The sequence below is a fragment of the Lissotriton vulgaris genome, chromosome 3_1 (assembly GCF_964263255.1).
Source record: "Lissotriton vulgaris chromosome 3_1, aLisVul1.2, whole genome shotgun sequence".
NCBI lineage: Eukaryota > Metazoa > Chordata > Amphibia > Caudata > Salamandridae > Lissotriton > Lissotriton vulgaris.
The window spans coordinates 1,951,138,877-1,951,210,965 of NC_141689.1; positions in this window are offsets into that span (position 1 = coordinate 1,951,138,877).

A 72,089-nucleotide genomic window follows, 5' to 3' on the forward strand; every position below is an offset into this window, starting at 1 on the left:
GCTACTTATTGCCCATAATTAATGTTTTCCTTGTATTGTAGTGTTTGTCTTTGTCAACCCTTTCCCGAAATCCCCTTACTCATCCATTCATCAAACCCCTAACCCTCTTCCCCCGAGCTGTGTTATTTATTGAGGTGTGGCATAAATTACACCATTAATGGATCACTCACTCGGTCGGGCAGATGTGGTGAAAATAACACCAACTTACTGTAGATCTTCTAAGCAGTAGCCCACACCAGTCTGTTACCAACCCACATTTTACAAATGACTCACATTTTAGATATAGATCAAAGACATAAGTCATCAGAATCATCATTCAGGCCTTGTGTTGCCTAACGCTAAATTCCTACCATAAGCTTGTCTACTCCAGACTTTAGCTCAATTTTTTATAACTTGAGGTTTTACAAATAATATTGCTAGCTCCACAATATCCAAAACTTACAAGCATTGCTATTTTTTATATTTGACCACAACCAGGCATTTTCATTGTGTCATCACGTAGTACTCAGGTAGTGTCAAATCTTTGTAAATCTTTGATAAATTTATAACCCACTAATCCAGACATTCTACTTCCATTTAGTTGCCTACGATGAATAATCAATAAATCATTCAGATCAATCCTATGGTTCGAGTTCACCTGGGTGGTACAGGAAGTGGGACCTCACTTGTCAAGTTGTAATGCCTCTCCTGTTATTGTTGCATGTATATTTAGGTAACACAACAGGTATGGATGAAATATAACTTAGTAAAAAATGAACTTAGTAAAAAATGAATTAACTGCTATTTTTTTATCTAAATAGTTTTACACAATTATGTCATCATGGTAACATTTCCCATATTGGTCAATATATTTAGAGAATTATAAGGCTAGACTCTATAACTAACAAGCACACAAACAGGCTGTGTAAAAATATTTGAAGGCAGCAGTGCAAAGTAAAAGTATAAGCAACTACGTCAGGCATATATTTAGATTGAATAAAATAGTTTCCCCCTTTATTTAGTTATAAAGAAACCCAAAATCAGTAGCCAAACAACATGCCCAACCCTCTTCCCAAACAAAACTGACAGAAGCCTCCAAACTCAAAATGTGCAAGAAAATGTCTCTCCTTGCTATTACTCCTTTTGAACACTCTCCTCCCAGCCCCAACAAACAACAAATCCCTCCCACGAAAACAAATATTTAAAAAAAGGACTAAAAGTGGGGATTATGGATCTCAGTCCGGAGCTGGCCCAGGATTTGCTCAATTGTTGTGAGCCAGGTCTTGATGGTGTGCAGCCGCTGTATTAGGCGGCGCAGCAATGGACTGTTGTCAGTGTGGTGGGGGTGGCAGCAGTTGGCTGGCGGCGGCACTGTTGACGGGATGGCTGGGAGGCTGGAGGCTGAGGGGGACTGGCTAAACTAGGGCTGACTGTTGTGCGTTCATTTCCTCCTCCCCCACTTCCAGTACCACCAGCCACCAGTATTCCAGCGGATATGTTCCAGCCTTTGGTACCGCAATCGGGCCACTATCTCCTCCTCCTGCCTGTTGGGTGGTCCAGCTGAAGCAGCAGGATTAGCTATATTGAAAAAAACAAAAAAGACAAACTGTAATGAATGCTCTGTGCAAACAATTGTTTTTAAATTACTGGGTGGAACAGTAGCACTACATTCCTGGTCCATAGGGCCATTGGAATTAATTTAATGTGATTGTGATTAGGAGCCTCACTAGGCCAATTTTTACGTTTTACCCTCACATGTTGCAAACATAACAAAGCACCGATTGTGTCACAGAAAAGTATTAACAGGTAGAGAATAACATCACAGTGGTTTGATTAGTCTTTTTCTTCTAAAGGCTTTTCAAGTAACTCTAACAAGAGTTAGACACTTTGAGTTGAAAATGAAAGGACTTTTCAGTAATGAGTATGACATTATGCTTTATATGGAGTGTAAGTTGTGGTGCTAAAATTACTAAACCATGCTCATTGCTAGCCAGCGCTTTAGCTAGTTTGTGACTGTTTACAGCTGTAGTCGACAATAATCTATTTTTAATTCAAATGGCCCTGCTCTTCACTAAATGCATTTATCTTTCTATCCTGCCTCCAAGAGGCAGATGAATAATAAAGAAGATACTATGTCTCACACCTCATGTATGAAATGCGGCTATTGATATATTATCCTGTCTGCCATAAGTAGACATTGAGGAAAATGTATCTAGTGGAATGCACTACAGGTAAAGGAACAGCCTATATAGATTTAATTTGTCATATTCTTTTCTATGTATCCTATATGCCAAACATGATGTTAAATCATACACTTACTACCACTTTACTCTGTAGCCTCACCCACCACCATGTATTTCCAACAAATTCATTTGCTAGGCAGTGACCAAGGAAAGGAAACTTAATTTTCTCTACTGTAGGGGGTATGGTCCAGGGATTACACAGGTAGGGTAGAACGTTATATATAATAGAGGGGCCATTACATTGATCATCAAATTGATACATCACCTGTGGTTTATTTAGGTATGGTACAATTTGAAAGGGAAAAATCTGGAAAATTGTAAATTAAATCTGCTATGGGAAACCATGAAATATATTCTGGAATCACTTCACATGAGTATCAGATTAAATGTGGCACATGCAAAGAATGGATTTTCCAATTTGGTAGGCTGGGATGGAAGACCTTATGAAAAAATAAAGAAATGAGGTACTAAGAGGTGACTTAGTGGTGAGGGGACAACACACCGTGTGTGTTTAGTTGGCAATGCATTTAAAACATGCAGACACACATTGCACAGTTAACACTGCAGTCAAAAATTGATTGATCCGTACTGCACTTCGATCATAGTTGCCAAATATGCCACGGGTGGGGAAGGCGGATGGTGCATTATAGGTAGGATAGATCTGGCTCGCTTAACAAATGCAAAAAGTCAAGGTAGTAGAATAAAGAATAAAAATAAATAACCCCCACTTAGAACCATCGCTTCCAATGATATTGAGAACCCTACATAAACTAAGCAAGCAAAGTAGGTGAGCAGCATGCTCCACATGAGAAGAAGAGCTGCTGTGATTATTCATCCAAAAATCCAAATATTCATTCCTTCTTTTATTCTAATTCAGCCATAGCAACCATGATTGAGATTTACCCCATCCAGCCTTTCAGCAAAATTTCCAATACATTATCCACCCATTCAATAGTAACCCTTTCTTCAAACCGTCCTTTCACCCATTCATCCCTTTACCCACCCGCACTCTTTCACCCATTTACCCTTTTAGTCATATAACATTTCCATTCTTTTAAGTTGCCTTCTGTTCGTTATTGTCTCCCTCAATCCATCCAAGCTCATTATGTGAGATTTTGTTGTGGTGCAGATAGAAGAGGCCATAATAAATCAACTACCGCTCTGGCTGGTAAAGCTGAGGAGAATTTACTTCACAGTCATTTATGATGATGATACGGGACGCCATGGCAATACTTGAGCATAAGAATTGAAAGAAATTATGTGAATTACCAGTGCCCGCCCTGCTGACGCTTCTCCCCCTCAAACTGACCCGTCTTCTTCAGGGGCACTGGATTGGGAATCACAGATGTTCTGTGTGTCTAGAAATAAACATTTAACATAATTTAGTTCCCAGATATGCAACCCCACTACAACTGCAATGCAGCTCTACAGCTCAGTTACCTGGTCAGTATCTTTCAAATATCACTCTGGGCATTTTATTGGTTGGTTTACAAAGTTAGACAAGCAAGGCATGGCATAATAGTCAATAAAATACATATGGTGTTGGTTGGCAAATGCAATGGGAGTTGGCCCTCATACTTTTTTCTAGCTGTGTTGCACTGTCATGGGAAACTGCTGGTATACTGTAACTACAAATGAACAAGTCTGCAGCGCACTACTTTGAGGAGGTCCATGAAGAGTGTAGAAAAGTAGGATCAGCTTCTTATGGTTACCCTCGCTTTTTGCTTGATGTGATATTGGTTTTGACTAGTCTGACTGGGATCCTACTAATCAGGACCACAGTCTATCTGCTTTCTCCCTACATAGTTATGTTCAGTACTTATGTACATCCCAGATTTGATACTTGGGTACCCTTATAAGTCCCTAGTAAATGGTACCCATGTACTCAAGGCATAGGTACCCAGAGGCTCCCATGGCCTGAAGCAACTATTATGCTACCCATGAGAGACCATTCAAAATGGAACTACAGGCCTGCCAATGCAGCCTGTGTAAGTTGGTGCATGCACCACAAGCTAAAGTTATAGGTTTACTATATCTAAGGGTCACTGCACTTTAAACCTATATGTCATCTGTATAGCAGGCCTTTAACAATCCTCAAGGCAAGGTGCTCGGTTCTAAGTGAGAAGGTAAAGCAGGCGTATACTATATAGAGGGGCACTGCATAATCTCACAATGAACATCTTGAAAATGGCTGCAACAAAACCTATCACGTTTGGTATCAAACATGTTGGAAGCAAACTCCCACACCGTAAAAGGCTGTGGGGGTTTGATTCCAAACACTGGAAGAGCCCTCCTTTAGGCTTTCAGTGTTCCCCTGGTCCAGCCTTCTAATAATGGACAGCACAAAATGGTTGATGCCGACTAGAGACACATTTTTGCCCTCCTGCTGCTGAGCCAAGCTAGACCACGGGAAGGTAGGACAATAGTCATTCTGCACATGGAGGTATGACCACCTCCCAGAAATGATTTTGTGTATTCGGGCTGGGTGGGGGGGCTTGCCAGTGTCAGAAAGTCTGTATGAGGGGCACATTTGGTGTCCCTGTGCATAGTCCAGTCCAAACCAGTCCTCGGAGCAGTTAGCTCCCGCTCTGGTGCGAAACTGGACAAAGGACATGGGAGTAAACTCCGCCCTGTTCAGACCCTCCCTTGGGAGGGTCCCTGAATCTTCTAAACCCTTTCCCTATGGTACTTAAGGGCTTACCTGGATGTAGGACTTTAGATTCACTGTTGGATAAGATTCAGATCAGACACCATTGCACTTCTACCGTATGGGCACTCTGGACTTCGCTGGACTTCGTTTGGGCCTGACTTTATCTCCCTTCCAGTCTGCTGCATCATCTGTGTCTGTGCATCATACAGGAACCTTACAAGGCCTGTGAAGCATAAAGGACAACCAAAGTAATCTCCCTTGGTGTACAGGAGTCACTCCCCTGCATTCCCAGGCAGCACAACTAAGTCAACCGATCTCCAGATCCTGAGCTCCTCCGGACTCTGTGGGCTCTGCAACACAGGCAGTGGTTTTTCACAGCTCCTGAGGCCTGCTCTACCCTCGTACCAAGTTGTAGGCCAGTAGTCCTCGTGGGTGTTGCAATACCCAGACCTCTAAGTACTGCTTCACCATTGCAGTTAAAAGGCTTGTTGTCGTCTTTGCAAGAAGATCTTCGAGCTCCAAGTAGCATCATCCTCGTGCACCTCCAATAACCTGAATCTTTGGCCACGCCACATCATGTGCATTGTGTTCTGCCTCTTTTGGTGAGCTGCTTGAGTTCCTCTTGCGACTCCAGTGACTCCGGCCTGTGGGTCCAATTGAGGGTCACATTTGTTTTCCTTGGGCTCTCACAATTGCTCGGGGCTCTCTCTGACTCCCATCCTTGTGGTGAGTCGCCTGCACCTTGCTGGCCCCAACGAGCACCTTCTTGTCTTCCTACGTGTACTGCATGTGCCAAGGCTTGTTGGTGCTCCAGCCAGACACCGACCCCTCAGCACTCAACATCCTTCATGGAACAGCTTGTATCCAGGTCCAGGTCATTCTCAGCATTGCATGGTCCTCAGAGATGCAGAGTCAAGGTCATCAACATCATCCCTGAGGCACCCAACATCTGAGGGCATTAGTCTTCCAAGGCTGCTGGTCACTCCTGAGTGACATATACTCTGTACCCTATGCTTCCAGGTACTCTTCTTCAAGAATCCATGTTTGGATTCCCACAGACACTTTCTTTCTTCCAGCAGCGGCCCTTTCCTGAAGTCCTCCATTGGGTTCAACAGAGGTTTCCGACACCACTTCACACCTATGCAACTTGGTTTCCTTGGATAGGTAGCTTGGGTACCACAGTATCCAAGGATGTGATGGCTCTACTGCCTTCTGTCTTCCACAGGATTTCTTCAGGGTCCACTGGGAATGGTCCCTATACTTTAAAAACCCAACCACAACTTGCACATAGACTTGTACAGAGTACGTGGTCGTATTTAAACACTGCACATGCTCTCCATGGTGTCTCAATCTACTTACCTTGGGTGGTTTTGTGCAATTCTATGTCCTCTCAACATCATCCTGACTCAAGTCGTGGTTCTTTTACCACTTTCTTAGTCCATAGTTTGCCCCCATCCCCGGCCCACTGTGTATTAGTGCTATTTACTGTTATTAGTATTGTGTGCTTTGTGTCCATCTCTGTGTGGGAGATACTGTAACATAGTAGATAGTGGTATATAACAAATACATACTTTTATAAATACTTTGTGTGGATCTTTTTCATTTAATCTATACTATAAGATTTATTTCTGGTAAAATAAGCTGCTTTAAACTACTTTAAGACTAAGCCTGAAGGCTGCTCTCCACAGCTACCACTTGGATAGCTTTTTTAAGGTTGTCTGAGACCTCTTAAATCCCTATAAGGGTTATCTAAACTGGTGCAAGGTGCCCACTAACATTAGTGGACATCATATATCTGGCCAGCTTCTCACAATGACCATGTCCACTGAACTGTGTTAGAGCTAGGCATAAGCAGGAAAAGGTAAGCCTTCTCAATGAACATACATGGTGATTTTTACTTTAAAAAACTAGCTTACCTGGGCCTGCTAACTAAAACTTAATGAAATACAGCACCAACTTTCCAATACCCCAATATTCTACCCTAAGAAGACCACAACATTCAGAAAAGAACTTACTGGGATCAGCAGAGGCCTCGACAGCTGTGCTGGTGTTCGGAGCCGGCTGACACGCTTCCCCAGGACACTCAGAAATGTCCCTCTTCTTGATCTTGGGTACTGATGAAAGAACATGAGAAGATAAATAAAAATTGATTAGTGATTCAGCTAATAATCTCCACAAAAATGCTTTATGAAAAGCAAATGCAGTCGCTAAAACAGATCACCTATATTTCTACTAGTTTCAATTAGCGTCTATTGATTGTCGTTAAATCCATATTCCAAATTTCCTTAACAAAAACTACATTTGGAACTAATGTATTACAGTAAATGATCTTTGATTCTATATATTCCCATTTCTCAACACCCTTGTTGAGCCAACTTACTCTCTCTTTTTTGCAAGACATAGATGCATACTTTACATCACTGTGAATTCAATTAAATAACCTGGAACTGTAAGAGCTACACAAACAAAGTAAGAAAGACAACACTCTACTCAGTGATTCAATGACAGGAGAACAGTCTGCAATGGCTTCTTAATTATTCAGCCAAAGCAAGCGCCTGATGAGTGCGATTAGGTAGCTCTGAGCACCTGCCTAGCAGAAACTAGAAACTGGATCTCACAATAATATACTGGCATAAACTAAACATAACTTACCTCTGAATGTGAGCAGCATGCTATTATGATTTTTTTTTAGCATTGTAGAAAACAAACACAACAAATAATTAATAATTACCAAGCCCTGGAATCTCAAAGCCTAGTAGGTTGAGCAGGTCCTGGTCCAGAATGTCCGCCCAGTGGTGCTTCAGCTGCCAGGAAGTTTGCCGAACCTGGCTGGTGTGCTGCACGCTCTGGTGCACTACCCCTCAGCACTGCTGACACTCCCACAGGGGGTTGCCGCTACCAGGCCTGCTGTCACCATAGACAGAAGGTGGCACTGCACAAAAAAATAGTGCTGCCTCCTACTTCTTGCCAAAGATTGCCTGAGGCTGCATACCTGGGTGGAGGAACCTCCCGCAAGGAAGTTGTCTCTCTGCCGTTGGGTGGAGTACAAATAATAGAAGGAAAAGGAACTGAAAGTACAGTAGAAAGAAATAAGATTAGAAGGAGAAATAAAGTAAAAAAAGTCACAAAAGCACAAAAGAATTTACACAAGAATGTAAAATACACACACAAACACAACAACACACTATTATAAAAAAAAATAGGAATAGAAAAGTAATAAAGGAGCAGGATTAAAAAGATTAAGGGCAGATGAAATTTAGTCCCAGCACCATAACGGAGAGCAGGAAAACAAGAAGCCATACCCATGCAGACAGTGTGGTGCTGTTCATCCGTAATTTAGAACGCGAGAACACACTTGAGAACTCCGTAGTGTTGTTCACACGTGATTTTGGAGCGCGCGGACCGACTCTGCATTCCCAACACAACTCGAACAGCCACAACAGCAACATTTACCGGCAAGCACAACTCCTCGTAGCAGAGTTTCTTTTGACTCCATGGAATCCCACGTATTAGGACTCCATGAACCCTTGTCCACCTCCGCTCATTACTTCCTCTTTCCAACTGTGCTACATTTTGCAGCACACGTAGCAAGAGGAAATCACTGTTAAGGATTGTTTCTGTTCAGGAAGCTTATTTCTTAGTGCTCAAAGTTCCTAATAATTCTAGGGACAGTTGTATGGAGTTGAGGAAGGTCTTGGGCACACTCCAGAACAGAATGTATGAAACCCTTGGGTGGGGAACAATGGATCACTAGGATCAGGCAGGTGTGAAAATGAAGGAGAACACGAGGAAGGGGAAATACATAGATCAGATGTGTGTCAAGCTGCGGTACCTGATCTTGATTCTCCACAGGAGCTGAAGGGCTGAAGAACAATCCAGAAGTATATTTCCCAACTCCCCAACACCCCTAAGCCAGAGGACGCTCTGATCTCAAAAATGGGGGGAAGAGGAGGTGGAAAGACAAGAGAGACTGCCACACCGGTGTCTTCAACTGTAAACTCTCTACAGGAATTCATGCACCTCTAACAAAAACACAAAATTACTACAGTCCAATTTCTATGGGAATTCCAACAGTGCAATACCCAACTTTCAGTTACCTTAATGTGTGTGGAATTTAGCCTCTCTCTGTTCTGGTTGCATCCAATGTAGAAAGAAACAATAATAAAAGAAAGTTCCAGGCAGGGCTAAAGAAGCAACTGGAATTCATTGGTAAGTACAAATACATATATATTTCTATTTACATGTCGAGATGAACTAACACAGCATTGGTGCAACCCAGAAACTGCCTTCACAAGTGTGCAATAGAAGTTGCTCCAAATGAAATAATATGCGCCATGTAGAAGACAGAAAGGTTTTAGTCTCAAAGTCACTGAGCTAGGTACAAGTTGCTTTACCTACAAAGCTTAGTCCTGGAACTTCATAGACAGCCTGCGACAGGGTCAGGAGTCAAAATAATATAGAGCGTCTTCCAAAGGGAAGGGAACGCCTTGAAAATGAAACGACTATACCTGTAGTCAGAAGGAAACACTGGGGTCGGGAAAACTCCCTGGAAAGACGGGCTCTGAGCAACACCCGTTACCGCTGCCAAACTGGGAACATTGTATCTCGCAGGAACTCCAGAAAGCGAGCAAAACAATGTCTTTGTTCAAAGGTTCATCTTCGTTGGTAAGTACAAATATATATATATATATATTTCTATTTACATGTCAAGATGAACTAACACAGCATTTGATGGGGCCTAGAAACTGCCTTCACAAGTGCGCAACAGAAGTTGCTCCAAATGAAATAATATGCGCTATGAAAACTCCCTGGAATGACGGGCTCTGAGCAACACCTGTTACCGCTGCCAAACTGGGAACATTGTATCTCACACGAACTCCAGAAAGTGAGAAATACAATGTCTTTGTGAAGAAGTTCAAAAGTTCAATGAATCGCTTACAGGAAAAGACGTCTTCACCTAGGAAAAACGACGGTTGAAGTGCGCCACAATCAGGAGGCAAGCGCGCAATGCAGCTGATCCTGAAAGGAAAGGCTGAAAACACTAGAACGCTAACCTGCGTGAGTGCGTCTGTTTATTCTCTAACGAGCCTTTACTACATGAGCTGCCAGTGATGTTTATTTCTCCACGAATGATCTTGCTACCTTTTAAGACAAGCTAATTGATGAATGCCCCAATGTGTAACCTTGTTTAATCTTGAAAATGGGGCCAGAAGGTCTTGAACTAAAGGGAATATGGTCAATCCTGACAGTACCCCCCTCCAAAGTCTCTCCCCTTGGGATTCTGCGGATGTGTTTTGTGAAATTACTTCACTAATCTTGGTGCATGAACATTAGAACTGGGGTCCCAAGACCGTCCCTCAGGACCAAATCCTTTCCAATCTACTAAATAGAACAATCTCCCTCTCTTAAACTTGAAATCAATAATCCTCTTAACTTCAAACTCTTTGTCAGATTGAACTTGAATTGGAATGGAAGGTAACACCTGTCTTAGATTTGGAGGGTTTCTTTTGACCAATGAGACATGAAAAGTAGGGTGAATTTTGAATTTACTAGGTAGTTTAACCCTCACACTTACTGGATTCACCATTCTCACCAAAGGATACGATCCCACAAATCTAGATGGAAACTTCATGTTTCCTCTCAATCGCATATGTCGAGTGGAAACCCAGACTTGATCACCAGGCTAACAAAACAGGATTTTCCCTTCGACCCTTGTCTGCCTGTTTCTTGTAAGAATGTTTCGATTTAGTGAGATTTTCTGAAGCTGTTTGATAGGCCTTTTGCAAGGTTTGAATGACCTCCCCAGCTGCTGGAACCTCAACCTCCACTTTTCCAATCATCATGTTAGGGTGTCTGCCTAAATTAAAAAGAAAGTTGAGTAATCCTTAGCAGAATGGACTGCATTATTATAAGCAAACTCAGCAGTACCAAGCAATGTGGGCCACTCCCCCTCTTGATCCATCAAATACAGACGTAAGTATTGGTCAAAATTCACTCTCTCCATCTGCCCATCAGTTTCAGAATGAAAATTGGTAGACAAACCAGCATCTACTCCTAAACCCTTTAAGAAGGATTTCCAGAATCGAGACACAAATTGTGGTCCTCGATCAGAAATCACAAATCCATGAAGTTTCACAATATGCTGAATGAACAGAGTGGCTAATTGAGAAGCATTTGGGAGGGCCTTTAAAGGAATAAAGAGACTCATCCTGGAGAAATGATCTACCACCACCCAAATTACATAGTATCCTTGACTTGAGGGAAGATCGACAATGAAATCTATGGAAACAGTATGCCATGGGGAAGGGGCAACTGGAATTGGCATCAAGAGACCTTGTGGTGTCTGCCAAACTGCTTTTCCCTTTACACACTGTTCACAGGTAGCCACATACTGTCTCACCTGAGCTTCCATGCGGGGCCAACGAAAACATTGCTTCAGAAGTTCCAGAGTCTTTTTGACACCCTTGTGCCCAACCAATTAAATGTCATGAAACAATCCAATGACCTCCTTCCTCAAAACTTCATTTGGCACAAAAGGCATTCTTTGAAAACAAGGTTTTCCATCCAAGATCTCATGTTCCGGTCCTTCCAGTTTCCAAACCTCTAAATCCATCTTCTTGAAATTTTCCTTGATCTTATCTTTCACTTCTTGGTATACCTTAGTGCGAACTATCTTCTCTTCTGGAATTACATGACCTTCTTTCTTGGCTTCTTTTCCTTCACCAGTATTGAAGCATGATAGGGCGTCGGCCTTTCCATTTACTGAACCAGGCTTGTAGGTCAAGACAAAATTGTAATCCGCAAAAAAGAGAGACCATCTGAGTTGTCTTGGGGTAAGAGTGCTGGCCGATTTTAAAAACTGCAAATTACGATGATCGGTAAAAACTGTTACCACATGCTTAGCACCAAGTAAATAATGCCTCCACTCTTGGAAAGCATCTTTCTTAGCCAACAGCTCATTGTCAGCAATGGAATAATTTACTTCTGCAGCAGATCATTTCGGAGAGTAGTAAGCTACCGGATGAAGTTGACCAGTACCTTTGTGCCTCTGGGACAGAATTCCTCCAATCTCCAAACTGGAAGCATCAGCTTCCACATGGAAAGGCTCCTTTAAGTCTGGATGTTGCAACACTGGTCCAGTAATGAAGGTTTCATTAACTAATTGGAAGGCTTCTTCAGTTTCTTCATCCACATAAACCTTTCATTCTTCTTGAGCAAACGCATGATGGGACTAACCTTCTCTGAAAAATTCTGAATCAATCGTCTGTAAAAATTTGCAAAGCCTAAGAAACACTGTATTTCCTTGACTGTTTTGGGAATGGACCAATCCTTGATTGCTCTCACCTTAGAATTAAGGGAGGGCGTAGTTCGCGTAGCCGCACTCCGCGAAGCTACGCGAAGCCGTTCTCGCACTACGCGAGCTTCACGTAGCTTCGTGAACTTGCGTAGTAGCTTGCTGGTCCCGTTCGCGAGCCGTTTTTCTTGCTCGGGAGCACGTAGTGCGTGTTCAGGGCGCTGTCTGCGTGTTCGGGGAATTGTAGCGTGCGACCTTACCGATGTTGTGGGCTATGGGCGCGGCCATCTTGTTTTTTCAATTGTCCCGCCCGCGTCCCCTACTTCCTCTTCAGGGTCGCGAATAACGCGTTTGCGCGGTGCACGTCTTGTTCGGGAACACAACTACTTGTTCACACTGACAAAGTGCGTTTTCGCGTGAAATCTCGTGCAAACTCACCCATGTGGTCGCGATGGGCGCGGCCATCTTGTTTTTCACACTCTATGCTATGGTTCTGGGCCTAGTTTCTATCCACCTTATATCTCTTCAATCCTTGCCTCTTTTCACAGTTTTTCTTACTTTTTTTACTTCTCATCTATCTCTCTCTGTCCCTAAGTTTATATTTTGCATTTTATTTCTACTTTTCCACCTTTTTTTTAGCTTTTTATACTGTTTTATTTTACTTCTTTATTTAAGCTCCTACTTCTTCCCCCTAACTTTCTTTTCCACCTCCACCTCCACCCCAGAACCATGGCAAAGGGGAGCAGCAGAACCGGCTCGAAGGGCAAGGCGCCTGCGCCCAAGAGCCGGCTGCCTTATGGCAGAATGCGACCTGCAGGGGTGCAGGCCCGGAATCTTTTCGGGGAGGCGGAGGTGGCCGCCCTGGTTTTTTTCATCCAGCGCCACCTCCCCTTGACCTTGGCAGCAGGCGGCAGGCCAGGGTCCGGTTACCTGCCAGAGGAGCGTCACCGCCGGTGGGGGAAGGTGCGCCGGGCAGTCTACCGTCGCTCAGAAATCCGGCGCACCCACCAGCAGCTGGCCCACCGGTGGGCAGACATTCTGGACAGGGAGCAGGACCTGTTGGACCTGATAGGTGTTGAAGTCGTGGGGATTGGTGAGTAGCTAGTAATATTAATAATTTAAGATATATTATAGTAGTATAAGTATGTGTATAATTCTTGGATGAATAAGTAACACGGTTACTGGTGCGCTTAGTTACATTGCAGATGAATTCCGTCTCAAATTCTTCTGTTATTGTATGACACCGGTGCTGCTCGCCACTTCTCTTACTGGTTTGTAACTTAGCGCTAGCTTGGGCTGCTGATTATTGATGTTAGAGTTTTTAGAGAACTGAAGTTAGTTGATGCTATTGCTAGAGTCTAGTCCCATTGTCCTTTAGTGAAATAGTGGTGGATGGATAGTATTACTTCATATTTTTTAATGGTCTGCATGACGCCTCCTCTGTCACTGAATGCTTAGTTAGTTCTTATTAAACCCCACCCCTCCATAGAACCGGTTTGAGTTTGTTGCTGAGTGGTAGGCTTAGCACAGCAATAGCATGGTCAGGTGAGTCAGTAGCAGTTGTGACGCAAGCAACCAACAATTATGTGTATGTACAAATGTATGCATGTGTCCTCCATCTCATCATCTATGCATGTTTGCGGGCAAAAATAAAATTGAAATGCCGACTTACTGAACAATTGGCCCATCTGGATTCTTGAATAGGTGGTGTAGGTCAAGTGGTACTGACTTCGTTAGTATTCTGCAATCAGAATGTTTATGGCACATTTGATTAGTGTTCTATAAGTAGACGGTCTGTGGATCTTGCAAGCCAGTAGTCATTTATACTTCGAAGTCAATTTTATTGGAATTGTTGTTCCCTAAAATGTTTGAGAGGATTTTTGAATGAGGTCTTTGTTTCATAGCACTTAGTGTTTCTCTTTCTTTATTATTTCTTACATGATCAGCACCACCCAAGGGCAAGAAGACGGGGTCCGAGTTCGCGGGACAACCACAGGAGGAGCGCTCCTCTACCGCGGATCCTGCTGCTGGCCCCAGTAAGTCCTACAGTGCTTATATTATTAACAATTGTATTTCCCTAACTTTTTAACACACCTTATTTCTTCCAACCTATTAATCCTCCTTCGTAATTCAATGTTAGCAAAACCTTCCTTGGTCTTAAATTTGTTTTCCAAATTTTGCGTAACTATCCAATGCCATCCCTGACTTTAAGTTCCTTCAAGCTGCCTCTGCCCCTAGACTCTCTGTGCTACTACTATTAGACTGTGTGTAGCTAAGCTTGCCCTGTTGGCCACTCTTTAGTTAAGGTATTCTTTTTAATAAAGCTGTGATAGAATAGCTGTAGCCATTGGGTCCACTCCTGTCTTTTGCGTTGTCCTCTGTAATCTCCAGTCTTTCTCAATTCCCACCAACAAAAATGCACAACCAGATGTTTGCCTACTAATTTTTGTTCAGTTAGTATACTTCTACTACTGTTGTGGTTATTATTCTCTCTCTGCACATACACATACAGAACTATGTACAAGAAGAAAATAGGATGTTGTTGATGTTGGTGATAGGGAGGTTGGACCTTACACCCTGGTCACAGAACTCAGTCAGAAGAACCCATAATCCAATGACCGTCTAGTCTACCTACCTAAGTGACTCGGTCATCATACTCAATTGTCCCACTCCCGACCCCCACACGAAGATAGTTAGATATACCCAATGATTTTAATACACAACCCACGCCAGAACAGAAGAAGAAGACCCTTTCGCTCACTCACTTGTTTCAGTCCACAGCACCCCAGACACTGAAAATATACCACAGAGTCTATGTGCAAGTTCAAAAACGTCATTTTTTTAATAACAAGCTTTGTATTGTTTTAACGTGTAAGTATTTCGATGAAAAACATCCTGCCCCACCATGCAAAATGAAGAGAATTAAATACTGTACATTTTGTACATCTAGTGCACGATAGAGAAATGTGTGAATTGTGGGAGACCTCTCACCATTGAACATATACTGTTAGTGGTTACACATGCATCTTTCGAAAGCTCTGCAAATCCCTTGTTTCGTAGAAGGCAATCTTCTCTTCTCATCTGCCTATGAGAAAAATGTTGCACGTTAGACAGTGAATACAACTATGCCAGTTTTTAGCAGTCATCACATAGAAACAAGTGCAACATTATGGATAAGCAAAAGGGACTAACAATACTGGTTTGTCAATTGTATGCGAGACTCATGTGGCCTCAATGGTGTCTTTCTTGCTGTGCAACAAGCTGCGGGGTAACATGGGCAAAGCAGTAGACACGGATCAAAAAATGGTAACATGGCTCAGGCTAACTATCCAAAGAATAGTGTAGGAGTAGATTAGATGACCCTAGGGACCATCTAATAAATTAAAACTAAACTCTGTCTAATGTGACTGCTGTACATTGGACGCAATTTGGATTAGTTACACTGTCACAACGATTCATGTTGTACGTAACTGTTTTTTCAATCTTCCTTCCTGGTGAAAAAAGTACAACTAGTAAAATAGGGGGAGGTGTGCAGGCATCTAAAAAGGTGTACTTGCTTTTATAGGTGCACAATCAATACTAACCACCAGTGCCGACAGGGCCAGCGGCGAAGAGATTGCCATAGGACGCGGCACCTGCAGGAGCATCAGTGGGGGAGGAAAGTTCAGCGGAGGGCGGTGGTAAGTTATATTCATTACTTATTTGCATTACTAGGTGGATGGGAGACATTTTTTTCCTCACTGTGCTATGAGACTTATTAAGAAAGTTTGAATTTGAAGTTGTACTGGACAATATACAATGGTTGAAGAAGACGCCCTTTGTAGCATTACCAGTTTGAGTTGAGTAAACAAGGGCTCTTCCATCAGACTGCAACTCAGCTGTGAAACTTTTGGAGAAGACTAAAAGTCAGATCAGATGACCTTGAGGGATGTGTTGAACAAAAAGGGAAAGAAGTGGACTACGGTGGAAGGAGTGATAGAGTGCGCAGGTCACCCGGCTCTGAGTTTTCCAGATTTTCACGCACTTGGGCCCATGACGTGATTATGACACAATTTTTGTGAGTCGGGCGAGTTTATACACCTCTATCAGTACTTTGTATATGTCTTCTTTAACACTATTACCATGGTACCTGACTTACCACAGGTAAATATTCTCCCGATGAATCAGGAGGTAGTTGTAGACAAGAGACAAGATAATCCTAAACACTCTGTTCATTCAATAACACTTTGTGATACATCAATGACCACAGACACCTGGGGGGTTTTAAGGATTTTTATATAGTAAGTAAACTTCAAAGTGACCAGAGAATAAAACCGATGCAAATCAAAACATCAATGATCAAGATTACAACAATAAAGTAGCTATGGATAAGGGCAAGCACCATTTGAGTGCGAGTGGAAAATCTACTGGGTAAGGGTAACAGGGAACACGCTATTCAGTTTCAGGCTAATACTAGGGTGGGTAAGTTTAAAACACATTAGTCAGTGAATTTCTAAAGACCTATAAGTGATTCATAACCCTAATCTTAGTCTATCTATTAAACTAACTTAGATCCTAAACATCCATAAAGTTCATCACTCTATTCAAGCAATACAGTTTCAATATGCCCTACAGGAAGGGGAAAAATGGAACTTCCTAATAAACAATTTTGCATATACGACATTAGAGTGAACAGAGAGAATATCATGGGCATAGAGGCTTTATTAAAGAACAGGAAGGAAAGGGATAGAAAACGGACACCCACAAGTTATATTTACCTAGGACAGGAATGAGGACTAACCATGGCCACGGGTCAATTTCGGAAAAGGCGAGGACAAGGACCCTCAAGGATTTAGGATGCCAGTAGGTGAGCAGGTACAGCTCACAGACAATCAGGACAGGATACCCCTCAGGACTTTGGGTCAGGACTGGGCTCACCAAAAGGGCACAACCAACACCTGCAGCTTCGGATGCAACGCCTGCGCTACCCCCTCACTGCACGGAATACACCAGTAACCCCAATTGGGTTCTCGAATCTCCCAGCAAAGTGCTCCGCTAGCACTTAAGACTATTTCCACCCCTTGGAGTTCGTGGAAAATTCCGACAGAGGGCTCCGCAGCTCTCTGTATCAATCACCTATAGAGTCGTAGGGTCGGTGACAGGTCAGCTATTCGGACAAGTCGGACAATTTCTCTAACTAAAACTAGGCTAGTTATACCCTTTTCGGGTCCCTAGACCACCCACAAATGTTGCAAGTGACAGGGTCCCCAACTTACGATTTGTCAGGAGAGGTGGTTAGGTCATTGTCACCACCTAAATTCTGGGTTCCAATGTTTAATATTCAATTTTCAGTACCCACCCCTTACATTCCTGTTCCCAGGCATACGTGTAGAAGAGAACAATAGAGCACACAGTGGAAAGATACAAATGTAACGTTTTCAGGTGAAATTCAGCTTCTTCTCCCTGGGTTAAGGGGCAGGTTCCCAGGAGCATCTCAGCTTCGGTAGCCGGCTGGCTGAGTTCCACTGATGCAAGGCTCGGTTCTCAGGTCACGTGATCGGGTCCACATAGACTTCTAAGATGGAGAGGCTCCCCACTCCCAGGCCCACAGATACGCGGTGCATGAAAAGTAAGCGAAAACGAATTAGAAACACAGGAAATAATGAATACACTGTACACATGATAATCTACACTGCACCCCTTACTTCATAATAACTATAGCGGTTAAGAGTTAAGCAGAAATAGATAGAAATGCAAAGCGGCGTGGGCAAGCAGAGAGCGTGTTTAGAGACAAGCGGCCATTTTAGCTACAATGCGCATGAGCGAAATGTCCCTCCAAAACTGCGAGTGCGTCACATCACATGGGTATGACCAGCAGCCATTCTGTAGTATGCAAGCGTTGTTAGGATTAATAGACACATTGGCAAGCGTCTCTGGGACACCCGCGTGTACTGTAAAAGTGGAATATTATTGACAAACAGGATTGGTTAATACTATTACACGTTAACGAGGTTCATGAATGTGAGCAAGTCGCTTTACGTGTGAATCCTTGCTCCATCAATCCGCTCTTTGATGATATTTACTATCATCACTATTAATGGAAACAGATGCCAACTTCGTTTTTCTCACATATCACTCATTTCGATTTCAACAAATTTGTTATTGATCTTCTTCTCAGCATCCTTATTAGGATTGAAAACTCTTGGCCCTTTTGTAGATTTGATTTCTCAACTCTTCTAATTCAAGTTCGTCAATATTTCTCTTGATTCCTCTCTTATTTACCATATATTTCTTTCTGCATTTTTGACATTTGCAGCAAATAATTATAATAAACACAATCAAACTTATTCCAGCTATTGGCATCAGTATTTTCCCAACGAGACTTCGACCTATGTTAGAAAACCAACTACCTACAGAGGAGAGACCATCAGTCAGTCTCTTCCAGGCACTATCAACCTCCAGTGGTTTGAGTTCTTTTTCCAAATTAGTTATGTTTCGTACATATTTCTTAATTTCTACACTCTTATCAGGAATGTAAGTGCAACAATGTTGCGCCTTCAGCATCCTGCAGACTCCGCCCTCTTTTGCCAATAAGGTATCAAGAGCAAGGCGATTCTGTAAAACCATTGATCTGATCGCAACCATTTCAGTATTGACCAGCATGAATCCAGCAGCAGTGTCAGTAGATAACCAATCCACTACTGTAGATAATTTGCAAATACGGTGAGTATTCAGAACCACTCCCACTCCAGGTATAATGCACTAAATATATCACCTATAATTTCTCCTACACTTTCACGTCTATTTCGAACTAACCCATTAGTATTTTCATTGCTTCCAGCGGCGTTGTTCACATGGTATATTTTCGGGAAGACAATGCCAAAATAGCAGCTTCCATACCAGTGATCCGGCAATTTGAAATAAGCCTTGTTTCCACATATATAATAAATTCCGGGAAACACAGGTTCTGACCCATTTTTGAAACCCCAACCTCCAATTACCTTGTAATTATGTTCGCATTCACTGAAACGATGAATACATTGTTATAATAACTAGTCTTTTCTCTATGAAGACAGAGTTTCCCTTTCCGTTCAAAGTCCAGCAACAGTGCAGGATTAGCTTCGCCATTTGAGGTGCTTTCGATGTTTTCAGCCCATTTAGGAGTTTTCTGTCTCTTATCATTTGCCTTTCTTTGGAAACTCTCCCTTCTCTTTTATGCCATTTTTAAAAACATTTTCTCTTGCTCATGTAATGAACAAGTCAGATTATCCCTGCGAGCTTCATTTAAATCTATGTCACCTATAGTCAGAAAGTATTCTCCCATGTAACGAGTCACTTCGCTTCTAACATGTACAATGTTCAGGTTTCCCCGAATAGGAAGTTCAGAGAAAATCACGTCAGTGTTTGAATAGTAGTACTGTAAAGTGCTTCTATAAAATAAGCTCGCTAATATACTACAGGAAATTCCATAGGTCAGGGGCAAATGGTCATAAGTCACACCTTCAGCTACTAAAGTGGGTAGCTTCATGCAGACATAACAATCTTCTATTTCCATAGCTTCTACGTAATGCACCAAAAGATTTCAAAGACATTTAAATGTGACCTGTTTCTCATTTTGTGAAAGTGTAGTCCTTCCTCATCTGGTGCTTCTAAGTCAGGTCGTGTTTGTTTCAGGCTAACTGAATTGTCACGTCTTTCTACACTACGTGGTGTTTCTTCGGTATGTACAACTTCTGTGTCTGGTGACACTGATTTAGTGGGGTACAGGTTAGTATCCTTACTTATCATAAAAGGTATAAAAACAGTTAGTCCTATCCATATTACTATTACTATCGCTACACTACATAAGCATATCTTACAGCAAGTTTTACAACAATTCCCTCTAGGTCTTCCATTCACATTTCAATCAGACATTTTAGCTTACAGGTGGCTTTCCAACCCCTCTTTGTTTCTCAACACAAGAGGCTTACCCAGTTTCACTTTCAAGTTGGGTCTTCTTCCTCAGGACTCAGATCCTCAATCGAATCTTGATCGCTTTTGTCACTTATTTCAGGATCATCAATTTCTTCCAACACCAAGTAAGTCCATTCAGGACTCCGATAGTTTTTGTTTTGTCTTTTTATTCTGGTAATGCGTCTGCTTTGCTGAGCTCCGGCTCTCTGTCTTTCACTAGCAGCTCTTTTCCGGTCTTCTATTTTCTCTTCCACTGTTTTTAGTCTTAATTTCAGTCTCTTTATGTATCTGGGTTCACTTTTCTTCTTGAGCCTTTTAGCTATTACTGTGGTTTGGCCTCCTTCACGAGCCCTTTTGTTTTCGTTCTGTTGTTGCACTTTGTCAGTGTCTCTTTCCCTTCCTGTCTGACTAGTCCCAGGTCTTTCTTCAGTTTCTTCTGCCTGGTTTCTAAACTGGCCTTGTTCAGGTATATTTTGGATTCGTCTTTGATTTTCAACTGTCTCTGGCTCTGTCTCCTGAACACGTTCGTCTATATCTATCTGTTCCTGTTCAAGCACTTCGAACCCTTGATTTTCTTCCGCATGAACTTCCGCTCTAATTACTATCTGTCCCTTTTCAGTTTCTGGAGTCTTTGGAGGGGTGTTGATGACTTGGTCTGTCCCTACTTGACCTTTTTCCTGATCAGGTCTGATGTGAATCTCGATAACCTGACCTTCTTCTTCTGGTCCTGTCTCTTCCTCACTATCCCACTCTCTATCTAGATAGGAATACTTTCTGGTTCTTATTGGATCAAGAATCAGATCATCTGCTGGGAACCATTCGTCTTGACTGGTGCTCGGTAGTATTACATCAGCTAGATCCAGACCCTCGTCTGGAGTCTCCTCAGCTGCACCACCTTCAGCTTCAGCCGCCTCTTCTTCAGTTACCTTCTTGGTATGGCTGGCATGAATCCACTTTGGCACGCCAGCACACTTCACAGCAGTGGTAGTAACAAGGATCACTTGCCTCGGTTTTCCCCACTTTGGTGCAAGGCAACTCTTCCGGGTATGTTTCTTCAACACAACCCAATCTCCAGGTTTCAGTTTATGGGCAGGAGTTGTTGGCCATTCGACAGCAGCCTCCCCAATCTGGTGAGAGATAGAACGCACTTGGTCACCCAGCTGCCTGCAGTATTCTAGTACCAAATCATCAGAAATACTTAGCAGTTTGTGTCCGGGTACCCATGCCTGTTGCATCAATCTTCCCATTAGTACTTCATGGGGGCTTAGGACTGTCTTTCGGTTTTGAATGCTTCTCAATCCCATCAGGACAAGAGGTAATGCTTCTATCCAGTTCAATTTTGTAGAATTACACATCTTTGCCAATCTTGATTTTATAGTGCCATTCACTTGTTCAACTACTCCAGAAGCCTCTGGATGATATGCACAATGTAGCTTAGGCTCAATCTTGAATGCTGTATAGAGCTCTTTTAAAATTTCGTTGGCAAATTGCCCACCTCTGTCTGTTTCAATTGTCTCTGGAAATCCATACCTAGGTATTAGCTCCCTGAGTAACAATTTGGCTACAGTAATGGCATTGTTTTTCTTTGCTGGGTAGGCTTCCACCCACCTTGAGAATAGGCAAACTATTACCAGGACATATCTATATCCTTTACACATGGGTAACTGAATAAAGTCTGCCTGAAGTCTGACAAAGGGACCTTCTGCCTTTCCAATTGTACTTTGCTCTACTACAGTCCTCTTCCCTGCGTTGAACTGCTGGCACACTATGCACCTCTGGCAAAGCATCTCCGCGATGTTTCTGAACTTTGAGTTGTAGAACACTTGGTGGAACATACGGCACATTGCATCCCTTCCAATATGTGTATCTCCATGAATCATCCGGGCCATTGGGGTGGCCATGCTATCTGGTAACACAGGCACACCCATCTTATCAACCATAATACCATCCCTGTCCCTTGGCTGACATTCCTCAGTCTCCCATCTTTGCTTTTCCTCCTCCTCTGCTGCATGCTGCAACTCTTTCAGTTCCCTCCAAGAAGATACATTCTCAAACACCATAAGTTGGCAGCTGTTTCCGCCCCCCCCCATAATTTAATTTTTAGGGACATTTTGTATTGGGCACAATATTGGGCAATTTGGTCAGCATATCTATTTCCGGCTGTCACATCATCATTACCAGGCTTGTGAGCAGCACATTTGACCACCGCCAATTCTTTGGGCAAATGGATTGCTTCCAGTAAGTTTTGTACCACTTTTCCATTTCTGATAGGGGTACCTGAGGAAGTCATGAATTCTCTTTGCAACCATAGCTGGCCGAAGTCATGAACAACCCCGTAACCATATTGACTGTCAGTATATATGGTTACTCTCTTATTTTTTCCTTCTTACAAGCTCTTGACAATGCAATTAACTCGGCTACTTGGGCAGATTTTATTTCGCTTAAGTAGAAGGCTTCCAGGGTCGTTTCCAGAGTGACTACAGCATAGGCAGCACTCAACCCGCCATCCTCATGTCTCAAACAGGAGCCATCCACAAACATCACAAGGTCCTCTATGGGAAGGGCCGTTTCTTTTATATCAGGTCGTGGTTTGGTACTAAATTCAGTTAAATCAATGCAGTTATGTTCAATTTCGCCCTCCACTTCTGCATTTTGGGTGAGGGGCAACAAGGTTGCAGGGTTCAGAATATTGCATCGGGAAATTATCACATTCTCTGCACCAATAAGAATTCTCTCATACTTAGTCAGCCGACTAAGTGTGAGATACTGGGTCTTGGTTCGAGTCAATAGAATCACAACTGAATGTGGAACATAAACCATTACAGGATGTCCCATGACAATATTTTCACTCTGTTCCAGACTCGTGCAGGTAGCAGCCACTGCTTTCAGACACCCGGGTAGCCCAGCAGCCACTGGGTCCAGAGTGGCTGAAAAGTAGGCCACTGGACGTCTAGTCAGACCATGTTCTTGTGTTAGGACTGAGAGCGCACAATTGTCTCGTGTATCACAGAACAATTCAAAGTTCTTGGAGTAAGCGGGCATTCCCAATGCAGGAGCTGAGCACAGACAATTTTGTAATTTTATCCAGGCTGTCATGCTTTTGTCATCCCAGCTAACTGGATCATCTATTCCTTTCTTGGTCATTTTTATCAAAGGTTTGGCTAAAACAGCAAATCCCACAATCCACTGTCTGCAGTACCCCACAACCCCTAGGAACATTCTGACTTCCTTCTGGGTTCTAGGTAATTCCATATCTCGAATTATTCTAATTCTTTCTGAAGTAACCTTTCTGACACCCTTTTCTATCTGGTGCTCCAGATATTTCACCGAATTTTTACAGAACTGCAATTTGTCAGGTGATACTGTATGTCCTCCCTTGCCTAAATGATTTAATAAGGCAATGGTGTCAGTAACACAGTCGCTTTGACTTTTAGACGCCACTAAAAGGTCGTCTATGTACTGAACCAAAACAGACTCTTTTGGCAGGACTAAGGATTCAAGGCACCTTTTTAGAATCTGATTAAAGATCGAAGGGCTTTCTGTGTACCCCTGGGGGACACGATTCCAGACGTAGACATGACTGTCAAACTCAAACGAGAAAAGAAATTTGCTGTCTGGGTGCAATTGGATGGAAAAGAACGCATGGCATAAATCAATGACAGTGAACCATTCTGCATTCCATGGGATCTGGTACAGGATCACTGCAGGGTTTGGCACTATGGGGCAGCAAGGTACAACAATTTGGTTTACCTTTCGCAGGTCCTGCACTACCCTGTACTTTCCGCTAGGCTTTTTAATTCCAATTATGGGTGAATTACAAGGACTGCTCATTACTTCCTGTATTATGTTTGCCTCCAGCAATCTGTTTACTTCGATCGCAACTCCAGCCTTCACTTCTGCACTCATTTTATACTGTCTGGTGTTCGGGTAAATAGCATTGGGTTTAATGGCTATTTTAACTGGGTCCACATTTGCCATTAACCCCACATCTCTCCCGGTGAAATCCCACACCTCTGGTATCACCTTTTGTTGGAGCTCTTCCGGTAAATCTTGAATTGTCAGCGCCTTAACTGCTGCATCGGGCCTTAGCAACATTAGTTTGTACAGGCCGTCTTCATCTGGGGTCCGAATTTCGACGCCTTTTGGTGTGCAAAAGATGGTACAGTTCATTTTGCACAACAAATCACGTCTCAGTAGATTCACGGGGCTGGAGTCACAGACAACAAACCTGTGCATTTCTTTGAAATTTCCTATAGAAATCTCCATTGGTTCGGTTACAGGAGTGCTAATTATCTGATTTGATACACCCACTACTTGGATTGCTTCTCCCGAGAGGGGTAGGTTTGGAACGTCCGCTGTTCTCACAGTCGAACGGGTAGCACTAGTGTCCAACAGAAAGGTGACATCATTTCCTTCAACCTTTCCTTCAATGTATGGCCCTGTCTGGTCTACCGGTAAGGAGGCGCCAAGCACGCACTCCTCTTCCTCCCCCCTCAGGCCCCGTCAGTATGGTTCATCGCAGAGGAATGTATCATTTAACAGGAATTGTGAGGTTGCTGCAATTTTCTCATTCCCTCCTTCCCATACCTCAACCCCCTCATTCTGCTGAGTCTGATTCTTATAATTAGGTCTAGGAGCTCGAGGAAACGGATGCTGTTTTACCTGTTGCTGATTCTTTCGTGGCCCCTCTTTCTGCACCTGTGGATTTAAACCATTTATGGGGACATTACCAGCCTGCAAATATTGACACTCGTCTCTCCAGTGCCCTATCTGACCGCACCCGTGACAGGGGAACTTCTTTTTGGCCTCTTCTTTACTCATCTTTGCTCGGGGTTTCCCTCCTCCCCCAGAGTTAGTATTCGGAGTATTACTATTCAATTTACTTAACTGTTTCTCTTGTTGCTCAGCCAATTTTACTTGTGCCCACATAACCTTCTCCTTAAGGGCCTTCTTTTTATTCTCCATCTCATCCTCACAGTACTTAGCGTACTTGAGAACATCATCTATGGGCTTTCCCTGCCAACAGATTTTATTATCTCTAATCCACTGGGATATTTCCGGTCTCAAACCCAATACGAATCGATAAATGAAATGGGTCATATCCTTCATTTCGATGTTATCGATTCCACTGTGGGTTTTGAACACCTGTAGTGATCTTTCGTAATAGGAATGCACAGTTTCGTTATGATCCTGAGTGGTTCTATCTATTCGGGTCCAATCAGTTTCTTTCGCTGGTACCTTTCCTTTTAGGTATTGTATGACTTGGTCATATTTTCTCATTACATCTGGGGAAGGAGCTCCGGTTCGGGAGTCCCTTGCATATTCGTCACTGGGCCAATCAATTGCTATTTTGCAATCAGTCCATAAATCTACAGGAACTACAATGTCAAAGAACCCATCTAGGTCCTTCAGGAGACACTTTTGGACTTTCACTAATCGCTCCACCTGCCTATACCACTCCACTGGCTTCTCTCTTAATCTTGGGAAGTCATTGGTAATAGACACAATGTCTTGCCGGGACCACGGGACATGTACATATTTCCCACCTGGCACTTCTCTCATGGGATACAGTTTCTCTGCTTGGCCTACTTCTTTTAACACGTATTCGGAAGTCTTGGGTTTTACCTTACTATCTTCCTTTTTCTTTGCCCATCTAGTTTTCCATTTATCTAGATCTCCCCATTTCTGCAGTATGTTCAGCAATTCCTTTATCTGTATTTTCTTTCCTGACACATTCATATTCTCCAAATCTTTATCGGAGAATTCTGCTCTATAGGGTTTCTGCAAGACTTTGGATCGACTTACATCAATTCCCATGTCAGCAGCAGTGTCCATTAGTTTTTCGTGGAGCACTCTGGTATTCCGGGTAAGGCTTTTGCTGATGAACAGCAATTCTTCTTCGTTAAGGGTATTCAATCTGTCTAATCCCACATTTCCAGCCATTTAGCCTGTAAATATCCAAAGGTTTGGGCGGGGGAGTTTCTCTGTCTATCTCTTTAGTCCATCTATCCAGTTCTTCTGGAGTCACCACTGTGGCACTCCGGATCCCTGAAGTTGTTTCAATTAGGACTTCCTTTGCCTTAGCCTGACTTCCTGCCCGTTGTTCACTGCTTCCAGGCTCCCTTATGGGCAAATCCATTAGGGAGATCACGGACTCACATTCACTTGCCTGATCATCAACTATGAGTGGCTCTTTTCTTGGGGGTGCTGTGATTGGAGTAATGACTGGAGTTCTTGGACTAGCCTGCCTATCCCCGTAAAGAGGTATAGCAGGACCAATAGTTACTGTGATTGTCAAGGCGTCAGGATTGGGATGTATCTGAGCTATAGTCTGAATTAGGTCATTTCGCTGCTTAATCAGGGCATCTCTTTCTCGTTCATGTAAAACCCTTTCTGACGAGTTGTCATGCATTATTTGAGGCACTAAAGGAGGGTATATACTCGGGGCAGTGGGGATGGCTAACCCTGGTCTGTCTTCACCAAAAGGTCAGTAATTTGGGACCGCTGTACTACGTCTGCAAAAGTCATCACTATTACTGGGCTTGCTACCAGCACCAGTTACATCTGTCTCGCTGGCCCTTCTACTTCTGGGATGTCGGAAAAAAGGATTTTTCGAACTTAGGGTCCCAGACGCTTCAGCATAAGGAGTTGGATTTTTCATTAACAAATCCTCCAGATATTCATCCTCTGAATCCCCCATGGCCATTAGATGTCGAGTTTTCTCTGTCTTTTTCCCTTTGCCTTGTTCGGTTACCCCAAACATCGGAAATAGTCCCTCAACCATCATATTCTGTCTCCACTGGTTCATTTTCTGCTCTTTTGTTTCTCGCTGCAATTTTGGATACCATTTGCTCACTCCCTTATCCATCCGGGGTCTGTCTCGTTCTAGAGCCTCAATCTCCCATTCCTCTAAAGCTTCATACTGGGTCAATCTGGGTCGGGGGTGTAATTCATTCATTCGGGTCCTTAAGTTAAACAGGATTCTGCCATTAAAGGTACCATCGAGGGGAAATGCTAAGACTCCATCGTCTTCAGTGTACTTTACCCAATTTTCCAACCACACACAGGTATGATACCCTTTGTCAAACATCATAAACGAGGCGGGAGTATTAGGAGGTGGAATGATCACACCCTCCCTAGTTCTAATGGGTTTGTCTTTCTTGAAATAATTCTTGATCTTTTCGGCAAGGGTCAATTTTCTCTTTCCTCCGTATATATAGTAAGGTCTACCTCTTAGCATCTGTTCCTTATGAAAACCTAGGTTTTGCGGATTAGGTAAGAATTCGGGATACCACATACACCTCTCCAAACTATCTTCAAGCTCGGATTGATTCATTTTGTTTACTTATGTGCTTCCAATGCTAGTGCGTCTTTCAACTCACGGCAACCAATCAGCACTGAGGTTGCAAAATCTGTTGACCAATGGGTGCACGGCCCCTTCGTGAGACGCGATCTCACTCTTCGGCGCTCACCCCTCCCTTACAATTCTGGCTTCTCTACACTCCCGCTGGTTCAACCAATACCAGCGCGGAAAGGAGTGACGTCAGTGCAGCCTTGCGACCGACTCCCTCGTTCACAAGGTAACGGAAACTTTGAATTTTCCCTAAAGTGCAAGTGCGAATTTTAGTTAACAACGTATAACGTTCGCCACTGTGCTTGAGGGTTTTAAAAAGAAAGAGGGTTTTTCTTTTAATGCAAGTACACCACTTTTGTCTACTTTTCATTCACTATGGATAGATCTCTTCCACCTATCCTCTTCACACAAGCAATAGAGAACCTGCTACTCTTTTGACTAATCCACTTCTTTCCGGGATATATACTAAGTCAAATTTTCACCTGCGTCCTCCTTTGCTGTCATTCAAGCTCCAAAGAACCTATTACTCCTGCCGTTCGTGACCCTTACTAGGTGATATCACAACGGGAGTTTCATCAAGGTATTCGTAGCTAACATTTACACATCAATAAATTCATGAAAATCCTAATTAGCGCTTCCAGTCCTGCCTAACCATGCACTAATCTTCCTCCTAGCCAGTGACCTCACAGCCAAGTGGTTCTACTCACCACCTGCTATTTTATTTCTCCGGGAATCCCCACAACACAAAAACAATCACTCACAATTGGTTAGTAATATGTACTTAGTATTTCATGAGATATAATAAACTTATTCTATGACATTTAAATGCAATAACAATCCTTATTTTAGCAGCAAAAATATTTAGCAGCACATTTTTTTTTCACGGTTCAACAGAAACTATTTTATCTACCTATCTTAACTAGTCCTAACCATATCTCTGCTACCAGAAAAATACTGATAGAGCGCGTAGGTCACCCGGCTCTGAGTTTTCCAGATTTTCACGCACTTGGGCCCATGACGTGATTATGACACAATTTTTGTGAGTCGGGCGAGTTTACACACCTCTATCAGTACTTTGTATGTGTCTTCTTTAACACTATTACCATGGTACCTGACTAACCACAGGTACATATTCTCCCGATGAATCAGAAGCTAGTTGTAGACAAGAGACAAGATAATCCTAAACACTCTGTTCATTCAATAACACTTTGTGATACATCAATGACCACAGACACCTGGGGGGTTTTAAGGATTTTTATATAGTAAGCAAACTTCAAAGTGACCAGAGAATAAAACCGATGCAAGTCAAAACATCAATGATCAAGATTACAAAAATAAAGTAGCTATGGATAAGGGCAAGCACCATTTGAGTGCGAGTGGAAAATCTACTGGGTAAGGGTAACAGGGAACACGCTATTCAGTTTCAGGCTTATACTAGGGTGGGTAAGTTTAAAACACATTAGTCAGTGAATTTCTAAAGACCTATAAGTGATTCAAAGCCCTAATCTTAGTCTATCTATTAAACTAACTTAGATCCTAAACATCGATAAAGTTCATCACTCTATTCAAGCAATACAGTTTCAATATGCCCTACAGGAAGGGGAAAAATTGAACATACTAATAAACAATTTTGCATATACGACATTAGAGCGAACAGAGAGAATATCATGGGCATAGAGGCTTTATTAAAGAACAGGAAGGAAAGGGATAGAAAACGGACACCAACAAGTTATATTTACCTAGGACAGGAATGAGGACTAACCCTGGCCACGGGTCAATTTCGGAAAAGGTGAGGACAAGGACCCTCAAGGATTTAGGATGCCAGTAGGTGAGCAGGTACAGCTCACTGACAATCAGGACAGGATACCCCTCAGGACTTTGGGTCAGGACTGGGCTCACCAAAAGGGCACGACCAACACCTGCAGCTTCGGATGCAACGCCTGCGCTACCCCCTCACTGCAGGGAATCCGCCAGTAACCCCGATTGGGTTCTCGAATCTCCCAGCAAAGTGCTCCGCTAGCACTTAAGACTATTTCCACCCCTTGGAGTTTGTGGAAAATTCCGAGAGAGGGCTCCGCAGCTCTCTGTATCAATCACCTATAGAGTCGTAGGGTCGGTGACAGGTCAGCTATTCGGACAAGTCGGACAATTTCTCTAACTAAAACTAGGCTAGTTATACCCTTTTTGGGTCCCTAGACTACCCACAAATGTTGCAAGTGACAGGGTCCCCAACTTACGATTGGTCAGGAGAGGTGGTTAGGTCATTGTCACCACCTAAATTCTGGGTTCCCATGTTTAATATTCAATTTTCAGTACCCACCCCTTACATTCCTGTTCCCAGGTATACGTGTAGAAGAGAACAATAGAGCACACAGTGGAAAGAAACAAATGTAATGTTTTCAGGTGAAATTCAGCTTCTTCTCCCTGAGTTAAGGGGCAGGTTCCCAGGAGCATCTCAGCTTCGGTAGCCAGCTGGCTGAGTTCCACTGATGCAAGGCTCGGTTCTCAGGTCACGTGCCCACAGATACGCGGTACATGAAAAGTAAGCGAAAACGAATTAGAAACACAGGAAAAAATGAATACACTGTACACCATGATAATCTACACTGCACCCCTTACTTCATAATAACTATAGCGGTTAAGAGTTAAGCAGAAATAGATAGAAATGCAAAGCGGCGTGGGCAAGCAGAGAGCGTGTTTAGAGACAAGCGGCCATTTTAGCTACAATGCGCATGAGCGAAATGTCCCTCCAAAACTGCAAAGCAGCCATTCTGTAGTATGCAAGCGTTGTTAGGATTAATAGACACATAGGCAAGCGTCTCTGGGACACCCGCGTGTACTGTAAAAGTGGAATATTAATGACAAACAGGATTGGTTAATACTATTACACGTTAACGAGGTTCATGAATGTGAGCAAGTCGCTTTACGTGCAAATCCTTGCTCCATCAGGAGGAAGGACTAAAGAGATGTAATAATAAGCCAAACTACCATAGAAGGATACTTTGGAAGGTTCATTCACATGGCTGATATGAATCGGATGCATGGGTTGTTAAAGGATGGGTAGAACTGTAAGGTCAAAGAAAATGCAGGCCTGTTTGGGCAAAAGAATATGGGTGCATGGATACAGTAGATAGCAAGAATCATGAGCGGAGTTTGTGTCAATGAAACCCAAGGCAAGGAAGGAGTGGACGCATGGGTGGTTGCTGGTGAAAGTGAAACCAGCTAAGCCGATAATAAAGAATGATAGACATTTACTTTTAATGGGTGGATGCCCTCTAAATGTATATGTATATTCATCATAGGTGAAGACTGTCACTGGAAGCAGAGTCTTACTTTGAAAAACTAAAAAGATACAAAAAAAGACTTTTGTTCTTCTTATGTGTACTCAAGGCCACCCAGTACTAGGGCAAGTATAATGCCAGAAAATACGTCAACAAATGCTACAGGCAGGGGAAGCAGGAGGACAGATTAGATAGATACTAAAAGTTGACACCAATTGTATGTACTGCGCTTGCTAGTGCTACTATGCCACATGTACTGTTGAATTAATTATGAAGAGTTTCAGTTACAATTCTGTTTTCTTTTTTTATAGATACTCATACTCCTTCCTCAAAACCATCGCAGATGGAGTTGGCAGCCAGGGCCCGGCAAAGGAAACTGCAGGCCATTGTGGAGGAGTACCGCAAGCTGGTGGCTGAGGCTGAGGAGGAGGAAGCGGCGGCAGCAGCTGCTGCTATCTTCCAATGCGTCTGGCCCCAGCAAGGCTCCACCTGCAGGAGTATGGCGCCGCAGCCAGGCAGCCGCTCACCACCGGCATTTAACAGCCACCCCCACACACAATGGATGCAAATGTAGGTGCCGTGTATTTCGGCAAAAACTTCTTCTCCGGATGGTCAAGCTGGAGGACCAATTAGAGGAGCGCGTAAAAATCATTGTGGACAAACACCTTAAAGCCCGCCAACTGTAATGGACCTGGACCCTGTTCATTTGCCCCTTTTTTAATACTTTTGTTGTTTGGTGGGAATTGGGTGTTGGGGTTATTTTTGTGGGACATTCTTTGGACTTGGACATTGGTTGGGGTTAGGGTGGGGATAGGGGTGGGATAGGAGGATATTATTTTTATACATGAATAAATGTTATTTATTTTCAACTTACACAGATATTATATGATGTTGTTTTGTGGTGGGGTTACTGTTGTACGTCACAAGGTTTACTCTAGATGCAGGGCAGCGGCCAGTGTTTGATTGAAATACTTTATTAACTGACCACATGTGTAACATGCAAACAGATAGATGCTGTGCCCCTCACTCAAAGTAACATTTGTCCTATTAGTACTACCAGCCTCTCCTCCAGTATACCTCCCAGCAAACTTCTCTTCTTACCTGTGATTGATGATGATTACATTTGGCACTGTAAGGGCTGCATGGTTTCCCAAGACAACGGAGAATATGCCGTGGTTGTGTGACAGTAGTAGAGTAGACTCCTACGGCACTAGCATTGGAAAACAAAAACAAAGAGACAGTCATTTGCCTGAGAACGAATGTGAGAGAAGTAGAAAATTACAGTACATAATTAGCCCTGGGCGAAGAACTACGCTCCGTTCGCGGAGTTTGCGGAGTTTCGGCAACTCCGCGCTCCGCGGAGAACGCGAAGTTGTCAAATACTCCGCAAACTGCTGCGTAGCGTAGTTCTCGCGCGCTCAATAGCATTTTCGCGTGCGCGAGGATGCTTGTCAGTAAGATTGAGTTGCCGAACACGCAGAAACTGCAATCTGGCACAGAATTACTCGCGAACACGTTAGTAGTGACCGGAAATAAGGGGACGCGAGCGGGCGGGACAAACCTCATGGGTAACTTCACGCGCTACACATCCCGAGCATGCAGGCAATCAATCAATCAATCAGGATATTTGTATAGCGCGCTACTCACCCAGAGGGTCTCAAGGCGCTTGGGGGAGGGGGGTCCGCTACTGCTCGAACAGCCATGTCTTGAGTTGCTTCCTGAAGCAGAGGTGGTCTTGGGTCAGGCGGAGGTGGATGGGAAGGGAGTTCCAAGTCTTGGCTGCCATGTAGGAGAAGGATCTTCCTCCCATGGTGGATCTTCGGATGCGTGGCACGGCGGCGAGGGCATGGCTGGTCGATCGTAGCTGGCGGGTGGGAGTGTAGAAGGTCAGGCGGTTGTTGAGGTACCTGGGGCCCAGGTCGTGGAGGGCCTTGTGTGCGTGGGTGAGGAGTTGGAACGTGATTCTCTTGCTGACGTGGAGTCAGTGAAGGTCTCTCAGGTGTCCAGAGATGTGGCTGTGTCGGGGGATGTCCAAGATGAGTCGTGCGGAGGCGTTCTGGATGTGTTAGAGTCTTTTCTGGAGTTTGGCTGTGGTTCTGGTATAGAGGGTGTTTCTGTAGTCCAGTCGGCTGGTGACGAGCGCCTGTGTGACCGTCTTCCTGGTTTCGGTGGCGAGCCATCGGAAGATCTTTCAGAGCATGCGTAGGATGTTGAAGCATGATGATGAGACGGCGTTGACTTGTCTGGTCATCGAGAGGGAGGAGTCCAGGATGAAGCCCAGGTTGCGTGCGTGGTCCGTTGGTTTGGGTGCGCTGCCCATGGCAGGGGGCCACCAGGAGTCGTCCCAGGCGGAGGGTGATGATCCAAGGATTAGGACTTCCGTCTTGTCTGAGTTCATTTTCAGGCGGCTGTTCCTCATCCATTCGACTACGTCTTTCATCCCTTCGTGTAGGTTGGTTCTGGCGGTTCCTGGGTCGTTGGTGAGGGAGAGGATCAGCTGGGTGTCATCGGCGTAGGGAATGATGTTGAGGTTGTGTTGGTGTACGATGGCTGCGAGGGCGCTCATGTAAATGTTGAAGAGGGTGGGGCTGAGTGATGATCCTTGTGGTACGCCGCATATGACTTCGGTAGCCTTGGATCTGTACGGGGGGAGGCGGACTCTCTGGTTTCCTCCGGTGAGGAACGTGATGATCCACTCCAGTGCCTTCTCTTGGATTCCGATGTTGCTGAGGCGCTGCACTAGGGTGCGTTGGCAGACCGTATCGAATGCTGCGGAGAGGTCCAGGAGGATGAGGGCCGCTGTTTCCCAGTTGTCGAGCAGGGCTCGGATGTCGTCAGTGGCTGCAATGAGGGCGGTTTCGGTGCTGTGGTTGGCGCGGAAGCCGGACTGCGAGTGGTCGAGGCTGGTTGGGCGAGCGCAATTGGTGATCCACTGTGTGAGGTTGTTGGCTGCTTGGTTGGGGTCCGTTGAGCTGGCGGGAGGGTTCTGGCTCAGTGAAGTGGTGAGCTGGTCGGTGGTTATCTTGTTCCAGTTCCTGCAGGGAACCTGTTGCGGGTGGTGGTGAGTCGTGGTCTTTCTGAAGCTGAAGTGGACGGAGCTGTGGTCTGTCCAGCGGAGTCCGGTGGAGTGGCTGAAGGAGATGTACTTGCTGGACGAGAAGACTGGGTCAAGCGTGTGTCCTGCGTAGTGGGTGGGGGTGTTCACCAGTTGCATGAGTCCGAGGTTGGCGAGGTTGTCCAGCAGGAGGGTGGTGGTGTTGTCGTTGTTGTTCTCCAGGTGGAAGTTGAGGTCCCCTAGGAGGATGTAGTCAGCGGAGGCGAGGGCGTGCGGGCTGATGAAGTCTGCGATGTCTTCGCTGAATTGTGTGAGAGGTCCTGGGGGTCTGTAGATGAGGGTGCCTCTGAGTGTGGTCTTGGGGTCCGTGTGTATCTGGAAGTGAAGATGTTCGGCGGCTGTGAGGGTGTCGTCTGAGTTGGTCGTGATGCGGATGGTGTTCTTGTGGACGATGGCGATGCCTTCTCCTGTCTGGTTGACGCGGTCTCTCCGGGTGATCTTGTATCCGTCCGGGATGGCGACGGCGATGTCGGGTACTGAGGAGGCGTTCATCCATGTTTCTGTGAGGAAGGCGACGTCTGGAGATGTGGTGTCGAGCAGGTTCCAGAGTTCCACGGCGCTCCGGAAGACAAAAACGGCTCGCGAACGGGTCAAGCAAGCTACTACGCATGTTCGCGGAGTTATGCGTAGTTCGCGGAGTGCAAGTGCATCTTCGCGTAGCTCGCGGAGTGCGGCTACGCGAACTACGCCCAGGCTTATACATAATACAGACTAAAAATACAAACAATATTGCAACTGCTAAACAAACTCAAAGAAATCAATGGTGTTGGGGACTGAAAAAGTAGAAGAAGATAAATGTAGTTGCGTTGGAGTAATTATTAAAACACAATACAAATCATAAACGTAAATGCTCTAAAATTAAATTCAAACAATGCCTGCAATGATTTACATTCATTTGTTGGGTCACTTTGGGAAATGAATTGCCTTGCTCACTATTACATAAAGTGAGCTTGGGTGGGCACGCAGAAGAAGATCCTCGCCCTGCCTCGTTGACATTTGATTCCATTAGAGTTGGTTTCACCACATCTGCCCCAGCAAGCGTGTGATCACTTGTTGGTGTATATTTAATGTAGTAACATCACACCTCAATATAAAACCACACAGCCCGGGGGAAGAGGGTTAGGGATTGATGAATGGATGGGAACGGGGGTTTGGGGAAAGGTTTGACAAAGAAAAACAGTACGCATGGAGACAACAAAAGCAAAACAATGAAGACGATGATTGGTGATCCACAATTCCCCAATAAATGTAAAGTCAATTAAGAACAACTAAATGGATGCACGATGAAGGTTTATTATTAACTGGATGGTTAATAAATAAGTGGTAATTACTTAAGTACTACTACACAATTCAAAGGAAGTACTTCTTATGATATGATATGACTTTTGCCTAGGCTGTATGCCCTCTGAGAAACCGTAATACCTGTTGTAGCGGGCTGAAAGCTAGCCAACAAAATTGAGATACTTTAAGTGAACAATCAATTACCAAACACAAGCGTAAAATAAATGAAGAGGAAAAAGGAATCAAAGAAAAATATGAAAATGATACTAAAGTTAATGTATTATATCCAGGGCCAAATGTGTAGTTGTATCTCGTCATCCATTTGTTCATCCCTTCCATGGACACTGTTGTGACTCATTGATTGATTATATCATTCTTGGGCGCCTCTAGCAGAATGATGATGATGAGGAGGATTGGTAAGGTAAGTGTGAGTTGTTGCTCCACGTAAAATAGTAGCGCTGGGTGAAAGGCCGGCCTGTAAGTGTTGATGAAAGAAGAAATGGGGTATTACAAAATAAGTTAACAGAAGGAAAACGTAAAAATCAATTACGGTGTAGTGCGAAAAAGACAAGACTCGTGAGCGAGAAGATTTTCAGACGGAGGCTGCTTGGATACATTGATTAACTCTACTCTTCGAGTTACACAGCAGTCATCGAAAAGAACAACAAGATAGGAGCCAGCACAGAACAGTTACAGGGCCACACCACAACACCGGGACGTGAGTCTGTGGCCCAAACTCCATTTACCTACATTTTTCAGGTTCCAGAAAAAAGGCATATACAATATATCAACCTAGTATTTCCAAAACAAGTGATTAAGGTAAATCAATGCGCCAATGTCAATCATACCACTATTCCATTCCATCACTGCACACACATGTAGCCTAGGTCTGCTGTGCTTCTTGTTGATTGGTTGTGTGTTTACCTTGTATTCCACTTCCTGAACATATTCCATCAATCATCTCTGATCAAACTGACTAACAGCGTGCAAAGATGGTATGGTGGTCATCATCATCATTATCCGGGGTGGCACGTGTACGTGCTCTCCAACTGACCAAAAACAGCAACTAAGTATGTAGTTAGTGACTATGATTAAGTCCAGACTGCACCTGCAGTAGTAGGAGTACAATTGGATACATATTATTAAACAACATGGAAACATTGACCATCACTCGAGACACAAGCACTTTGAAACTACTAGTATACTTCGACTTCATGCACATTTGCTCTGAGTCAGCAACAGCCAATGCAATGTATGGCATCATTTATTTCATATACCTGTCTTTCTCTTCTTTGTGACTGTCAGATCACAGATGCAGCAGAGATTTCTGAAAGTGATGACGAGTTTACTTTAATTTTGGAGCCCTGTTCAAGTTCTGACATTGAAGAGTTGTGTATGCCTGCAGACAGAGGTGTAGCCTTAAGACAGTGATGCATTTCAGATTGGAAACAAAACAGAAGATGGCTGTAGTCACGTTGTTTCAATTGTTATGGAGGGACTGTTAGAGGCTACATTATTGCACTATTGTCCTTCTCCATCCAAAGTATGGCAAGATGGAAATGTATTTAGGTTGAGTCAGGAAGATGGAGCAGGACTCTGATGAGTGGAGTGCACAGTAAATGCTCAGATGTGCAACTCCAATAGGTAATTAAAAGAGAAAGGAAGATGGAGTTGGTTTTCAAGTTTGAGTCAGAAAGACAGATACACAGAAATAATTAAGGAAGGGAGAAATAAAGGAAGGGAGAATTTAACAATTTCCAAGCCTAGTTGTCAGGGAAGAGGAGCTCGTGTTCAAACCTTGTTGGTTCTTCTGACAGAAGTAGGTCCTGTAACCCAATACTTATTTCTTCTGACTCGCTCTCCTCTTCCAGCTCTGATTCACGGACTTTGTAGTCTGGTGGTATCAAGTGCTGGTTCATTTTTATCATGGTTAACCTCTCCACGCTTTTGGGCGAGAGACTGGTCCTTCCCACAGTCACAATGGCACCAGCAGCACTGAACACACGCTCAGAAGAGACACTTGCAACAGGGCAAGCTAGATACTTTGTTGCCAGCCTACTGAGCAGTGGCCATTGGCTTCTTGTCCTATACCAATACACCAATGGGCTTTGCTCCATGAACACCTCTGTTGTGTCATCCAGATAGGCCTGGACCATCTGCTCAATGTTCATTGGTGCTCTGGTTTGCTCGTCCTCTTTTTGCTTTGCGACAGCAACGGACTTCCCCATCCCTTTCTGTAAAAACCAAGCAGCTATTTTTTGCTTGTGTCTGATGAATCAGATCCTGTTGGTGCGGTTGGTGTTATTGTTTGTGTTGGTGACTGCTGGGAAGCAAACACAATGCTCGCATGCTGTGAAGAAGAACTTGACTCTGTAGGATGCTCAGTAGTACTTGCACTGTCCTGGGCTGGCACTGGCAGGCCTCTAATTGAGAGCCGTTCGTTTTCTAAATCAGAGGCTTCCTTGGCTATTACAGTTTTGTACTTGGAAACATCCTCTTCTGAAAAAGGAATTACTGCATTACTGTTCACAAATAATTTGTACCGTGGATCCAAAATTGTGGTAGTAATGTAATGTTCATGTGACAAAATCTTATTTTAAATCCTTGTATTCTGAGATAAGCGGCTTGCTAAGGACTTTGCAAAATGACATGCTTCACGTTTTCCCACACCTTCGTAAGTTTCAGACACCTCCTTCAGCACTTGCTCAAGCATGTACAACAATGGGATTGCTTGGTCATAGTACAGTCCTTCCTGCTGACTGCACGTGTGAAAACCTCAAAAGGAAGTAGCATCTCAGTCAGGCATTTAATGAGGTCCCATTGACACATCTCAACGGTCATGGCTTTAACTGCATTGTCCCCTGATCGTGTCATGACATAAGCATGAAGTGGTATGTACTGCTCAAACAGCCGTTCGAGCATGTAATACGTAGAGTTCCAACGTGTTGGTACCTCCTGAATGAGTGCGCTTTGACTGGCATGTTACACTCACGTTGAATGACCCGTAGCTGCTTCCGGGCTTTAAAAGAATGATTGAAATGCGTGCAGATTCTTCTGCAAATGGTCATTAAGTTGCTGACTTTGTTTTCACTTTTCAGAAAGTCTTGAACTACAATGTTAATGCAGTGTGCCAAACACGGGGCCCTGAAATAGCCGCCATCTTCCATGGCCTTAACTACATTACTGTCATTGTCGGTGGCAACAAAACCAATATTGAGGCCTCTTGGTTGCAGCCATTCAAAGACCTTGCTGTTGAACTCATCCAAAATGTTTGCAGCAGTATGCGATTCCTCCATAGCAAACATGGCTACAGTTGCATGTTTGCGAGTATCATTAAAAATCTCAGTAGTGTCAATGCCTGTAGATATCTTGTCTCTAACACCTGAAAAAGAGATCCAGTGTGCAGGCCGCAACATTATGGAATACTTTACCTCTGGCTTTGAGAAGTAGCCATGATCTGCTTACGTTTAAGAGAGATCTTAAAACTCACCTGTTTCCTAGAGCAATGTAGCCTAGTTTATTTGATGATTGGATACAGTCTCAGCGCCAGGATACCCTTCTGGGTGACAGCCGCGCTTAACAAGCATTAAATACATACATACATACAGTGATGCACATGTAATCTGTGGCTTGGCTACTGCTCCACATGTCTGTTGTCAGGTGGATACTATGCACAGCACTCTGCTGCAAGGCTTTTCCAAGCAATTCCAGCACATCGTGGTTTAGTGCTGGAACAGCAACTCTGGCAAAATAGTAGCGGCTGGGAACATTCCATTTTGGGCAGAGGGTTGACACAAATTCCAGGAAACCCATTACTTCAACAAAAGAAAAAGGGAGAAGGTCCAGAGCTAACATTTTAGCAAGCTTAGCATTGTACAAACGTGCTATTGGGTGGTTGCGCTCGTACTTTCCCTCCTGCCTAAACATGCTAAGAATGGCAAGCTGCTTGGTATTTCTTTCAGATATGCCCGATGCAGTATTTCGTGTCGCAGACTTTGCACCCATACTCCTTGGTGTCTCCGGGTTACTCTACTCTGGTGCCACAGAGATGTTGCTGATCCGGAGGATCTGGGTTCTACCACTGCAGTGCTGGGGAGTGGGACAGGGGTACTTACTAGTGTACCACTACCAGATAGAATGTCTCCCTCTTCATCCTGTCCGGTTACCCGTGGACCTTCTACTGCTTCCCCACCAACATTAATGGTTCCAGCTTTTATGATACGTAGGTGGTCCTCCCACTGGATTGGGTGGTGTTTTTTCATATGGGTCATTTGGCCTCCGGTACCATAGTTTGTGCCAAGCTTACCACGACTAACAGAGTAATGACAAATGGAGCATATAGCAATGTTGTCCTCATTTGCGCTAACTGTAAAGAAGTCCCACACTGGGGAGCTGACTCATCATCACCATCATTATCATTATCCGGCTGCTGAACATCGCACTCCATAAGTGGTAGGCTTCCTGGAACCTTCCTTTTCCCTAGCCTGGTCTTCTTGGGATGTCTCTCCCTCTAATGCTCAGATCATTCTGGCTCCCAAGTTAAGTCAACATCATCAGAAGGGATGCTTGGCAAAGAACTCAATGGACTAACCCTCCTTTTCCTTGGTGGGAATTTGGAACCCAATAGATCTCCTGCATGATGTGCTGCCTCTTCTTGCTCTGCATCAGGCTCAATTTCCTGAACTGCCCCGACTTTGGGAGGAACAACAACTACTATTGCCAGTGGTGGTTCTTGAACAACTATTGCAGGCGGTGGTTGTGGTAGTTGTTTTTGTTGAACATCTACTATTGCGGGCGGTGGTTGTGGAACTACTATTACAGGTGGTGGTTGTGGTTGTTCTTTTCGTTGAGCATCTACTATTGCGGGCGGTGGTTGTTAAACATCTACTATTGCCGGCGCTGGCTGTTGTTCACCACTTTTCTGCTGTGTTCCCTCTTGCGTGGAATGTGTACTACTTTGAGATTGAGATAAGTTCAGGTCATGCTCAGTATCACTGCTTTCCACCATTAGGCTGGCTACCTCTTCCCCACTCATCTGCTTGGGCCTGGGGTGGTGGCTTGGGACCCCGGTCACTGCTGCTGCAGGCGTACTTTTTTTTCTCCCAAAAAAGGTTTTCGGGTCAACACCAGACTTAAGTGTCACTTCCTTCTTCTGCTCTTCCTTCTTCTCAGCAACTTTCTTGGTCTTGGAGGACCTGGTACCTGCTTTCTTTGGGCCCATCTTCAGATGTCAGCAGCAGCACTCAGTTGTACAAGTTGCTGAGAATGGTGTCTGGTCAGGTTAGTCACTCACACCACACGTGACGTAGTACAGAAGGACGTCCGTCTGGCAGTAGAACAGGCGATGAATGATGACAGACACCTCCTCTTCAGTGTTTTGTGCACCTACAAGCAAAGAAGGCAGAACAACATCAGTCGAATATGGATTTATTTTAGCTTTAATTACTACTAGAAGTATTAATACATCCAGTAAGAGTAAGAATAGCAAAGAATTAAAATGCAAATGTAGTGGAAGTGGAACTTGTTTATCCATAATTTGTGCATCATGGATGCAGCATCAGTGACCTGCAGCAGATAGCAATGGGGATGTGAACAGTAGTAAGCCAACAGGAACAATGGCAAGACACAGGCCAATTTGTCAAAAACAAAACAGCACACTACTACTACCACCACAGCCCCACGTGGGCACTCATCACAGGTACATGGGTAAAGGGCAAAGGCCAGAAAAAAATCAACTCAACCAGGCCTATATCCCTCCCTATATGGCCAGAAAAAGGAGGATGCATACATCACAGCTTAATGCAAAAAAGAAAATCCCCATGGCTACAAGGTTTGAAAGTTACACAACAACACAAACAACAAAGGCATTTGGAGTTTTCCCCCAAACAGTTAACTACACCCCAAACACCACATTTGAAAATTCAATGCATTGCCACCCATGCCCTAAATGATGTTAAATTCAACAGACAAAATGGAAACTGCTACATCAAGCATTCCCGCTGACTATCTCTGGGACTCTAGGCCTACTGGCAGCAAAAAATCACACAACTTTGTAGGCCTGGGGCAACCAGGATGGAAGGTCACACAAAATGGCCGCCCCCACATGGCCTGGCCAGTGCCACCCCCAAAAACATGAAAAGAAAGAGAAGACAGACAATACATTCCTATGGCAAAAGGACAATGCTTGGCTTGACAAAATGGCCACCACCAAGCCGCCCACATGGTCAGGCCACCGTCTAACAACAAGGGGCCTCATTTATGAGGCCCCTTGCGCCATCGGAACTTCACTTTTCATGAAGTTCCGTGGCGCAGAAGCCTGCATGGTATTTATCAGGTAGCAGTACGCCAGTTTTTGTGGCGTAATGCTGCCTGATAAATATCAGTCCCTTTAACGCAGTGTTCTGCGTTAAAGGGGCGTGCAATGGGTGTTGCTGGGGGCGTTCCCAGCAACATCCATGGCCTTTTGACACTGCCCCAGATTTACGAGAAATCGTAACTCTCAAGCAGTGCCAAAAGCTTACGCCTCCCCAGGGGAGGCGTAAGGGAGGCGCAACAGGGAGAAATGTCTTTATTTTTCCTCGTATTTCCTTTTTCTATGTGTGCTCCATTCTGCAGCAGACATAGAAAGAGGAAAAGCCTCTTGTGATTATTTTTGTACAGAAAGGTTTCCCTCCTGTACAAAAATAATCTTCCCTGCAACACAGGCACCCTTGCACCATTGTGCAAGGGTGCCTGCGCTGGCGCAGGCAGCCCATTGTGCGCCGGCGCAGGGGAAAAGGACAGGAATGCGCCGTATCTTATAGGTCAGCGCATTTCTGCCCTTTTCTTTTGCCGTAGGGAAGCGCAGCAGGAAGGCCTGCTGCGCTTCCCTACGGCAAAAAGTCATAAATAAGGCCCAAGGTACATAGAGGACAGAAACAGTAAGTGGTCCATGCTCCAAAAACTACAAGCAAATGACAACCTGAGGAGTTTCTATTAGCAAAATGAACAGCATCTACATTTCGGGAACGTTTTAGGCAACTCGAGAGATATTGCTCACGAGAATGCAAATTCGGCGTGTTCGGCGGCGCGAACTGAACAAAACAACGTGATTGCGCGCCCGAGCACGCACATTGAGCGCGCGAAGACGACAAAAACTGTAAGGTCGCGTTGCAGCACTGTGCAAACTTACCAAAACTACGCAAGCTGAATTCTAGGGTTACCTAGTGCGCAGGAAAAAGCCATATTATTCAACACAACCAAAACCTGCACTTCAACACCAAAGACACATTTTGCTAATTAATCCAAAGCCATCCATGACCTACATGATGTTAGACTTACAACTTAAACACCCCTATAACAATTGAACAACTTTCATGCACCCATGATGAGGAGGACTCTAGTAGCTTGGAGGCCTATGGCAAAAACACAGAGGCTGCTACTAGTACCAGGAATTAAAATGGCCGCCCTCCACATGGAAAATGGCCGCCCCCACATGGCCTGGCCACCCCCAAAAACATGAAAAGAAAGAGAAGACAGACAAATAGACAATACATTCCTATGGCAAAAGGACAATGCTTGGCTTGACAAAATGGCCGCCACCAAGCCGCCCACATGGTCAGGCCACCCTCAAACAACAAGGTACATAGAGGACAGAAACAGTAAGTGGTCCATGCTCCAAAAACTACAAGCAAATGACAACCTGAGGAGTTTCTTTTAGCAAAATGACAGCATCTACATTTTCGGGAACGTTTTAGGCAACTCGAGAGATATTGCTCGCGAGAATGCAAATTCGGCTTGTTCGGCGGTGCGAACTGTATAAAACGTCGTGATCGCACACCCGAGCACGCACATTGAGCACGCGAAGAAGACAAAAACTGTAAGGTCGCGTTGTAGCACTGTGCAAACATACCAAAACAGTACAGGCCTCCCCCAATAATAATATTTAGGAAAAATTAAGAAGCACAGAAAACTGTAGTTAAAAAAAAAAAGAAAAAAGACATTTATACAGTACACCAATTCTCAATTCTCAAACTTACTTGTGAAAGAAAAGTTCAAATCCAAAATTCCTCAATAAATCCAATTAAATGCTATGATGCAGCAGACAAACACAAAGAGTGATCCTTCCAGCTCTAATTCCAAATAAAAAAGTGAACACCACATGGACAAAGCACTGGGAGGAGCCTGGTGGACAGGAACAGGAAGTTGGAGACTCAGGGGCACTTCCTTTCTCTTGAAAAAAAGAGTAGAAACAAAAAGAGGACTCCTAGCCCAAAAAAATACAGCCAAATCACAATCTGAGGGGTTAAATGAACATTTTAGAGAAAATTTTAACATGCTCGAGAGATATTCTGTGCCAGATTGCAGTTTCTGCGTGTTCGGAAATGCGATCTTACCTACATAGCGCTGTAAGCAAGATTGCGCGTCCTAATGACGTGTTCGCGTCGTCTGAATGTCGTTATCACGTTCTCACAGTCGGGTTGGATTGTGCGGCCGGATTCCAAACATCGTAGCGAACGCGACCGGGAGAGAAAAGCGAGAAAGCGAACGCAGAACCACGGTAAGTCATTACCGCGCACGCGAGAATGCTATTGAGCGCGCGAGGAAGAAAAACTACTACGCTACGCTGTAGATTGCGAAGTAGGCGACAGCTTCACGCTCTCCGCGAAGTGCAAAGTTGCCGAAACTTCGCAAACTCCGCGAACGGAGCGTAGTTCTCCGCCCAGGCTTACTTAGAATCATCCATGGACACACCTTCAGGAGAAAGAATAAAGCCCAAAAATTCTACGCGCGTAGAATGGAACACGCACTTTTCCAACTAACAAACAGCTGGTTTTCCATTAATCATTCCAAAACTGCTTGCACATGTTGGATATGTTCTTCCAAATTCTATGAAAAAATCAGGATGTCATCAATATACACGACAGCAAAATGATCCAGAAATTCTCGTAGAATGTCGTTCACAAAATGCTGGAAGGCTGCCGGGGCATTACACAAGCCAAAGGGCATGACTTGGTACTCGAACATGCCGAATCAGGTTTGAAACGCCGTCTTCCACTCATCTCCTTCAGCCATGCGAACCAAATGTTAAGCCCCTCTCAGATCCAATTTAGTATAAATATGGGCATCTTTCACTTGATCCAATAGTTCGGAAATTATTGGTAGTGGATATTGATTCTTCTTGGTGACTAAGTTTAGTGCACGATAATCAATACACGTCCTCAAACTCTTTGACAAAATTGCCAGAACCTCCACAGTACATGCATAACTTGCCCACATGCCTCTTGTCTCTTTCCTCCTTGCTAAGAGGACCTCGCACCGTACCAATTTGCATGGGCTCCTCACTAACACCCATGTCGTTAGTTTTTGCCATTTCTGTTCTGATCCTATCGAATCAAGGTGGGATTTGTCTCATTTCTTTCTAACGTTCACTTCTTCTTTCCCATTGACGTTGCTCAAGTTGTAGAACTAGGTTGATTAGCTCAGATACATTAGTGGGTCTCTTCGAAATCTGAGCCTGACCATCCTTTAACTCATCCCTTAGGCCACGATAAAATATGGCTGCCCTCTTTGCCTGAGGCAGTTAGTTTCCATAATTAGTTTGTTAAATTGTGGTAAGTACGCTACCACCTCTCTGTTCCCCAGTTTCAGAGCCAACAGCTCATTATCTGTACTCTGCGAAATGGTTCTGCGATCAAAAATGCTTACAAATTCTGACTTAAACTCCTCAAAATTATACAGATCCGGATCATTGGTGGAGACCAGGGGCATGGACAAAGCAGGGGCATCACCACTCAGGTAAGACAACATGAATGCCACCTTGGATTGATCTTCCTTAAATATAATGGGTTTACATATTAAGTGTAAAGAACACCGCGTAAGAAAAATTTGAGCCTTATGAGTGTCTCGCTAAATGCTCTCGGGAGGGGCCAAAGGAATTGTGGGAGACAATGCATGGATGACTTGAGTGGTCATTTCGGATGACGCAGGGGAGGGTGAAAATGTGTGTGACTTTTGCTCACCAAAACTGGTACTAGGGCTAACAGTAAGCTCATCTACCCGCTGACACAGATAACTGGCCTCCTGATTAGATTACCTAACTTCCTCCCTAGTCTCACTTAATTGTTTCTGTAACCCCTCAAGGATGAAGGCCAAAGCCTTGACATCAAAACCTTCCGCCATTCCGTTGAGGTAGAAGTCCATTTTAAGGCACTTCAATCTGTTAAGCTGCGGTACCTGTTCTTGAGCCTCCACAGGAGCTGAAGGGCTGAAGAACAATCCAGACGTATATTTCCCAACTCCCCAACACCTCTAAGCCAGATGACACTCTGATCTCAGAAATGGGGGGAAGGGGAAGTGGAAAGACAAGAGAGACTGCCACACTGGTGTCTTTAACTGTAAACTCTCTACAGGAATTCATGCACCTGTAACAACAAACACAAAATTACTACAGCCCAATTTCTACTGGAATTCTAACAGTGCAATACCCAAGTTTCAGTTACCTTAATGTGTGTGGAATTTAGCCTCTCTCTGTTCTGGTTGTATCCAATGTAGAAAGAAACAATAATAAAAGAAAATAGTATTGTGTACTAGAATGTTCTGTATATTCTGCTTAGTTGAATTGTGCAACCAGATAGCTATGTAACAGTTCCAATGTTTTCAGCGGTTCCAATCAGGGCTGAAGAAGCAACTGGAATTCGTTGGTAAGTACAAATATATATATATATATATATTTCTATTTACATGTCAAGATGAGCTAACACAGCATTTGATGCGACCTAGAAACTGCATTCTCAAGTGCGCAATAGAAGTTGCTCCAAATGAAATATTATGCGCTATTAAAACTCCCTGGAAAGACGGGCTCTGAGCAACACCTGTTACCGCGGCCAAACTGGGAACATTGTATCTCACAGGAACTCTGGAAAGCGAGCGATACAATGTCTCTGTGAAGAAGTTCAAAAGTTCAATGAAGCGCTGACTAGGAAAAGACATCTTCACCTAGTGAAAACGACAGTTGAAGGGTGCCGCAATCAGGAGGCAAGCACGCGATGCAGCTGATCCTGAAAGGAAAGGCTGAAAATACTAGAGCGCCAACCTGTGTGAGTGCGTCTGTTTATTCTCTAACAAGCCTTTACTACATGAGCTGCCAGTGATGTTTATTGGTACGCGAATGATCTTGCCACCTTATTAGACCAGCTAATTGATGAATGCCCCAATGTGTAACCTTGTTTAATCTTGAAAACGGGGCCAGAAGGTCTTAAACTATAGGGAATCTGGTCAATCCTGACAATGGGAACCATATCTGGAAAAATACTTCCTCCATGCAAGCTTCCACATCTGGTTGAGACTACAAAATTCTCTAGCCGCTTCTTGAGGTGGCAGATAAACCAATTCATTTCAAATAGACTTTAATATGTATATCAAAGTGTTCCCCTGTTAACTGCCTAAAAGTTCACACCCAAATATCCAGGTTTGTTGATCCCCTCTGACATGAACGAGATGCAAAATGTTAAAGGTAAACAAAAAGTAAATAATGGAAAGGGGCGACCACTCGGTCCCCCCGAACGTATGGCGGAGTGCCTCGATCCCCCCGGGAAGCCATTTTTGGGCGGGAGGCGCGTCTCGGCTGGTATGCCCGAAGCGGCGTGGCCGGGGCGCGCTTGTTCCCGCCCTAGAGTGGGCTGGCCTAGACACCGACGTAGCCAGCCACGCCCTCGGGGCAGGCAGGGGCGGGTTTACGCCCGCCCTGAAGACGGATAAAAAGGGACGCAAGACCAGAAGACGTCCTCTTGTTCTTGTGCTCCGAAGCTGCACCTCCTCGCTACACGTGAGCTCGGGACAGAACGAAGAGCCAATTTTGAGCGTTTTGATCTTTTTCTTTGTCTTCTAGATACTTCGTTGGAGAGATGCCCAAGAAAGGCGCAAAGAGAATGACGACCGACCAGATGGTGCGGGCCCTTTGCAAAGAGGTGTCCGACATAAAGAAACGGTTGGCGGAGCGAGACGGGGAGGAGGGTTCGGGCCCTGCGCCGGCTGGAGGGAGACCTAAGAGGCCGAGAAGGGTTCCAGCCGGTGGAGACGTCCCGGTTCCCTCTGCCCCGCTCGAGGCGCCGACCCCAGTACCGATGGAGGGGAATCCAATCCCCGTTGTCGTCACCCCGACATCCAAGGAAGACATGCCCCCCGAGCTGGCAGCACAGCTAGCAGCATGGTTGGGGGATAGTAGTGATGGCGCCACGGCTGCCGAGGCACAGGCGCTGATAAAAGGGCTGCGTGAGAAGAGAGATGCAGCTAAAGTGACTGCGCCGTTGGCGGGAATAGACAAGCCGCAAGCGGCAGAAGCTGCGTCCGGTTCAGGTAAGCGGCCATTGCCGATTGCAAGGGACGAGTCAGCACCCTCTCGTAGAGAGAGATTAGGACAACATGTGCCTTTAGCTATAAAGGAAAAGATCTGGGCGGGGGAGTACGTGAATATTTTCTCCTTGCTTGTTGATCATTATGAGGTGGAGCATGTTAAAAGTCAGAAGGACCTAATGCATCCGAGTGTTTGGCGCGCAAAAATGGCCGCCTTTAAGGTAAACGAGAATATTGGCAACTGGGGCAATGCGTGGGGTATTTTTACATCGATTTTGGGGGAACGTAGGCCCGAGTTGCTTCCTGAGTTTCCCATTTATCAATCACGAATTATGGGTTACTCGACAGCGTATCAAGGTAACCATTGGTTTTGTTATGACAATCTGTTCAGGAAAGAAAAGGAACATAACAAGAGTTTGACTTGGGATTGTTACGATTCTGTGACATGGGATAAAATGAAAGAATCAGGAATGTTAAAAATGCCATTGGTTGGGAGCAATGTTGTTGATTACTCCCGCCAAAATGTGGGGACGCCCTTTCGACCAAATACGAGCACCGACGATTATTCGAGACCCGCAGGCAATACAGGGAAAAAGGGTTTCTGCTATAATTTCAACAAAGGGAAATGTACCAGGCCTCCGGGATCGTGTAAATTCAAACATGAATGTAGTACTTGTGGGTCGTCCCATCCTGAGTCATCGTGCAGAGCCAGAACGGGTGAGAATGGGGGTAAGGGAGGCGCCAAACAGGTCTAAGATAGTCCGAGGGGCGCCTTTACCAACCCCGATTGATACCTTGGCAATGATTCCCTGGCTCAGCGAATACCCGGATCGTACTTCTGCTGGGGTGCTGCGGAACGGTTTTACACATGGTTTCCGCATCCCGGTGGGGGACTTTCAGGGTGTAGGGACGTGCAAAAATCAACTTTCCGTTTTACAACATACCTCTGTAGTACAAGAGAAAATTAAGAAAGAGGTTAGCCGGGGACGGGTCGCCGGCCCGTTTAGTGTACCCCCGGTACCGTTTTTTGTCTGTTCTCCGTTAGGGGTGGTCCCCAAGAAGGACCCAGGTGAGTTTCGTTTGATCCATAATCTGTCTGCTCCACATGGTCTTTCGGTGAACGATGCAATTGATCCTGAGGTTGGTTCGGTGCGATACGCATCGTTTGATGAGGCAGTAGCCATCTTGAATCGCCTGGGGCCCGGGACGTTGATGGCGAAATCAGATATCGAGTCAGCGTTCCGGTTGCTCCCGGTACACCCAGACGACCAGCGTCTTCTGGGATTCGGGTTTCAGGGGTCATTTTACATGGATAGGTGTATGCCAATGGGATGCTCTATATCATGTGCTTATTTTGAGAAATTCAGTACTTTCCTGCAATGGGTGTTCACTAAGAGAACGGGCTTCCGAAATGTAATGCACTACCTTGACGACTTTCTGTTCCTTGGCCCTGCCGGAAATCCCGAATGTGCCCAGGCCTTAGCCGAATTCTGTGTGTTGATGGGTCATTTTGGCGTGCCATTGGCACCAGGTAAAACTATGGGTCCCACGACTTGCCTCGAGTTTTTGGGGATCGAGTTGGACTCTGGGGAGGGGTGTTTCCGTTTGCCAGCTAGCAAAGTGTTGAAATTTAGGGCAGCCCTCCAAGTATGTTTAACTGCATCTAAGGTTACACTGCATCAGTTGCAACAATTGGTGGGGAAGTTGAATTTTGCCTTGAGGGTGATCCCAATGGCCCGCCCTTTTTCCCGCTCAATCGCCCAAGCGATGGTTGGCCTAAAGGAGGGTCATCATCGCACGAGGTTGTCGGCCGAGGTCCGCCAGGACATGCGTATTTGGTTAGCATTTCTGGCGGACTTCAATGGTCGAGTCGTCTGGAACAAGCCAGCCGTGTCCTCCGAAGAGCTTGGGCTATGGACGGATTCAGCGGGAAGCATAGGCTTTGGCGCCATCTTCGGCAAAAAATGGTCGGCACAAAGGTGGCCCCTATGGTGGCATGAGAAGGGGCTGATGAGTAATATTGCTTTCCTCGAACTATTTCCCATTCTGGTGGCCCTGAGAACCTGGCCTGAAGGGTTCAGAGATCATTCTGTCGTGTTTTGGTCCGATAATATGACCGTTGTAGAATGCATCAATAGTCAGGCAGCCCGTTGTAAACTGATTTTGAGGCTGCTCAAAGAAATTGTCTTACTGTGTATGCAACTGAACGTGATATTCAGAGCAAAACATGTCCCGGGGGTGATGAATCAGGCAGCTGATGCACTGTCTCGTTTTCACATGCAGGCTTTCTCGGGTTTCCTTCCTTCAGCGGACCCAGAGCCGGCACCCTTCCCCGAAGCTCTCTGGTCTCTCGGTGCCCCGAACTTCGTCACCTCGTGGGAGAGAGTCTAGCACCCAGGACAAGGAAGGCATATGAAGGGGCGTTTCAGGCCTATTTAGCCTTTTTGGGGACTGAGAGAGGGGGACTTTGGGGTCAGGAAGAGTGGGTAGTACATTTTCTGATGTCCTTACGTAGGGCTGGGAAGTCGGTGGCTACGGCCCAAAGGCATCGTGCCGCCATTTCCTTTGTTGCCAAGGCTCATAACATCCTGGACCCGACAGCGTCTTTTGCAGTACAGAAGGCGCTGCGTGGGTGGCAACGTCTGGAGGGTCGCAGAGTAGACGAAAGGCGACCGATAGGTCTGGATAGGTTGTCCCAGTTGCTGGCCACTCTCCCTAGCACATGCTCGTCTCCTTTCGAGACGTGTTTGTTCCGGACTGCATTTACGCTGGCATTTCACGGGGCGATGAGGATAAGTGAGCTGGTTGCAAGGAACAAACAGGATGTGGTGGGGGGGTTGTGCCGGGAACACGTTCAGATCAGGGGTGATGTGATGATTGTCTCCTTTCTCAGGTCCAAGACCGACCAAGATGGGAGGGGGGACTGCACGATCATTCGCAGGATCCCCGGGTCCTCCATGTGCCCGGTACAGTGTTTAGAAGATTACCTAGCACGAAGGGTGGCATCTTGGGGGGGGACTTTGTTGAGGCATGCAGACGCCACCCCACTGACGAGGTTTCAGTTTCAGCGGGTGCTTGCAATGGCCATTTCCGCAGCGGGCTTGGACCCGGGCGAGTTCGGGACCCATTCCTTTCGAATAGGGGCTGCCACTGAAGCTACAGCCAGGGGTCTTAATGTAGAACAGGTGAAACGAGTGGGGCGATGGTCCTCCGATTGTTATAAAAGATACGTGCGATTGCACATGTTGTGAGGCTGTAATGATGTACTCACGCTTCTTGTTTTTGTTTGTTTTCAGTTACGCAAGCCTACGAGGCAGGGCGGACTATGCAGTCGACCCAACACCAGGCCAGCGGTCAGACATCACCGGCTGTGAGACAGGAGGTGTGGGTCGTGGGCCACTCATACGTGAGACGTGCCGCAGACGTATTCAAAGCAGGTGACATGATTCACGTACCTGGGGAATACGGGTACAGAGTGTCCTTCTACGGAAGGGGCGGTCTCTGTATTGACCAGTTTCAAGCATTCTTTGAGGGTTTGTTAGGGCGGACGAGGTCACCGCCGTCTATAATCATAGTACATTTAGGGGGCAATGATTTGGTCACCACCGGTAGACGACTTCTCCTAGAGGCAATGCTATCCACGGTAAGTTGGTTAGCGAGGAAAGTTCCGGGGTGCATAATTGCGTGGTCTCATATGATCCCACGAAAAGTGTGGCGGGGGGCTATCTCGATCCCTGCTTTGAATCATTCTGTTAGAAAACTTAATAACAAAGTGAGTAGGTTGTTCCGTTCCAAGACATTGCATTCGATCTCGCATAGTTGTATTAACGATGATAGTATGTATTTGGGGGATGGTGTGCATTTGTCGAGGGTGGGGAATGAGTTACTCATAGGAGACTTCTTGGCTTGGTTAAAAACGTTAAAACATGACCTTTAGGTAGGAGTTTTGTGGGGGGTCCGGATAGCCGGTCAACTATCCGGACCTGTGGCGGTAAGGTCATGATCGGTGAGCACTAATTAGAAGATCCCTATGAGTGGGCGTCACCCAACACGGATGGGAGCGCTCGGGAGAGGTGGCCATTGGCCCCTCAATGGGGAGGCGGTCCCGTCTAAGGATGGGTCGCCGGAAGTAAAGGAAAGGCGGTCAAGGCCCCTTCCTTTGTAGGAGGGGGTACAGCCCCCTCCTGGGGAATTTCCCGGGGCCAGTGTCATCTGCGACGGCAGATGCGGTAAGTTGTGTGGGGTGGGGGGGAGGTCCACGATACCTTCTAGATACCTCACACGAGTCTTCGAACGACCTTTAAATGGCGTCGAGTCTTAAGTGCCCCCGTCAAGTCAAGGGAAATTGTTAGTAGTTGCACTTGAGGTAAGCCTCTGTGCTGTCGCCCCTCCCAAGTGGGAGGGGTAAGTCTGGTTAGGGATCTTGACACCGGTTATGACCTTGCCGTTGGCCCTTAAACGTTAGGATGTACAATTTCAGTATTTTTAGAGAATGTTTTTGTAGGATGCTAGTTCGGCTAGGAGAACCTCTGTATTAGAGAATATGTTAAGGTTAGCCAAACTTCGCAATGTGATAATGAAATTGTACATAACATGAAACGTTTAATGTTTTAAATTTTGTTTTAATAAATACGGCCAGGGATGGTCACTCCATCCCACTTCCAAAAACTTCAAGAACTGTTTCCGGATTCCCTTCTTTTGGGGATTGTGTTGAGAGGGGGTGGCGGGTATCTCAGCCATATGGAAAGGGGCGACCACTCGGTCCCCCCGAACGTATGGCGGAGTGCCTCGATCCCCCCGGGAAGCCATTTTTGGGCGGGAGGCGCGTCTCGGCTGGTATGCCCGAAGCGGCGTGGCCGGGGCGCGCTTGTTCCCGCCCTAGAGTGGGCTGGCCTAGACACCGACGTAGCCAGCCACGCCCTCGGGGCAGGCAGGGGCGGGTTTACGCCCGCCCTGAAGACGGATAAAAAGGGACGCAAGACCAGAAGACGTCCTCTTGTTCTTGTGCTCCGAAGCTGCACCTCCTCGCTACACGTGAGCTCGGGACAGAACGAAGAGCCAATTTTGACCCACCCACCAGCCCCTGAGGACAGCCAGTTGTTTTATAATAAAATGATTTATATGTCTGTTTTCCGTTTCGTTTACAGGTTGTGATGGTATCAGTTGATGTTGATCATAATAAAGAATGGTGTATGTTTTACGATTAAAATGATTTGATATAGTGTTGCATTTTTAAGCATGCTTTTTCGGTCGTAGCGACCAATGTTTTCATAGGTTTGAATAGAATTGTCGTATTTATTTTTGGTAGGCGGTAAGGTCATGATCGGTGAGCACTAATTAGAAGATCCCTATGAGTGGGCGTCACCCAACACGGATGGGAGCGCTCGGGAGAGGTGGCCATTGGCCCCTCAATGGGGAGGCGGTCCCGTCTAAGGATGGGTCGCCGGAAGTAAAGGAAAGGCGGTCAAGGCCCCTTCCTTTGTAGGAGGGGGTACAGCCCCCTCCTGGGGAATTTCCCGGGGCCAGTGTCATCTGCGACGGCAGATGCGGTAAGTTGTGTGGGGTGGGGGGGAGGTCCACGATACCTTCTAGATACCTCACACGAGTCTTCGAACGACCTTTAAATGGCGTCGAGTCTTAAGTGCCCCCGTCAAGTCAAGGGAAATTGTTAGTAGTTGCACTTGAGGTAAGCCTCTGTGCTGTCGCCCCTCCCAAGTGGGAGGGGTAAGTCTGGTTAGGGATCTTGACACCGGTTATGACCTTGCCGTTGGCCCTTAAACGTTAGGATGTACAATTTCAGTATTTTTAGAGAATGTTTTTGTAGGATGCTAGTTCGGCTAGGAGAACCTCTGTATTAGAGAATATGTTAAGGTTAGCCAAACTTCGCAATGTGATAATGAAATTGTACATAACATGAAACGTTTAATGTTTTAAATTTTGTTTTAATAAATACGGCCAGGGATGGTCACTCCATCCCACTTCCAAAAACTTCAAGAACTGTTTCCGGATTCCCTTCTTTTGGGGATTGTGTTGAGAGGGGGTGGCGGGTATCTCAGCCATATGCTACTCTTTAAAATAACTGAGAGCACACTTGTTTTGTTGGCCATAGGACTCTTAGTCGGGGTTTTAGCCCCTGGTGAAGAATGACCAGCGCCGTTCTGGGTCGCGTGGGTGCTGTTGAGACCCTTGAGGAATTGGGCTTCACCATGAAGAATTCGAGCCATATGCGACTTTTGAGATACTCGTGGTTGGGGCGTTCTCCTTTACTAAAAGTGCCCACTATTGAGTGTGTGCGGGACCTGCTGGCTAATTTGTACAAACGATTCAGACTGCATTTGTATGCAGGTAAATTTATATTCTTTGCCCAAAGTCCTGAAGAGGCCTGAATAGTTCATAGGCTGAAACATGTCGATTGTTGTTTATTCTGACACCACCATAATATGTTGAAATTGATTTAAAAAGACTTTATGAGAGCCTTTAGAAAAATTGAAGTATAAAGTCATTTTAGCTTCCCAGGCTTCATTACAATTGGATGTGGAGACCAAGATAAAGGAATAAGGTTGTATAATCGAGTGCCATAGATATCCTTGTTCAAATAATTGGGCATTTGAACCACAAAAACAGTTCAGGAGAAAGTTTTGTTGTTTTGTTATGTTTACATGTATATTGTAAATATTATATATATATATATACATGTTAAATGTGATAAATATGTATATACATGTATGAAAGGAAAAAAGTTTTTAAAAAAATCAAAAAGATATAGAAAGATATAGAAAAAGTGAAAATTAATTTTCCTTATGAAAAAAGACATGGTTTACTTAAAAAGTTATGCAAACCTTGTTTGTTGGATTTATTGATTTTTCTAGATAGCGACTAGATGAATGAATACAAAGTAAACTTGGAGATTAAGTCAAGGAGTATATAAAAAACTCAGGACAAATAATTTTTGATATCTGTCCTATATTAATCTTCCCAGAGAACATTACCATAGGCCTCATTTTGCTTAGTTTAGACCATAGGACTTTGGGCACTTTATCTAAGCTAACCAGTGCTAAAATGCTTGTGCTCACCCCCTAGAACATGGTAAAAGTAGCATGTTTAATTTACTAGTAAGCCGTGTGGTGGCTCAGTGGACTAATGCGTCCATGCAGGGGTCTGTCTTCAACCTCGGGTTCACTCAGCCTTTCATCCATCCGAGGTCAATAAAATTAGTACCATTGAGTTGGGTAGCAATAACCATCTGTTATTCAGCGCCAAGATACCTCGAGTGAACATGCGCTTTCCAAATACACATGTTATGTTATGATAAAGTGGTATACCATATACTCAGGGCCTATAATTTTAATGCTACTAGGGAGCCTGCAGCACTCATTATGCCATCCACACAAGTAGCCCCTAAAACCATGTCCCAGGTCTGTCAATTTAAAACTGCCAATTCGACTTGGCAGCATAATCCTCTTACCAAGCCGTAAATTCTCTTTTTATTACATGTACGTCCTGAGAAGACCCTAGGTGGTCCAAAGGGCATGGTGTATTGTAATTAAAAGATACTGAAAAACTCATAAAGTCATGAGGTCTACGCGTTTCATGACTTTATGTTAGAAGCCAAAATCACAAAATTAACAATTAAATACAAATTGAAAATTGTGTATATATATGTTTCTAAACACTTATTGGCTTTCTGTTCAGAATACTGAGATTCTAGCATTTATAGCACCATTGATGTTTCTTTGTGTTGTTTGAATTGGTATGATTGATGAATGAATGTGGATGAATGTACAATAGAATGTAAATTTCTGTAAATAGGAGAATTGTTTTTGATACATTGAATGTTACATTGTGTGTTGTGTACACCAGGTTTTAATATTGGCACAAAAATTTGTGAAATCGTACACTCGAATAAGAGTAAAAAAATTCAAAAATAAGAAAGAAATAAATAAATTGGATTAAAAACTAGCAAACATATTGTCTTATCCGTATGTTTTGACTAAATAGTTGTCCTTTCCATAGATAGCGGCATCTGCACTTATTTTGTTGATTATAAGCTTGTGGCAAGCTATGCCGTTGGGAGCCCAGACCCAGTGGTTGTGTTTCGATGTTTGGAAACTTAGCATTTTCTAGCCCTAGCTCTTTTGTGCCTGCAGACTATTCCTGGATCACATGACTGGAAGTAGCTGGCAATTGGAATGTATTTATTCCTCCTGGAGTGCCACATAATAGAGGGATTAGGCGTGCCTGGATAGGCCTTACCTGGCAGGTTGGGGACTGGAGCAGGGCACAGCCCCACTTGCAAATTAATTGTCTGTGCCCTTCCTTCACACAAAGGACTTCTCATCACATTTATTGTCCAGGCAGCCAAGATAGTGGAGGCAGGAAACTCCAAACACTTCTCAGATAGTTTTCTGGAAATTGTATGTATGCCATTGATGGCACCTTGTATATTAGGGCCATGAGACCCACTCATAAGTTCACTTTCTGAAGCAATGAAAGGACTCTGAGAGGACGGCCTGCTGCTTTGGCCTGTTTTGCTCTTCAGATGACTGCTTTTCTGGATCTGAAAGGACTGCTTAGCTGCACAAAGCTTGCCCTGAACCCTCAGTGGCCTAACCTGCTGTTTGAGCCCCACTCCTTTTCTGGAACCTAGGACTGCCAAGTGACCCTAAAGACTATTTGACTGGCCTCATTATCAGAGTTCAGGGACATAAAAGGCTCCCACCATCTTGAACCCTCACCTGGAACCAACCAGCCTAAGTGAGTCCTAACACCACCCTCCAAGTGGTGCCAACCTGCTCATCTATCCACTCAAGATGCATCGCCGGTCAGCTGGACTTTGTGGAATTTCCCACTACATTCTTCTCAACAGCAGCAAATCGTGATCAGCAGTCTTTAGTAGAAGGGCTATCCAACCTTGTTGACCTTTCATTGACTACAGCCTCCATCTTTGTCCCACTGGAGATTTTTTTTTTTAAGTTTGAGTTTATTAAAGTATAAAGAAGCAAAGACAGAAAATGAAGAAACAGTCAAAAGTTAAAAACAAGAAAGTATCTCTTACATAAAATATACATGGATAATAAAATGAAATAAAGAACAATATTAAGCAATAATGGCATAAACAAAGTAATAAATGAAGTCAGAACCTGGAAAATAAATCATGTAATTGATATGAAAAACAATAAAATGCAATTGAGAGAAAATCACGGTGGTTTTTGAACTTCAGCAGTTCAAGCTTGAGAAACAGGTGGGGGAGAAGTAAGCAAAGATAAATAATTGGTAAGAGGGAGCCATAAAAGATCATGTTTGATTGCTAGGGAAATGGGGGAGACAAAATTAGTATCTAGACGGTGATTAAAACAGACTGCGTTCCACCAAGCACGGAAAGTGACTTCAGTGGCTTGTTTCTAATTAAAAGTAATATGGTGGAGAGCAATAGCAATTAAAAGGTCATTTAATTTATATTGGTGTGGGGAACTGGCAAAAATGGGGGAGAGAGAACCGAGAAAAATGTTGGCAATGGAGAAAGAAAACTGAAAGTGGAAAATCTTCTGGAATTGGGGCCAAACCAATTGCCAGAACTGTGAAATGGGTGGGCAATCAAACAGCATATGTTTCAAGTCAGCGGAAGGGCAGGGACAGGACCAACAAGTAGAAGGAGTTTCTGAGGAAAAGGGGGATAAAATTAATGGAGTAAATAAAGTACGGTTTTAAATGAAAAATAAGGTTTGAGTTGTGTTAGCAGCTCTGGCGGTACTGTGAATTTTTGACCACATTATATCTCATAAAGGGAGTGACCAAATCTGAGAAAAATCCTTTTCCCAAGCCAACTCAACTTTGGACTTGACTGTATCAGCTGAGAATTGAATTGATTTATAGAGAAAAGAGGCGGAGGGGGAATGATCTAGAGCATTAGATATGGGAAGACACACAGTAGGGATAGAGTTTGCAGTAGGAAGCGAATGTAAGTATTGGGTAATAATAGGGAGAAGTGAATTATATAGTGTATGAGAAGAGTAAGGCAAGGAGAATTGCGTCTGGAGATCATGAAAGGGGAGAGGTTGATTACACGAAAGAAGTTGAGAAATCCATTTTAATCCATGAGAATGCCAGGTTTTCCAAAATAAAGAACGATTACGAAGTGTTTATTATGCCAAACAGGTTGTAAGTGAGCAGAGGAAGTAGATGGATAAGAAGAAGATAACTATGGCAGAAGAAGAGCACGAGAATGAGAAATGACGGGAGAATGAAGAGAGGCCACATCAGAAGAAAAAAGAGTATCTCACGAAAATCAAAAGGAGTGAGGAAGGAAGATTCTAGCTTAAGCCACAGAGGAGGATAAAAGGGACGATCAGAAGAGAGCCAGCGCAAAGCTTGTTTCAGTGAAAAAGTGTTATGATAATTTTTAAAATTAGGAAACTTAACCCCTCCATTTGGCTTATCATTTTTCAAAGCAGCAAGAGCAATTCGGGATTTTTTGCCTTTCCACAAACATTTAAGTAGAATAGAGTCTATTGTTTTGAAGTAATAGCCGGGAATATGAATTGGGATCATGGAAATGGAGTATAGCACAAGGGGAGCTAACATCATTTTAATGGAGTCAAGGCGCCCCCACCAGGAAAGGTAAAGAGGGTTCCAGCGGACGATGGCCTTATTTAATTTTGTAGAAAGATAATCGAAATTGAGCTTAAGAGAATCTGAGAGACGAGGAGCAAACTAAACTCCCAGGTATTTAATCTTAGATGGTTGCCAGGAAAAGCCAGAAGATTCAAAGAGGTGCTTTTGACAAAGAGGTTTCAAGGGTAAAATTTCACATTTATCAATATTGAGACGATAACGGGAGACACTAGAAAAGGAGGAGACTTGGTCCAGAAAGAAAGGGAGGGTGGAGTGTGGATCAGAACAGTACAACAAAATGTCATCGGCAAAAACTGATAATTTAATTTGCTGAGAACCAAAATGGAAACCAGAAATGTTGTCATCAAGTCTAATTTTCGTCAAAAAGGGTTCTAAAGCTAAAACAAATAATAGAGGGGATAAGGGGCAACCCTGCCGTACACCTCTTTGTAGAGGAAAATAATCTGACACCATACCATTTGCGAAAATTGATGCATGAGGACTGGAGTAAAGTAAAGAAATCAGAGAAATAAATTTAGGTGAAAAGCCCATCCATCGAAGAGCTTGAAACATAAAGTCCCATCCTATCCTATCGAACTCCTTTTCGGCGTCAAGAGAAATAGCGGCCAGAGGATAGGAGAGAGAGGGAGCCCTAGTTAAAATATCAAAGAAAACACTAAAATTATCGGATGAAAGTCGACCTTTAACGAAACCTGATTGTTCTGGACCAATTAATTTGGGCAAAAGGGGGTCTAATCTAAAGGCTAAAAGTATGGCGAAAATCTTATAGTCTGTATTTACGAGGGAAATGGGGCGATAGTTTTTACACAGAGTATGGTCCTTTGTCGTCCTTCCTGAAAGGTCCCGTAGGAGGAGCCAGAGTCAGAAAACGACTGGAATAATAGGAGTTGTTTGGGAAGGAGAAGAGAAGAAAAGTGATTGTAAATTTCGATAGTGAAACCGTCAGGTCCAGGCGCCTTGCCATGACGCAGCACTGAGACGGCATGCGAAATTTCAGTAATGGAGATGTCTGAATCAAGTGAGTGAAAATCGACATGAGAAAAAGGGGGGGGGAATATGTGCTGAAAATAAGCGAGAAGATCAGCGGAATCAGGACAGGATTCAGGAGTATATAGATTTTTATAGAAAGAGACAAATTCATGTAGTATATCCTTACCTTTAAAACAAAGATACCCCAGCAGGCCCTTGGATAGAATCAATCTTTGTCCTCTCTATCCGAATCTTAAGGTAATTAGCCAGTAACTCCCCCATTTTATTCTGGCCACCGTAGTAGCGGGAATTGCATTTGAGTAAAGACATGGAAGCAGCTGTTGTGGTGAATTTATTAAAAGTGAACTTAGCATCGATGAGTTCTCGGAGGGAAGATTCAGAACCAGAACTATAATAAGTATATTCCAAACATTTAATTTTATCCAGAAGTTGAGTTGACTTGGTTATTGATTCCTTCTTCTTTTATGAAACATAATTAATGATAAAGTCTCTGGCAGCTGTTTTAAAAGAATCCCACACCATCACAAAGGGTGAATCTGGGAGGTGGTTAAGTGTAAAAAATTCAGTGACAAAAACATTAAACTGAGTGCAAAAAACAGAGTCAAGGAGTAAAGAATTATTAAATCTCCAATGGCCAGGGTGAGGAGAAAAGGGAATGAGGTCAAGATCAACAAAAACGGGAGCGTGAACTGAGATTAAAATGGATCCGATATCTGAATGAAGGACGAGATGAGCTAAGGATTTACTAAGGAAAAGGTAGTCGATGCGAGACTGGGAGTGGTGAGAGGGGGAGTAGAAAGTGTATTCTCTAAGGTCAGGATTGCAAAGTCTCCAAATATCCACTAATGTATTGTTAAGAATAGATGTAGTAAACTGGGAATGCATTTTGGAGGTAACAAATTTGACTTTAGAGTTTCTATCCAAGATAGGTTCAAATACTTGGTTGCAGTCACCACCAAAAATACCATATTTTCATCAATTGTAACTAACTTATCCGAAATAGCAGGCCAAAACAATTTATCAACACCGGTAGGGGCGTAAACATTAAAAATAACTACAGGTATCTTATCTATATTTAGTTTAACAAGTACCCAACGGCCATGAACGTCACATTCTTGAGATACAACAGAAACATTTAACTTTTTATTGCATAATATCACAGTTCCATTTTTCTTACCCATAGCAGGAGAATGGAAAACGTGACCCACCCAGCAAAGTTTTAGCTTCTAAGCCTCAGCTTCCGAAAGGTGGGATTCTTGGAGGAGAGCTACATCAGCTTTGAGCCTAGTAAGATGCGTTAAAACTTGTTACCATTTAATAGGGTTGTTTAAACCCTTAAAGTTCCAAGTAACTACTCGGAATTTAAATCAAGAAAGGAATGATATAAGAACTTAGTGAAAATAGAAAAAGGAGATGATGAAAAGAAGCAAGAATAAGAGAAGTAGAGATAAAAAAGCATGTAAGAAAAATGAAATGAAGAGAATAAGGTAAGGACCAAAGAAGAAGAAGAGAGAAGTAGAGAAAAAGAGGGAGAAAAGAGAGAAAAAAGTAAGAGATAAGGGACAGAATAGATCAAAAGAAGACACCTAAGAAACATACCAACAGATACAGAACGAAGAACGGGGTGATGACGCCAGAAGATGACGACATCAACAATGGAACGGACGCCATCGAACATCCGAAAAATCCAGCAGAGAACAAAATGAATGGATAACACCGGAATGAAGAGGGGGGAGAGCATATCTGTAAAGAAAATGAAAAGACAAAAGATTAATAGAGAAAACAAGACATACTAGTGCAGGACAATATCAGCAAATAAAGAAAGAACAGTAAAGTGACATGAGGGAAATGACTAGAGATGAATGAGGGAAATAAATAATTAAATTAGACACGTTCAAACTGTTCTTGCAGTGTCCATGACATCAGCACCTGTTGGTGAAAAAAGTCTTGAAGGACAAGTGGATCCTCAAACGTTGTGGTTTTGTCCATGTAAGTTACCTTAAAGAGACACGGGTGAAGTAAACCATACCTGGCATTTAGAACCCACAATTGTGGTCGCAAATAGAAAAATTGTTTCCGATGGTCTGCTGTCACCTTGTCCACATCTTGGAAAAGATACAATCGATGACCCTCCCACATAATGTGCTTTTTAGCTTTGGCAGCTGAAAGGACTTAAAGGAGATCGGTATATTGCAGGAACAGCATAATGACGCCACAAGGTTTGGCAGAAATTTTAGGATCCAGTCTATGCGCACGTTGTATGTTGAACGTAGAAGAGGGAGGAAGATCCAAAATTTTAGGCAGAAAAGATTGAAAAAATGCAGTAGGGTTGGATCCCTCAGTATGCTCAGAAAGTCCATAAATTCTTACATTATTTCTGCGTTTTCGGTTTTCCAAATCCTCCGTCTGCCTCCTCAGAAGTGAAATGTCCTTTTCTAGAACTGAAATCCGAGAACATGAAACCTGAAAGGACTCTGTTGATTGTTCCACCAGGAGAACACGAGATTCAAGAGAGGACCATTTATCATGAAGGAATTGAAGTGTCTTTGTAGTTTCAGCCATGAAGGGCTTTAGCGCACAAATTTCCTCAAGAATAAAGTCCATTGAGGCAGAATGTGAAGAAGAACCTGGGGAGGAAGGATCTTTCTTGAGGCGTTTCGTCGAAGCAGATTGTGGAAGTTTACTCGAAGAAATCGTTTTCGGAATCGCCCCAGAAGTTAATTCAGGTTATAGAGGAGCAGGATTCTCCATGTTCGGGATTGCTGAGTCAGAGTCTGAGGAGTTGCGTGGTTTGATCGAAGATGAGAGCTTGAGGTTACGCAATTTCCCCATGTAGGAAGTGAGCAACCAATGACAAAGCTACAGTCTTCACAAAATATTTCCGTGAAATTAATGTCCAAAGAAACACCAAGTAAATGTTCACACTGAAACACGGTCAAAGAGGAGCCAAACAGTCACATCGATGACGAAGAAATGCAGTTCCATTCATTCAAACGACAAAATGGCGGCCATCAGAAAAGAGGAGATGAGGAAAAATACGATGCTGACTGGAAATGCACCATATAGAATCCTGGTCAAGGCAGGGGAAGGAGGCAGACAGCATGAAAGACGGTAGAAAGTAGAAATGGAAGCATTGCGCTGAAGAAATCGGCACTCGTGCAAAAATAGGAGAGAAGATGAAAAAGAAAATGGCGGCCGCAGTGAAAGCAGTCCGCGTCGCGGTAAAAATTTACTGCATAGCTGCGAGTTGAAAAGAGAAGGAGCAGAGCGAGTGGCTCACCTCATGCTCCCCCAAATGATGCGGGGCTCTGTTGTCAAAGTTCACCGGTGGAAACAGGTGAAAATTGCCGGAGTCAGCGCTCGAGAAGCGGAGTTCCGCCACTAAGCCTCCATCTTGTGCAGTGTCAAGCCACACCCCCCCACTGGAGATTTTTACTTCCCAAATAGAGAGTAAGTCCTAACGTGGAAATCTTCACCATGAATTAATTCGAGTGACCCCTCCTCAGACACAGCCTGCAGCCTTGCCTTGCTGAACGTCCACCTTCTCAGTGAATTTTGCTGAAATTTCCTCTAAGTCCAAAGGTAAGCTCTGACTAAATTGGTGTGTTTTTTTTCTTGTGTTCTGGCTTCACTTTATTACTTCTTGTGTGCTGTGTAAATAAGTTACACATAGCCTCTAAGTTTAGCCTGACTGCATTTGTGCCAAACTTCCAGAGTGTTAAGCACATGTTAATTTGGTGACTTTTGTGGTTCACTCTCTCAGGAATTGTGACTGTTGCTTGAGTAGGGTTAACACCTCCCTCAACCAACAGCTGATTTCTCACACAATAAATTTGATGTTAAAGCATTTTTACAAGAGAAAGCTGCAACATACGGTAACTTGCCACATTCCCCTACAGGTGTGCCTCCATTTATTATATTTAGAGGGTGACATGCACATATTAAACTCACTCTAGTGGGCTAAGAATATCTGATATTCCTATTTCTTCACAAGCTATGTGAGAGATTTGAATACAAGTTATTACAAAGCAAGATACATTAAAAATGTACTATTATAAAGTTAAACTGGCCTAAAATATTGAATTCAAAGATAATGAATGAAACTTAATAGTTTAATTTTTATTTTTTAAATTCATCCCATTTTTCTGTAAGGAAAACGGACTGCATTTTAAAAAAAACCAGCAGGCCACCATCCCAGGGAGTGTTTGCTTATTAAATAAAACAATGGAATGTGGTTAATGGAATTTCAAAGTTTACGTCTCTTGTTATTATTGTATACGTTTCTAAAGATTCTCTTCTGAAAGAAAGAAAAAGGTTGGTGGATCAAACACAATGTAGTTTTGGTCTTACACAATCAAGCCAAGTAAATTGGGGCCAGATGCACAACCGTTTTTTGAAGTCACAAAGGGGTTTGGACCCATTTGCGACTCCTAAAAACATGTGGCCCCTGTACCAACCCAATAGGGTTAGTGAATCCCTTCCTCATAGCGACTCCAAAACCAATGAATGAATGTTTTGCAACTGCAATTACCATCCTTCTCAGAAGGGTAGTAAGGTACTCGCAAATGGAAGGGGCCCCCGGGGACCCCTTCCCCTTTGGGAATGCATGCACAATTATTTTTTAAGGGCAGGCAGTGGTCCAAGGGACCACGTCCTGCCCTTAAAAAATGAAACTTAATAGTTTAATTTTTATTTTTTAAATTCATCCCATTTTTCTGTAAGGAAAACGGGCTGCATTTAAAAAAAAACCAGCAGGCCACCATCCCAGGGAGTGTTTGCCATTTCCAATGGGGTCGCAAATTGTGACTGCCTCATTAATATTCTTGAGGCATGCGTTTTGTGACCCAATTGCGACATGCAAACAGTGTTTCAGAAACTGTTGTACATAGCGTTTTGCGACTCAGACATTGCAACTCGTAATTGCAAAATGATATGGTCGTACATCTGGCCCTTGGTGATGTTGGCAGTTCGGAAAGTGATGTATTTTATTGGCTTTGGTTTACACATCATGATGGTTCTAGTAACAAGGACAAGAAATGTGTTTTGATTTAAATATTTTAGATAGTCCTGATGGCACAAATAATAAAGTGGCTAGTTCTCATGACAGTTCATCACATGCAACATTTGACACATTACATATGAATGAAAAATGTGGAAGAACAGGTTTTAATAGGCATGAAGTTAAATGGCAAAGAAAATTTCATGATTTTGTTGTGCCATTAAACATTTTATTTTCTGCTTAAGGAGGGAGATGTGTGACATATGTATAGTAATGACTTCTTATCTCTTTGTATGGTTATTTTGATGTTATTTTTTGATATATAGTTATTGTCGTACAGAGTGCTTGGAGAGCTCAGACTGGCAAATATGGGATTCCAGATTCCTAATGGATGGCTTGCCAGTTAGAACTTGTCTCCTTGCATATATGCTGCTCTCCATGAGATCCCTGACTTTAATCTCAAAGAAAGAGACCCTCAAGAGGTGTTTTTCCTTTCCTTGTCATCTTACTGGAGAGACGTCACTTCATTACATATTGTGCTTTAGTTTTTTTTTTTAGACAATCTGGGCTTGATTCACAGAATGAATTTAAGACTAAATCCTAAACTTACTACAATTTGGTATTCACAGAATGCACTTACTACTTTCGGGATTCACAGAATGAACGTACGACTTTCGGGATTCACAGAATGAACGTACTACTTTTCGGGATTCACAGAATAGACTTACGACTACTAACTTTACGTCCGCCGCCGGGCCGTAATTTCCGCCACCGGGCCGGATTATACGGCACTTTGGCGGACTTTACGGCATATCAGCGCAAAATCCGATTACGGGCCGTAAATTACGATTACGGGCCGTAAATTATGATTACAGGCCGTTTGTCATGTTAGCCAAGTGGAAACACCTGGCCAAGGTCCACCCATCCCCCACCATGGATCAGCTGACACACAGCAGCCAATCCCAGCCCTGCAGCATGTATGAATGCAGAGCAGACACAAACAGGATGTCACTGAACGTGTTTGTAGCACTACCCCTTGCCATGACCAACCTATTTGGAATGTCCAGCCAGGATGTAAGGGCCAGGTACCGTTTCCCACCTGAAGTAATCCTGGAAATGGTATGTGAGTGGGAGCAGGAACTTGACTCTGTGACCTGCTGCTCACATGCAATACCAGCATACCTCAAGATCCTTTCTGCCCTCCACTTCTTTGCTACTGGGTCCTTCCAAAGGGTCACCAGTGACCATGTGGGCATTTCCCCGGTGAGCCAGTCGCGGTGCCTGCATCAGGTACTGAGATGCATCACTGATAGAGCCCCCAACTACATCAAAATGCCATATACACTGGACATGAGACAAAGGGCAGCAAGAGATTTGTATCTCCTTGCACAATTCCCATGTGTGCTGGGTGCAATAGATTGCACCCATGTGGCCCTTCAGCCACCCGCCACATTGCACACATCTTCTGCAACAGACACAGATGGTATTCCATCAATGTTCAAGCAGTCTGTGATGCCAGTGGAAGGTTCATCAATGTGCATGCAGCGTTCCCAGACAGTACACATGACAGCTTCATATTCCGCATGTCACCTCTTGCTCGGCGTATGGCTGCTGGAGAATTAGGTAACATGTGGCTACTGGGTAAGTACCAAGCACTGAAAATGCGTGATAAGCGTCATTGAAATGTCTGAATGCCCCCCAATAGTAACGATTGTACAATAAGAAACATGGCCCAACAGACACTGCATGTATGAACGTATAGATCATGTTCTGTGAAAGTCAAAGAGTGAAATGTTAACAACTGCCCATTCTTCCCTCCTCAGGCGACGCTGGGTATGCACTCTCTCCACATCTCCTCACCCCTTACAGGTGTGCTAACACTGTACCTCAGCGTAGGTACAATAGGGCACACACACGTACTTGAGCCATCATCGAGCGCACTTTTGGTCTGTTGAAGTCGCGATTCAGATGTCTCGACCGTACAGGGGGTGTGCTTCTGTACTCCCCAGTAGTTGTGTGCAAGATCATACTAGCCTGTTGTGTTTTGCACAACATTGCTCTAATGCATGGCTTACACATGCCTCTCGACCCTCGACTAGCTCTGAATGTGGGAGACCAGGCTATTGCACATGACCGACGTCAGGGCATGCAAGTCTGTGATCTGCTCGTTGCCACGTATTTCGCATGAGCAACCTGTAGTGCCACGGACAACATGTGGTTTGCTGGCTGTTGTCAATGATGAAATGTAGACAGACACAACCGTGTCCATAAATCCCACCCTGAGACGACTTTGCAAACCACACTAACTGCATGCAAATCACAGCTGCTCACAGAAGTCAAAAGGTGGATTGTGCCTCAGGTCACGTGCCCATGTCAGCGACCAGCGTTGTGGACATCCCTTAAACAAACTATTCACGCTGATGACAAACAAGACATGTCCTGAGAGACATACCTGGACCTCATAAGGATGGGTCACCAAATCACAAAAGGTTGCATACTCAGGCCTATGACCACTAGAGAATTGACTCCCCCACAAATGATGGGCCCAGAATGTGAGTGATGATGTCATGGGAGAATCATGCACTATGGGTCAGATTTACAATAAGAGTTGCATCTCTGCATATCAGCAGGGATGCCCCAGTAATTGTGCCTCACAGCAGATATCCCTTGCCCCATTATGGCTGTGCCGCATTTACAAAGCTGTGCGCTGTGGGCCAAGTATAGACAGAAGCGTGAAGCAAATGCTGTCATAAAGGTGAAGCAAGGCAAGCGGCGAGCCGATGCCCAACATGCTGCATCAATTCTCAGGCCTCCTACAAGCTGGTGCAGGGTTGGGACGCAGCATGGCCATGAAAATGACTGAGTGTAATTTTGTACATTTCACGCTGCCACTGGTCGGAGGCGTATGTGTGCTGGAACCCCCCCCCCCGTGCAGGAACGCACAACTGCGGTGCAGGGCCTTACAATATGTCACATTTCACAGATGCATCACGTTGAAGATACCCCACAGCATGGAGTTGGCGTAGCGCTGCCGCGCCGCTAAACTTACGCTACTGTGGCGCAATTGGGGCACACAGGGGTCGTATAGCTGCCCCCATATGTATCTGACATATCCACACTTCTCTACACCAATGTTACAGAACACTTCATTCAACTCTGATACTGAGTACTCAATATGAACTACATGTCCCATAATGCAAAGTATGAGAATAGGAAAGTGGGATGGATGTTGTCAGCCCCCTACACCCTGTCAGTGCATAAATGACATGAAATGAACTGTTCCCCCTTTTGATACATAATCATGAATCACACCTGCATTGTCCTTTCACTTTCCCCTACATCAGAACAACAGGATGGCAGTGGATTTGTTTACTGATTGTGGATGGCCAAGGATGAATAAAAAATGGCTGCAAAATACTTCCTGTGATGTATTTCCTGTCTCCCACTACCTGTATAACATTTTCTGTATGAAATAATGTGTTCCGGGTCATTATCGCAAGTTACGGCGCAAAATCGTAGTTTCCGGCGGCGTATCGTATGCGCGTGCGCGTAAACGACGCTCCGGAACCGGAAACTACGAAATCGGGCCGTAAATTACGAAAATAAACTAGAACACATCATTGCATACAGGCATGGTAATACATGAAGTGGGAGACAGGAAATACATTACAGGAAGTACTTGGCAGCCATTTGGTGGTCATTCTGAGTCATCCTCTATCACTGATCAGATCCTCAGGCATCCTGCTGCTCTCATCTCACCAATTTCCCCATAATGGCTGAGGAATATGAGGAGAGGAGAGAGCCCCCCCTTTCTCAGACAGGGAATTGGACATCTTGGTGGAGGGGGTGCTGGAGAAATTCCCTCAGCTATATGGGGACCCTGAGCACCAGCTGAGCACTGCAGCCCGGGGCAGGCTATGGGCCAACATCGCCGGGCGCTGCAGTGCAGTGGGAGTGTCCACCAGGAGGGCTAGCGCGTGCCGCAAGCGCGGGGAGCATCTGAAGCGGTGGGCCCGTCACAAGGCTACGGAGCTGGCTGGCCTATCCTCCCAGCACCATGTACATCGTCCTCGCCTCTCACCACTGTACAGGAGGGTCCTGCGAGCAGCGTGGCCAACCCTCCATGCTCAGCTGGAGGAGCACGAGCAGCATAGACCTAGTAAGTGCATCATATGCAATATGAGTCTGGGAATATGATGTGAGTGAAACAGTGCTGTACCATTGTGTGTCCCATGCCTCCATTAGCCAATTCCATGTCCAAGCAGCAGTCACCAAGTTTCAAGAGGCACACTGTGGCATATGGACTAAACAGGCCAGACTGCAGTTTGGGAGTCGTAATTTTCTCATGACAACTGGGTAAATGAGCCACACTCATGCATCCATATTGAATTCTGCTCTGCCAGCACCACTACAATTGTACCAGGTCTATCATAACTGATGTGTGCATTGGATGAGCGAAGGTACAGAGACTGTCCAGTCTGCACATGGCAGGCCATAGGGGATTGGATGTTGTGATTAGCATTGCACCTGTAGCGTTGTGTTCCAATTGAGACAGATCATCATGTGCCTTGGAGTCAAGACAGATATTGAGATCCTTGCATCACTCACAAGTTTTCATAGGTCTGCAAGGTGTGTCCACTGACAGACGTCTCACCCTCAGTGGCCTGTATGACATTTTACATGTACAGGTAGCTGTCACAACCACCCACCACAGTTCAGCGGTGTACTGCACTACCTTGTTAGTCAAGTAAGCCACTATGTGGCACTGGATTGTCCGAAGATGTGTGGGGACATCAAAAGGCTAGACACACAATGTAGCTAGAGGAGTACTCCAGACCCCACTTGGATGTGTGACCCACATTTGTCTTGTCCCATACAATGCGCTTAGAGACCCCGGTGGTTATAACGCGCGATATAAATTAAATAAATAAATAAATTAAATAAATAAATGCTACAAAGCAGATGACACTTGTCCAGACGTTAAATAGCTGCAAATCAATATCAATGGCCAATATCTATTATATCTGGACTCTTCATATTCTCCTCTGGTGGGCTTGTAGTTGAACTGGCAAATGCAGCAGTGACATGACACACAGATCACAACAATGCCAAGGTTGAGGTTTGGATAATGCAGTTGTGCCAGCCACAATAATACACATGAGATGTCCATGTCAAACTCAAATCCGTATATGACAGTGTGCATACATGTAATGTAAGTGCATGGACAGATTGGGGGTTGGGAGCACACTGCCTCACAGTCCCAGCACAGTTTGTCCCTTTGCATCCTGGTAAATGCAGTACACATTCCAAACTTACTTTGGAATAATCTGGAGTCATACACCAAATTTGCTGCTGACTTTGCTGTAAATCCCTAGACACGTGTTCCTGAAATGAGCGCTACATCAGTACAGAGCAGCAGTTTCAGAGAGAGCAAAGTAAATCATCTTTGTTTGCTGTGTGCCTGTGAGTGTTACTGTGACCTGAGAATAACTTGGCAGCATTCCCAGCAAACACAGATGATTCAGGAGTTAGTTAGTACTGTACACAGCATATACCCGGATGCAAAGGGGCAAACTGTGCTGGGACTGTGAGGCAGTGTGCTCCCAACCACCATTTAGTCCATAAGGAGTGATGGGCAGATCAACAAGGCACTTGCGCCCCTTTGCACCGCCATTGGGTCACTTTAGTGACGCAGCGGCGGAGCACACAAAGCGCCATGCTGCTGGACTATTACAACGTGACGCATACGGTGCAGGATCGCATCCTAAAAGTGGCTGAGTGAAACTACAAGATTTCACTCAGTCACTATTAGGGCCAAACGAAGTCAAATCTACGCACCTGCTTGAAGCAGGTGTAAGGATTGCCGCAGCATGTTAGCGATCGTGCAACCCCGAGCCTTGCTGGAGGCGGGTTCGCACTTGCCACGCCACTCCAGCAAAGCCCGGCTCTTCCACCGGAGATGCATCGCACATCTGCCCACCCAAGCGCCACGGTGTGACGCTTTGTACATGTGGCCCATCAGGGGTGACGCACGGGTGGGCTGATGCGTTGCAACTCATCAGACACACCTCTGCTGATTAGCGGAGATGCGCCAGAAGTTGTAAATCACCCCCTGATAACTGTACAGTGTGATCAGAGATAAACAAATTTCGACCTAGGCTATCCTATGTATGTGTAGCGTCATGCATGGAACAACCACCACATCAAGATTTTGCTTACACTTCTGCAGGCACGGTTGATGAGACAGGAGATCCGCAGTAACAAGTCCGGAAAGTAGACCATCAGTTTGGCGATGACTAAACCCTCTTTCCACAAGCGATGAAGGAGAAGAGGAGGAGGAGGAGTAGGAGGAGGAGGAGGAGGAGGGGGGGTCATCAACATCTGCAGGCCAGAGGGTTTCACCCACCCGGGACGAAGACGAACACGACACTGAAGGGGGGGTGAAGGACCGGACACCTCGGACCATGATGTGGGGCATAGCCCCTCACCCACATGTACCTCACCAGTGGGTCACAAAGAGGTGTCCACGGGCAGGCCAACGTTCAATCTGGGCCTGCCATCTGCCCCACCGTACCTCTAGAGTCCCCCATGCCATCGGGGGCTCCTGCTCAATCCCCTGATACCTGTCCCCCTCCTCTTAGCCGCCAAGCCAAACTCATCAGCTCGGGACCTGAGGCACCACGTCCCTTCTGTGTCCCCCCCCAGTGCCGGTGCTGTTCCTCCTTTGGCTGTGCCAGGGGACTTGAGTTGGATGGTCGAGGGTCAACCTGACATGTCCGCTCGCATCTTGCTACAGGTGTGTCTGGAGATACGCTTGATGCAAGTGCACCTAGTCCAATCTATGGACAACATCGGCACCCAAGTCCAGTCCCTGAACACAGCCATTTCGTCTTTCATCTCCCAAGTGCCTTCCCATACCACCGTCAATGTGTCCCCCTGTCTGTTGGCCCACACTGGTTCCCCCCATACTCCTCGTGTGTCACGTTCCCGTGTGGTGCCTGTTCCTGCATCAACCAGACGTCTGGATGTGTCCGACCCTGAGGATAGAGACATTGTGCTCCTGGATGATGACCAGAAAGACACTTGACTGTTGGACTGAGACATTGTTTTGGACGAAGATTTCTTTCTCCCCTTGTGAATAGACTGGTTCCCATGACGCTACCTGACGTATTATTTCTGTTTTGCCCCACCCAAATCCAAGTTCCCTTCTCCTTCTGCATTAAGATCATCATTTGTTTTCCTTTCTCCCTTCCAAACGAACGGTTTGTTGGTGTTCCTACATAAATAACTTTGCAGAATTATACTTTGTCTGACTAGTTTGACTTCATTTTGAATGTCTATTCCCAAATATAGACACATATTTCGTAAGTCATATGCTATGCACACTACAACGTGTTGCTATGATGTGTTACACTTGTACCTGTCTCACACACACACACACATGCCTACATCGTCAGAGGAGACATAGTACACAACAGGATATTACTGTAGTAGATATTTATTGTCAAAATACTCCTAAGGAGCCCAAAACAAATAAGCCATTTCAATGGCGGTCATGTTTGCGTTTCCGCAATTGTGGGGGGGAGGAACGCGGTGAGGGGTGAGGTTGAGGTTGTCGCCTTTGTGTCTGTGGGTGTTGTCCAGGCTGATCAAGAGGTGCAGGTGCCGATGGTGTCTGCACATTAGGTATCTGTGGCTGGACAAGGGCTGGTTGATCAGGTGGTTGAAGTGACTGTGCAGAGGTTGGTGGTGTTTGGGCAGGTACTGGGGGTGGTGGGAGTGACTGTGCAGAGGTTGGTGATCTTCAGGCGGGTGGTGGGAGTGACTGTGCAGAGGTTGGTGGTGTCTGGGCAGGTAGTGGGGGTGGCGGGAGTGACTGTGCAGAGGTTGGTGGTCTTCGGGCAGGTGGTGGGGGTGGTGGGAGTGACTGTGCAGAGGTTGGTGGTGTCTGGGCAGGTAGTGGGGGTGGTGGGAGTGACTGTGCAGAGGTTGGTGGTGTTTGGGCA